Source organism: Lissotriton vulgaris, chromosome 6, assembly GCF_964263255.1.
Source record: "Lissotriton vulgaris chromosome 6, aLisVul1.2, whole genome shotgun sequence".
NCBI lineage: Eukaryota > Metazoa > Chordata > Amphibia > Caudata > Salamandridae > Lissotriton > Lissotriton vulgaris.
In genome coordinates, this window is record NC_141694.1 from 163,630,346 (window position 1) to 163,702,434 (window position 72,089).

Consider the following 72,089-nt stretch of genomic DNA (forward strand, 5'->3'; position numbering starts at 1 on the left):
TGCGGCGAGGGATGTTGAGGGTCAGGCGTGCAGAGGCATTCTGGATGCGTTGAAGCCGTCTCATGAGTTTGGCCGAGGCTCCTGCGTAGAGGGCGTTTCCATAGTCCAACCTACTGCTGACAAGGGCCTGCGTGACTGTTCTTCTCGTTTCAGTGGGGAATGGGGATCCACTTGTAGATCCTACTGAGCATGCGGAGGGTGTTGAAGCAGGAGGAGGAGACGGCATTGACCTGTTTAGTCATGGAGAGGTTGGAGTTGAGGATGACCCCTAGATTGCGTGCGTGGTCGGTGGGTGTTGGAGCGGTTCCCAATGCGGTCGGCCACCAGGAGTCGTCCCAGGCCGAAGGGTTGGATCCGAGGATGAGGACCTCCGTCTTGTCCAAGTTCAGCTTCAATCGGCTGTTCCTCATCCATTCAGCAACGGCCTTCATTCTTTCGTGAAGGTTGGATTTGGCGGTGTGGGGGTCCTTGGTGAGGGAGAGTATCAGCTGGGTGTCATCAGCTTAGGAGAGGATGTTGAGGTCGTACCGATGGGGGACATGGGCGAGCGGTGTCATGTAGATGTTAAACAGAGTTGGGCTGAGGGATGAGCCCTGGGGTACGCCGCAGATGATCTTGGTGGCTTCGGAGCGGAAGGGGGGAAGGCGGACGCTCTGTGTTCTGCGGGAGAGGAAGGAGGCGGTCCAGTCCAGGGCCTTCTCTTGGATCCCAGCGTTGTGGAGGCGTGTTCGTAGTGTGTGGTGACAGACCATGTCGAAGGCGGCTGACAGGTCCAGGAGGATGAGGGCCGCCGTTTCTCCGTTGTCCAGCAGGAACTTGATGTCATAGGTGGCGGCGATGAGGGCAGTGTCGGTGCTGTGGTTGCTGCAGAACCCAGACTGGGAAAGGTCCTGTAAAACCCCAACTACTCGAAAAATCCTGAAAAATTATTTATTAAAAATAATCTAAACACTCCTAAAAAGAGTTGGGATGGAAACAAACAGTCCACTCCCAAAGAAAAAGTTTACCAGTCCAGAGGAAGGTCTCCTCGACGGAGGTAAAGAACTCCGACTCGAGAACACCAGTCTCCCCAGAGGGAGCACTCTGAGAAAAGATATAACCTTAGAAATAGGGATAACTTGAAAAAGCCTGATAGATATCAAAGTATTGACACACGTCCCTCTCGATCTTTTTCGCAGAAATCGGAAAGAAGAGGACGGTCAGACCCAAGGGAAGAGCACACCAAGTCCAAAGACAAGGAACCTACTCAAAGTAAAAAATTACAATTCCCAAGGAAGAAGGTAGCCAGTATTAGAGTAATCGAACATGCCGAGAATAATGAGGACACAGCTGAAAAACGGAGAGTGGGCACAGACAATGCTAGACAGTGCAGCAGAAATCACCATAGCTCGCAAAATCCTGATGAGTCATCTGGAGACAGTGGACACGAATGAATACATTCAGGTAGAAACTGCAGACACCAGAGTTAGCGAACCTCATAAGATATACAAAATAACACTGCGTATAGAGGGAGATAAGACTAGAAAAATAAGGGGTCTATTTTGGGATAACCTCTCAAAAGGCTATGACATCCTGTTAGCCGAGAAAGATTGGCCCCCAGAGTTTGTCAGGGAGTGCCCTCATGGCGAAGAAATGATTATGCCTGCCTTCTCAAATCACATTCCAATTCACAGTAAATATATATATGCAAGGAAATGGGCAGTAGCCCAGGCACCAGCATTATATAAGAATCATGTAGGATGGAATGAGGACTCTACTCCTCACAAACTCAAGTTACAAAATCAACCAACTGCACAAAGGCAGTACCCAATTAAGCAAGAAGCTAAAAAACAGGTCAGGGAGATTTTAGATCAACTTGAATACCAAGGGGTAATTGAAACATGCACCTCTCAAATGAACAATCCTTGTTTCCTGTCTCCAAACCGGACGATTCGTATCATCTAGTCTTGGACTACAGACACCTTAACTCATGTTGTAAAAAATGTGCGGTACAAAATTCGCACAGTGCGGCACTAATGAATAACATAGTTCGCAAAAAATACAAAACGACATTAGACATATCTAATGGGTTCTTTTGCCAAAACATTGCACCAGAAAGCAGATACTTGACCGCTTTCTCAATAATGGGGTCACAGAAAAATTTCTGTAGGCTCCCACAGGGATTCAAGAACAGCCCAGGACTATTCTCAGCCAGAGTAACAGAGTTACTACAAATCTATGATGATGAAGCATTATCTTATGTCGATGACATCTATCTCACAGACGACGACTTGGATACTCACTTGAAAAGAGTGAACACCATAACACTTGGGTTCGCAGTAGAGGGTTACAAATTCAACTTTAAAAAGTCGAGAATTGCCCATCTAACAGTCTTATTCTTAGGATACGAATTATCAAGTGAAGGAAAAAGCCTAGCGGACAACTTCTTAGAGAAGTGCGCTGTACTCCAAGAACCAAAAACGCTGAAGAACTTACAATCGATTCTAGGCTTCCTGAATTTCGGAAGAACTTACATTCTAAACAACGCAGAAAGGATTAAACCTCTCTACGAATTAATTGAACCTGATTTTAAACCAATGAACTGGACTCAAAAACACACAGACATTTTGAGATCATTGCAAACAGACATGTTAGCAAACACAAAATTAGAAACACGTGACGATACACGCAACCTTGTAATCCGAGTGATCCCAGGAAGATGCGGATTCACGTACCTGACCTCTAATGAGGGAGAAACGGTACCAATAGCTTACAAATCACATTTGTACACACAAGCAGAAAAAACATTCAGTCTCAGAGAAAATACAGTAAAGGCAGTGCAAACTGCTATAGCGCAAGAACGAACACTAGCACAAGGCAAAAGGATCACTGTTCTCACAGCAGAATCCGCCTTCGAGGCACTATTCAGCCCAGTAAACCTGTCTACAGTGTCACTAGATCCGAAATGGATACAGTGCGGAAAATTCTTTTGCTGCAGAAGACGTGAAATACTATTTCGCCCGCACATGAAAAAACTGAATGATTTAAAATATGAAAAAGAATATCCTCTGCCAATGGAAATTCTCCCTCTAGAACATTACACCTGTATAATCTATACAGACAGATTTGTACAGCATTACAATGTAGAAGATAAATCCTACGATGCAGCCTGCGCGATTGTTAAAGGTCGCTGGCTCTGCGGTAAATTCAGACCGAAAATAACAAAAACTGAATCACTGAGAAAATGTTCGGCTCAGCGAGTTGAAATCAGATCTTTAAAGATGGCGCTTGAAAATGCCGAACGTGAATTTCTGACACTAATCGTGTGCGATTCGCATTTTTGCGTCAACTCCTATAATAATGATTTGCAGAACTGGGTTCAAAATGATTACAAAGATGACACAGGTGCCACAATCAAGCATAAGATGCTTTGGATACAAGTAGTTCTTTTACAGAAAGAACTACAAAAGGCTCACGTGATATACACTCTGAGTGAACGACGTGATGGCGTTCACGTTGCACGGAATTCATTGGCTAATACAGCCATAGCGGAAGCAAGTAAACCGGCTTCCGTAGCCACAAAAAAGTGTTCAGAAAAATACATAGACGGGGAAACCATGCTGGCGGTAAAAACCTCTTCAAAAGGCAACTGTGCAGCATTACCTGTGAACTATCCACTCAATTATGCATACGTAATTGATGCAAACTCTGTTCCTTTTGCTCGAATCCCTGAAGTGGGGGATAGGGTAATTCCAAACACGAACCGGAGAATTATTTTAATAGCAGAATAGCAGACGCACATATGGGATTGGGTCCAAGGCACAAACAGATGAAGGAATCTCTGACCGAATTACAATCAGCATACTGGTGGCCGGGGATGAGCCTGCACCGTTATAAATTTGTAAAGAACTGCCCAGACTGCGACAGAGACCGCAGTAACGAGTCAAGCGGAGTAATGCCATGGCCATGTATGATGGTAGCATAGAGCTATCTACACATGCAATCCAACGTCCTAGTAATTGTTTAAAGACTACATTCACTTTAAAAATGTGGCCCCAGCGCTCGGCTGACGCCAAAACTGTTATAAAAGATCTGCGAGTCTTTATCGGCACATACGCAATTGCCATGCTTCATTCTGACCAGGGTCCTGCTTTTAGCTCTCGAGCTTATAAGGAGGCCATGACCAGCATGGGCATTGGATTGCGATTCTCTTGTCCATTTCATCTTGAGGGAAATGGCGTAGTGGAAAGAAAAAAACGAGACATAAAGCAATCTATAACAGCAAAGGTATTAGGTTCGGGTGATGGGTGGGTCAAACATTTAATAAGTGTCCAATGTAGTCTTAACAACCTGCCAAGAAATTCTCTAAAAGGTTTCAGCCCGTACGAACTATTGTTCGGAACTAGAATGCATATTCAGGACTTAGATAGTCTTGCTTCAGTGGTAGAAGATAAGAATAAAGACTTTGATATCAAAAATCGTTTGGCTGTTTTACAGGACTTAAATGAAACAAGAAAAGCCCTGAGCAACATAAAGTTAAAACAACAGACAACCACCACTGAAGACACACCACCTGTCCCAGCAAGACCTGTCTGGATACCAAAGATTGGGGATCTGGTCAGAGAGAAAATATCGGTGAAGAAGGAATTTGGGCCTTCGTACAGTAAAGCAGTACCTGTCTTAGCAATCAACGGGACAAGATCAGTAGTACTACCGCTCCTTGCTGGTAAAAAGGAGAACAGAGTTGTATCAATCGACCTGGTAAAACCACAATCATGTGGCCTATAATCAATAGCAGGCCCAGTGGACTCCCAAGAAGTAACAGAATACCCAAATCTGCAACTATTCAAGAGGTTCAAACTGAAAGACTAATCACATTTGATAAACCTGCAGTGAATAAAAAAGGACTATGCAGAAATGCAATGGAACTTGTCCCTCTTGAAACACAGATTGAAACAGTTTGTCATGAAACACCAGTCTACAATGATGTAGCATCAGAATGTGCTAATGAAAGGCAAATTGAGAAAACAATTCCAACAATCGACAGAACTGCATCTGGCTACTTCATCAACTTTGACAACTTTTCTGAAGATCAAAGAGGCCCTGAAGTGACGCCAGAAACAAAGACTTTTAAGGAAAAAGCAACAGAGCTCTTTCATCAACTCAAAGAAACATATCTTATTTATCCATGGTTAGAATTTTGGATTGGGCTAGGGGTATTTTTCCTCCTGCTTTGGCTCATCATGGTACTTTGCTTGGGAAAATTCATTGAGGGAAAATACAGTTCAATGGACACAGCAAGTCAGAACCTCAACTTAGTTCTGAAACCACACAGATCATCTCACGTGGAGAAAAGAGAACTATCATCAGTAAATGTCACAGCCATTCCAATACCCGGCGGGGTAGTTTGGGACAAGACAGACTATGAAATATATGGCCCGGTCGAGATCTTAAAATATCCTCACCAGTTCAAGGTTTCTTTAAGTGACTTTGTAAAACCAAGTACATTCTCTGATGATTGGGACTTTAAAAGTATAAATGATGTGATGTCAGATTTGGTGTTGTCAGCAAAATTTACAGAACATGATTATTTACAAGGTTCATCTAATTATGAACAGATGTACTGTTTTTCACATTACGCAGACCACTATTTACATAAATCTGCTCAACCTAGAAATGCTTTTAAATATAACCAATGGGAACATTGTGCTACTCCACCTAAAAGCAGTTCAAAAACATTCTATGAGAAATTCCAATACTTCTCAGGGTTTAACACAAGTAATGCAGAAACATTTTATTATAAACAGTTGGATAAAACAGGGACGAAAACCATGCTGCCAAATACTAAATTGATATATTCAGAAGCATTTTATGAAAAAACGATTACATTTGGTTTTGATTTCTGGAAAAATAACATTGAAACAAAAACCATCTGGGGTACAAAGGATTGGCAGGTACAAGGCCTAAAAGCATTATTTCGAGCCTGCATGATCCCAGAACAAATAATGTTCCTGAATGACACAATTCAACAAACAACCTGTCTTGGCCTAGCTAAGATTAAAGACCTTAACAAACTGTCTATTTCAAAGCCAATACCTGATAATGCAACCACAGATATTGAAATAGACGTATACCAAATTTTAAATGAAAACAGAACACTTCCTGATTGGAAAAAGTGGTTAATCTCGCCTACAGACACGAATAACTGTCAAGATAGATTCCTGAACAAATTACAGGGGTTAAAAATGTCCAGACCAGACCCTAGATACTCCCAGAGACAACATCCAGGGATAGTAACAACATACAGTGTAGGGAAACTCTGCCTTGAATGGCTACAAACATCCACACTGGCACAAATTAAGCAACACTTGTCTTTACTTAAAGATGGTGCTGACTTGCGCGATTTCATTATGGGACCACGCAAACAGTGTCAAAAACGTTTCATAGCAGCCAGCATATATGCAGCATACAACGAGGCTTGGAAAGAAACTCAAATTGAAACAGCCGAGAAAATACAAGAAATTGATCGTATCAATTTGGAAAAATCACTTTTTGTTGTGGACAATGGGTTAATGACTCTGTCCTCCGGAATATATTCACTGGACAGTATTGTATCATCTGCTATTGATATAATAGACTAGGACTTGCTAATGTTACAACATGGCCAGTCCCAATTACTTTCTATTGTACAGCTAGGATGGACGTTGCAAAATCTCCGTTCAGGCTATGTGCCATGGCGTTTAATCAACACAACGTCATTGTTTTCCATCTTTAACCTTACTGATAAACAAATCAGTTTGGCACAGAAAGGAGCAGACTATACAATCCTGAGCATCGAAAAACTTGAGAGATTGCCATTGACAATGTCAGAAAGACCTGTCATTGAATGGATAATACACGGGATTATCAAAATTCCGATAACAACTTTCCAATTTAAAAATTGCCTTGAGTATATACCGGCAGGCCAGTATGAAAAGTTGGGTAAAGGATACATTAAGTCATCATGGAAATTACCTTATACACACACATGTTATAGTGAGAACAACAAAAATGTATTTCTTAGTGGTAATGAGTGTAAACATTCACTAAGCGGTATACTTTGGTGCCAAGGTATTAACTTACATTGGGCCTGTGAGGGTACTTCAAACAACCTTTCATGCCACCAGCATGGCACACCTGCAGCACAAATAGAGCCATTCTTTAGGCAACTTTCTAACGGGAGTTACGTTCTAATAACGGATCACAGCTGTTGTGGCTTGGTGCCAGGGAAAGCATATCTCTTAAGCGTGAGTTCCATGGTCACTTGCTGTAAGCAAGCATTGTATTCAAACGGCCCTGGAGACTCAGTGACTCCGATTTGGCCTAATTTGAAAGTCTATTCTATACGAATTGATACTTTAAGCAGAATGAAGTCTGTACTTTTGCAGACAACAGTGCCCATCACGTCATCAAAAGAGACGTATGATCTCCAAGTTGAAGGACGGCGGCAGAGATACATGCACTTTTATCAACAAATTGCCCGGTGCAATTCAAAGAAATGCTCAGCCAAATACTAAATATGTTGAATGCCAGTGGTATCTCGAATGTATTTAAGACAGTTTTTTCGGGACTGTTAACACCATTTGAAGCGGTCCTGGGTATCTTTCCAAATTTTGTACATTCGATTTTTGGCGGCGTACCACTACTTTTGGGACTCGTAGCAGGTATTTTACTTTTGACTCTCCTGCTCCGATATGGCAAACCAAAACGCAGACATGACTCCGATACTTTGCTAAGTCCAGTAACGGCTCACGCATCGTGTTGTCCCCAGCGGTTACCAATCCTGATGACAGCATTTGTTGAGACTCCTGCACTACCACTAGGTGGTGGCAGTGAAGCAAGAAATGAAAGCAGCATCACCCAGGTACGACCTTCTGTGAGCATTGCTGATCCTGAAATCGATGATAGCAATCATTCTCACAACTGCCAAGTTACAGCATTATCGAACTTGGTCGAACTGTCACCTGAATATATAGACCAATTATTTGTGAGCTTGTCTGAAATGATGTTCTCTCCTGAACAGAAACAATAACTTTTTGGGAAAACAATCCGGCACACAGCGTTCCCATGAACTCTGAATTCGGCCTTCAGCTTTGAACAACAAAAGCTACTGAAAACCGTTTTGAACTACTTTTCCCCGCTCACCATGAAATTAATTTTTCCAAAATATTTACTTTTTTTCTGGCACACGTCCTTTGCTTAAAGTAGAACTATTCATAAAGAACAGAGCTTCTATTTTTATTAAAAATAGAGACAAAATATAAACTCAGCCTCTAGCACATTTTTAATGCAATAGTATTTAATATGTGATGAAATAGTCTCGCCCTTCTTTTCTGTATTTAGAGACATTTCATGTGTAATTATTCGCAAAGTCGTTCAACTGAATACATATGCAATATTTTTTTGAATGATTACTATGCTTGATAACGTACAGTACCAATTAATTTCCATGTATTTCAAGTACGCCATTTCAAATGCAAAATGTATTTTGGGGTGGGTATGAATACACGTGCTTCTTATTGCTTTAGTTTTAGTAACTTGATGGACATAAATTCGTGGAGTGGGTGTTGTGTTTTATCTAGGACCCCGATCAATATTGTGACCTCATGCCCCTATACGGCTATAATCAATACATATCCCTATAATGGCATAACGATCAGAGCCATATTTCAGTAACTCGTCTCTGCAGCTCATGACATTCCATGACACAGCAGAAGCCACTTCCTTAGATTCCTAGACAGCACACCGAGTTCTTTCGACATCTCAAACCCCCCAGCAACCTGGGAAAGCCTTGTTTGCTTTGTTTTGATTAGTAATAGAACTCCTGCAAGCACTGTAAGAATGACCAGTTCTTGGTGACATCTTTATTGACGTCTTATGTCCAAAAACTTACGTCAAACTCGGCACCTTTCAGGTATAAATATACCAACGTTGCCTTAAGCAAGCACATGGTGGTGGTGAATACTGGAGCAGAACAGCTGTCCCCTTGCAGAGAGCCCAGCAGATGCGAGAAGCCCACGGACGCTGCCCCTCCTCCTTGACACGCTGAGAAAAATGCAGTCTTTTCTCCTGCCGAGAAAGTCCAGCTCCGGCGTTTCCAGCCTACCCTTGCGGGTGACTGGGATATCGGGTCCTGAGAGGAGATACCAGACCTCCTGCATTCTATTCCAGAGGTACGGTGCTGACTAAACCCTTAGAAAGAATTCTTGAAACAAACTCTTGGCAAAACCAACTTAACTTAAACTGCTACTTACTTACTCCCTCCCATGTATTAGGCTTAGGTCAGGTACACCGGGGTAGGCGTAGTTAGAAACACCAGTTGAGGTCATTAGCTAATGTATATATGAATGTATATATTTTATTCATTTTACTATCTTATGGCTAAGAAACCATATCAATGCTTTTACAGTATTATTTCATAATACTCCTTTTACTGAACGCACTTTTCATAATAACAAGTTTTGCAATTGTGGCAATTCATTTCTCTTGCATGAGAAGGAAGACTGCTCAATAAATAATATCTTTTATTGAAAACGCCCGTCTCTCTATTCTCTGCATCCTGGTGAAGTAAATCTGCACAACTGACTGAGTGAAATAGCTGTCTATTGTTTCACACGACTCTAGAGATTGACTCTTATTCTGAGGAGCAAAGTTGTCATGTCAATGCGGTTGTCGGAAGCTGAATCCCTTCTTGTCTGAAGCCTGGGAAGCTGATCACTTCCTATTCAGTCAAGAAAGTTTCCAGTGACCTCTGAGCTAGCTGGCGCAAACCTAAATTAAGTCTAACATAGTCAGTAGAGACCTAGAAGACCACAGTCCTACGTCTCCACTGCTGTTTATGTTATTCCAATGCGCAGGGACTATAGGGAAAATAGGAACTACACTACAGTACAAGTTCTTGAAACCTTGTGAATGTCATATTTTTAACTGTGTATGTTGGATTTTTGTCATTTTGCTCTTGTTGAGTTTAGATAAAGATACTTTATTTTTCTAAACTGGTGTGGTGTCTATTTGTGGGGTTATCACTGTATTACTGTGTGTTTTGAGTACAAATACTTTACTCATTGCCTTTGGGATAGGCCTATCTGCTCGTGCCAGGGGGTGAGCAGGGGTTATCTAATAGTGTGTATCCCCTTTACCCTGACTAGAAGCAAGGGTCCATATTTGGGCAAAGGTACCTACCTCTGACAACTAGAGACCTGCATTGCTAACACCCACCTTTTACGTCTTCAGGTATGAAACAGCATTTTTTTTTATACATTTGCTCACTTGCAGCAACTTTGCTCAGTTTTACAGCATATTGTTATATCCTGCATTATACTTTACTTCTCCTTTAATTGCATGAGACTGTATTCATGAAGTTCTGGTTCTCAGAACTTTCCTGGTGATGCATTCTGCCTCTCTCTGTCAGTTGTACTTGGACCTTGAAGCTATATATACTTGATGCTGTGCTGCTGAATAAAGCTTCTTCTTTTAAACCTTTTTCCTGGATTATTACATATTTTGGCGACGAGGACTCCAGCCATCTACAGCACAGGAGCGGAGTGAACCCTATTTTATTGTTCCTGAACTTTTTCTTGGATTTCCGTGGATTACATACTTTTCCACCCCTTTAAAATCATTCTACTTGGAATTGCTCTTTTTCAACTTTAATGCCTGGGTTTCCTGAGCCTACTACGAGAATTCCGAGACTTTTCCGACTTTGTTTCATCATATTGAAAGGATTTGCATCTTTCAATCGTTGCTCGAGCCTCACCGAAGCCCGTTTCAGGTTGCCAGGATACGAAGACGCTGAGCTTTGATAGACGTCATCCAACGCGTCTCCTGTTACCAAGGTGCCGACCGTCGCCTGGACACCGAGACGCAACACACTACAGAGCGTCATCATTTCAGCGCGTCATTTACCCTAGCAACTGTGTGCATAGTAACGCACTCCACGGAGCATCTGTACGTCGGTGCGTCATAGCTCCAGCAACGTGTGCGCATTGAAACGCACTCTACATGCAGCGTTACGTATTACATCATACGCTGCGTGCAACGTGACTCCATTTTGTTTAGTTTGAAGTTACCTAGCAACCCTTCGCCGATCCTACACGGAGATTTCATTTCTTACGCGAGGGTTGTGAATGCTTTAATTATTATACGGACGCGATATCTACTCAAATTTACACGGAAAGTCTACTTTATTATCGCTTTTTACAGCGTTTGCTACATTTCAGTTTTATTTTTATGAAATTTCCTTCTTTAACGTTCTGCCACCGTGTCATGAAGGTACTTTACTTGTATTACTTACTTGAGGAAACTCCACTCATTTCTACAAGTGACTTTGTATTTGGGTATTATTGGATTGATATCACTTTACTTACCTTATTTACTATATTTTACAAGTTTTACTATATTTGTGCATTTTGACTTTACTTACCCTATTTACAACATTGTCCATGCTTTACTATATTTGTGTATATTGATTTTACTACACATCTTTACAGGTTTCGTGGTATTTGCTTTAATTTTAACTCTGTCTTTAGAAATGCAATTTGATCCTCCTGCTAAATTCTTGCAAATTAAGGGTGATCCTCCTTTGCCTTGGGCAAGATGGAAGGAGGAATTCTTCAACTATATGAAGGCCATTGGCGGAGAGCGAATGGGTTCAGAAAGGAAAAAGAGCATTTTATTGCATTATATAGGATCAGAAGGACAAGAGATTTTCAGAACTTTGCCCCCTATTTCTACTTCTTCAGGCAGTGGTGATAATCTCAATGTTTATTCTGAGGCTCTCGCCAGATTAGAAAAAAGATTTAAGCCCACTGCTAATATTGCTCTTAATAGATTTAAATTTTACACCAGGGCACAGAAACAGGATGAATCTTTCGATGACTTTCTCACGTCTCTAAGAGCCCTAACCTTACGTTGTAATTTTGGTACAATGGCTGATGAGATGATCCGTGACCAAATTATTGTTCACGTTAAGAATAAGAAAGTCCAAGATAAGTTATGGTGCCTGGGTGATCCCAGTTTGGAAGAGAGTATTGCCATTGCTAAATCTACAGAGATGTCTGAAAAATGGATGGACATCGTAGATAAACAAAGTGCCAATTGTAGTAAGACTAATGTTGAGGAAGAGGTGTGCTTAGTCAAGTCCAAGAATGAAGCAAAGAATAGTACTACCTCACAATCTACTGTTAAAAATTGGTCGAATGGTAATTACAGAAAACCTGATGTTAGTAGCAATTCAGTTTCCTGTTATAGGTGTGGCAATAAGTCACATGTTGCTTCTTTCCCAGGATGTCCTGCCCTAAATAGAACTTGCAACATTTGTGGCAAGCTGGGACACTTTAGTAATGTCTGTAGGGAGAGACGTTTTAACTCACAAGGAAGAACAGGACAATCACGTTTGGTTCCCAGTTATCCCACTCCCATCAAAGTATCTTCAGTTAATGATTCTGAACCTACCCCACAAGAAATTGCAAGAGGCTATGTTGTGTCCATATTACAAAGGGGTACCATTGTTTTTACTCATAAGAAATCACCTAAATGCAATTTTAACATCCTTGGGGTTGATCTGGAATTGATGGTAGACTCTGGGTCTCCATGGACCATCATTACTAAACAATACTTTGATGAAAAATTACAGGAGGTGTGTGATTTTACCAAATTACAACCTTCTGACATTTTAGCTGAAAACTTTAATGGAGGCAATATTTCAATTGAAGGATTTTTAAATGTGCATTTGACTTTTAGAGGTAGATTTGCCTACATTAAATTGTATATAGCGTCCAAAGGTGTAAATGTTCTTGGGTGGCAAGATCAATGGGAACTCGGTATCAAACTAAATCCACGAGCCAAAGATCCCATTGAACTGTGTAGTGACCAAGAGATGGTTAATAGTATTTCTGAACGGGAAGAAGATGTTACCTCCTTTTGGAGTAAAAAATTTGATAAAGTATTTTGTGATCAATTAGGAAAATTGAAAGGTTTTGCACACAAAATCGTTTTAAAAGACAATGCTATTCCTGTGAAACAAAAATTGAGAGGTGTACCCCTCAATGTCAGGTCTGAACTAAAGGACATGTTAGATGATCTGTTGAAAGATAATATAATTGAACCTATTGAGTCATCTGAGTGGGTTTCACCCATTGTTCTTGTACGAAAACCTGATCAAAAGTTAAGAGTCTGTATTGATTTGAGAGCTCTTAATTCTAACATAGTTATAGATTGCCATCCGCTTCCCAATATCAATGAATTAGTTTCACTTTTTGATGGTGCGCAGATCTTTTCTACCCTAGATCTTAGGTCAGCGTACCATCAAATAGAGTTAACGGAGGAATCTAGGAAATTCACTGCTTTCATCACACCCATGGGTCTCTTTCAGTGCAGAAGAATGCCGTTTGGGTTGGCTTCTGCCGCTTCTGTATTCCAGAGGGTAATGTTCCTAATTTTTAGAGATCTGGATTCTTACGTTAAATGCTTTCAGGATGACATCCTAATCTTCTCCAAAAATGATGCTGAACATTCTGTTCATCTCAATGAAGTGTGTTCCAGACTACAAAACCATGGCCTTACCCTTAAAGCACACAAGTGCAATTTGTTTAAGAAATCTGTGGAGTACTTGGGGCACACTCTTTCAGGTGAAGGTTTAATTCCTAAAAAATCAAATGTCGAGGCCATTCTTAATGCTCCAGCTCCCATTAATAAGGAACAACTCTTGTCCTTTTCAGGCATGTGTGAGTATTACAGCAAGTTTGTTGCTAATTTTGCTACAAAAATGGAGCCCTTGAGAAAACGTTTGAGACAAAAGAATGAATTTATTTGGAACACAGAGCAAGAAAACGCTTTCTCTGAAATCAAAAAGGATATTGTTGGTTCCCCAACTTTGAGACCCTTTAGAATGGGAAAAAAGTGTATAATCACTACAGATGCAAGTTTATACGGTTTGGGTTGTGTACTTTCCCAAACTGACGGTATGTCAGAATGGAATGTGGCATTTTCATCCAGGACACTGAGTGAGACAGAGCGCAGATATGCAGTTATTGAGCAGGAGTTGCTGTCGTGTGTATGGGCTATAGAGCACTATAGAATATATATTTGGGGCAGTAAGTTCATTCTGAGGACTGATCATAAGCCCCTTGTAAATATTCTATCAGTGGGAGGAGGTTGGAATTCCACAGCAAGGATCGCACGTTTGACATCCAGGTTACAAGAATACAGCTTTACAGTGGAATACATTCCTGGAAAAAAAAATGTGACGGCTGATTGCTTGTCACGTCTGCCTTGTCTTAATTTAATTGACAGTGTTAAAGGGGGTGAAGATTTGGATTTTGTTTGTGGTTTGCAGGACTTTGTTGATTCACAGTATCAGGAGATCACTGAACAGTTTTGGTTTAAGTGTCAAGAAGAGGATGAAAAGTTTCTTACTTTGAGGAAATATTTGTTGGAAGGTTGGCCCAACAAAACGAATGTTAGAGAAGACATAGTTCCATTCTTCAATGTTGCTGATGAATTATTCTGTGATGGCGATCTTGTGTTTAAAGGTGACAAGTGTGTTCCACCTGTTGGCGTTCAGGAGTTGATACTCAAGTTGGCGCACAAAACCCATCCTGGTATTTCTGCCATGAAGCGTTTGATTAGATTGAATTTCTGGTGGCCTGGTTTAGACAGGTTTGTAGATCGGGTGGTTAGGGATTGCAGTGAGTGTTGTGACAAAGACAAAATGCTAAAAGTTGTCATTCCACCCCTTAAGCCGGTGGTTTGGCCTGAAGTTCCATGGAGTAAAATTGCCTTTGACATTTCTGGTCCATTCAATATTTTGCCTGAATCTTCTCGCTTTGCACTTGTGATTATTGATTACCATTCTAAGTGGCCAGAGGTAAAGTTTGTGTCAAAGATCACTTCTGAGGTCATAATTTTGTTTTTCCAAGAAGTATTTTCTAGAGAGGGTTGTCCTTCCACCTTAGTGTCAGATAATGGAGTACAATTGGTCTCATCAGAAATGCAGTCATTTTTACGATCTTGCAACATAAAACATATTAGGACTTCACTCTACGAGCCACATGAGAATGGTCAGGTTGAGCGTTTCAACCGTGTGTTGAAGAACTTTGTGGTTGATGCTATTAAGGAAAAAGGTAGCTGGTTGAATATCCTCAGAGAGAAGCTTTGGCATTACCGCATAACTCCACACACCACCACTGAGGTCAGTCCTTTCAAGTTACTTAAGGGAAGAGATCCTGCTTCTGCTATTTGTCCTTGGTGGTTCAAAGAAAAATGTAAGGCCTTTTGTGAGGAGGTTGTTGATGTCAAACTCGTTGCGGACAGAGTGGCTTCTAAACAAAGTAAATCTGCTCTGTGGTACAACAAAAGGTGGAGAGCTAAAGAGCATGGTTTGGCTGTGGGTGATTGGGTCAAAATTCTGAAACCTTCATTTGTTAGCAAGGGAGTGAGCAAATATAGTAGACCCATTCAGGTTAAAAATGTTTTCCAAAATTCTGTTATCACGCAAGATGGTAAAGTCTGGAATGTAAGCAAGATTGCGAAGTGCCCTGTCCAGTATGGTGTGAATTCTCATTTTTCTTGTCACAATTCTGCACCAGGTCTGTGTTCTAGGCCCTCTACTGACACCATTGCTTCCAGGATCAAGTTTGATTCCCGTACTCGTAGGAAACCTATTTCTTTACGAGACTATGTATAATATTTTGCTCTGCAAAGTTTTGCCTTGTTCCATTATGATTTTGTACATATGTTATTCTCTTTGTTTTTTCTGTTTATGGGGGAGATGTGTTATATCCTGCATTATACTTTACTTCTCCTTTAATTGCATGAGACTGTATTCATGAAGTTCTGGTTCTCAGAACTTTCCTGGTGATGCATTCTGCCTCTCTCTGTCAGTTGTACTTGGACCTTGAAGCTATATATACTTGATGCTGTGCTGCTGAATAAAGCTTCTTCTTTTAAACCTTTTTCCTGGATTATTACACATATGTTTTTGCCAAAATTGCCTTGTGAAAAACAGGCATCAGTGTATGGTTTCCAGTTGCTGCAGCCACAGTTGTCAGCTAAAGTCCACAACAAAATGTCCAGTTTCAACTGGGCAAACGAACTTCTCAATCAGCAACAGAGTCTTCTGTTCACAGGTTGTTTGGCAAAGTCCAGTCACAGGAAGGACGTCCCACCAGGGGAAAAAAGGAGACATGTTGTGACTGCCTAACTAGTTTGATTCAGATAAGGAGCAGTTTCCTATATACACAAGGATCTGTGCGCCTCCTGTCAAAGGAGAGAAGTTCTACTGAGACAAGTAGGCTTCACAGGATAGAGCAGCATCCCTGTATCCCTTGCAGTCAGCAAGAAGGCGGTGCCGCCAGAACTTGTGCACTTTTCTCTACCCAGAAATTTAAGGCAGAACAGTAAACACCTCTTTCTCAGTCCTCTGTCAGTGTGACTGGATTTCGTCAGTAAAGCAAGCAGGACATCTTCTTTCCTGCTTCAGTTCCAAGCATTACTCTTGATTCAAGGGATTAAACATGCCATTTAAAGCATAAGATATTGGCGAGGAGCTAAAAGTGACTAGAACTAACATTTCTAGATGTTGTCATCCAGTCCTGTACAGTAGGGTGGCCGAACTCCTATTCCACTGTTAAGAAAGTAGGCAAAAAATATACAGGCACATGCATCAATGGATTTTGCGATCGCAAACAGTGCGAATCGGAACAATCGTCCGTTTGCAATCGCAAAATCTGCTTTTGGAATGCATGAAGGGTGAAGGCCCTTGCCATTTGAGAATTCGCAAATATTTGCAAATTCTCAAATTGCAATTGCATTTAAGGAATCACATTTTGCGATTCCTTAAATGCAATGCATGAAACTTTAAAAAATTGCGATTTCGCAATTAGGGGGAGCAAATTACCATGAGGTTGAACCTCATGGTAATTTGCGAAAACTTTGAAAAATGCACTTTTGTGCATTTTTCAAAGTTTCATGTTGTGCACACACATGCCCTTAGGGCATGTGTGTGCACAATATATGTGCACAGATTGATTTCAGGGGTGCAACAGGGTGTCCTTTGGACACCCCGCACCCTTGAAATCGCATTCTAAATTTGCGAGTCGCTAATTACGAATCGCAAATTGAGAATGCTGTCCCATTCATTCCTATGGGCCTCTAGACTGACTGGGGAGGTATTCCTTAATTGCGACTCTCAATTTGCGAGTCGCAATTAAGGAATATTAAGAAATCGCAATTTATTTAGCGATTTCTTGATGCATTGCATTTTGCGATTCCTTAATTGCGATTCCTTATTTTTCGCAATTAAGGAATCGCAAAAAGCAATATTGATGCATGTGCCTAATAGTTCGGCCCTTTCCCCAGAAACAGTGTTATTGCAGATCTATCCTTGTACACACCTCTCCAAATCTTGGTTTCTCCTAAGACTGGACCAGTTACATCCCTGACAGGCATTTCCACCTTCTGGATCCCGCATGCGCCAGCTTTGTTATGGAGTCTGGCTCTTTCATTCAGTCCATGGTTCCTAAACGCAAAGGTGGAGCGTGCTGGAATGGCTGTTCACATGTCGAGGGCATAATCTTCCATCAATCCTTCCCTATTTTTAATTGTGCATAGAAGTAGCAACTGCTTGAACCCCAGCCTCAGGCATGATCAGAGCTTTGAATGACTAAGAGGCAGGTAGGAATGCCCTTGTCCTTTTAGTTAAGAAGCACTGCAGCTGAGCTATATTTAACATTAGCAAAATAGATAAAACTCTAAAAGGAAATCAAAATCTATTCAGTACAATGACCTTTTTATGCAGGATTATACACACCCTGCAAACCTGGTTTTGATATAATTTCTCTATCAAATCTTACAGAATAAGTGTTTTAATTCATGCGTTATATTCGAAATATGCTTTGCAGCTTCTTGCGGAATGTGAGTAAATCCAAAGATGCCAGTGCAGACTGTCCATGTTGTTGTCAGTACAGGTCAACTTAAATTTTTACATGAGTTACTTCTACAATCATCCATCTTCTGTTATAACACAACCTTGTCCCTAAATTCTTTTTATTCTACATTGGGGGTTAAAGGCACTCATCTTGGGAGAAGTACAAGGTCTGCTATTGTCGGTGTTATGAGCACAGTATCTGGTGTAAACATGAAGCTGGGCAGGTGATGGCAGGCAGTAGGGCTGTTGTCAGAAAGTTTTTATAACACTTTACCTGATATAAACTCACAAATTAACCTGTTTCGGTGCGTCGGACGGCCCCCGGCCATCCGACGTCACAGTGGGTATGTGCGGAGGACGGCTGGGGGACGTCCGAAACATGCCCGCTCCATAAACCACCCACACCGCGGCAGGATCCGCACCTCGGTCAACGGGTTAAAAAAGTGTCAGCAATTGACACATTTCTTTAATTTTAAGGTAAGAGTATTGTGATAGTGTAAACTCATGGATGGTTGGGGGAAAAGGGGTAAACGAAAAGCAATTCCCTCTCAGTGGGTTTTGTGGGGGTGATTGACTTTGCAAGGTAGCAGGCAATCTGAGGTGTACACAGGTAGAGGTAAGGCTGATGGGGATCGTCCTCAAGGGCATTCTGCAGGTTTGCTACCTTGCTGCGGGATAGATGCAGGCTGAGCATGCGTCCCCTTTCTGCTCAGCACCTCTTTGTGGCAATAGGATGGCATTTGATGGCACCTGAAGGAGACCACCTGAGGAAATACTGGCAACACAACGAAGCATAAACAGAACTTTTCACCAAAACATTTGGCACCAGAGATAAAGTATGAACCAGAGGTAATGCATACGTACCTCTATACTCCTTGCACATGTGTAGAAAGCGCAGACCAAATAGTAAGGAGATCCATCAGTACTTGCCTTGGAGAGCGGAAGAAAAGGTCTTTGCTGAGCAGAAGGAAATCAAACAGCAGCGGCTCTTCTACAGTGGCGGCGGAGGAGTATTGCCCCACTGGCTCAGAGCAAGCAGCTGAAAAATAAAACAATATCTTATTATCATTTTATTTTTTAGCTGTTGGCTCTGAGCCAGTGTGCAGAGATGGGTATGGCCGGGCCATGGGAGGAGGAGTGGTATGTGCACTTGTAAGTGAGCATGTCAGTTTGGATAGCTATCTTAGGTCGGCCAAACTGGCATGCACACTTTGCTTTCTCCAACCTGGCTGTATTGTACATCCAGGTTGGAGAAACATCACAGACTCCCTGTGCCTGCGCGAGCGTCTTTTCGGGCCGCTCAGGCCAATCCCCACATTGATCTCATGCTGAAAGCAGCGCAGAGATTGGATGGGAGGTCTGTGATGTAGCCCCAGGGATTGCTGGGAGCAGCAGAGAAAAGCAGAGAGAGGCGAGGAAGCCATCATCATGAGTTAAGTTATTCGTTTTTGTTTATTAATCCCCTGTGCACCTCCCAGCGCTCTCTCCACCCACCCACCCCACTTGTGATATTGACTACCACTAAAATCAAAACATCTTAACAGTATCTGATGTTTAGCACTGAATGCAGGTTTGTATGGCAGCATCCCCAGCACAACAATATGACTGGTGAACACCACCAGGCTTCAGGTATGCTGGCTGAACAGGCATATTATCAGTCACAAAAAGATCCATCCCCCCCCCCCTGCCACACACACACCATTCAGGACCCCTGGACATCTTGCAAGCCCTGCAAACCCTCAGGTAACTGTCAGTGATCACAGTCATTCTTAAGGAAGGCAGGCTTCTACAACCAATGATGCTGGTGTTCACCGCTGGTAGTTATATCCAAGTGGAAATCTCTAGTATGGCTTCAGGCCAGAGAAGGGAATTCTTGACCAATGCCTTTACTTACAATTGATCATAGGGAAGGACACATTATTCAAAGGTGGTATGGTATGTCTTGCCTTTATCAACCTCACATTGGCACTTGACAGAGTTAATAGGGTGAAACTCTGGTCTCCCCTTCTTAATATGGGTATAGACTGTGATTTAGTTAATATTTTACATGATTTACATCTAGATCTTTCTGCTTCAGTGGGGTATAATATGACTGGGAGTCTGTCCTCACTGAATGCAGTAAACAGGGGTTTAGACAAGGATGCATATTAGCCCCACTCCTGTTCACATTATATATTAATAAATTGGGTCCATCGCTATGTATAGTCACCAGGGAAATCTCCTGCATTGGATCAGTTCCAATTTCTGCACTTACATACGTGGATAATGAATTGCTGCTGGCAAGAACAGGAGTGGGGTTACATCGTCTCTTCATTAATTTTGTGTATTTTATGAATTCCTTAGATTCAAGCACTAATTATACAAAACCTCATACTATGGTCATGGGTCCCAAAAGTAAAAAACATTATCTCCAAGCAGTGTTTTGGTGATGGTGTAGAAATAACAGCAGTTAACTCTATTTCCTACCTTAGAGTGCTTTTTGACTAGAGAGGGTCTTGGCTCCAACTAAGGAGGGTCAAAAGAAACACCTTGGCCTGAGCCGCCACAGCAAATTATGATTTTGCAAGTAGGTTAGCTGCCAAACCTGTGCAGCCCGGATGTATGACGTTACAACGCATACTTTTACCACACATGCCTTTACAACGCGGTATTTACAATGAAAACCTTTACAACGCATAGTGCTTTGGGGTGCTGGATGGTGAATAGTTTAATTTACTATTCCAACTCCAGTCACAGTGGACACTAGGGAAGGAGTTGGATAGTTAATTAAACTTATTCCCTATCCTAGAGCGCCCCTCAGCGCAATGCGTTGTAATGGTTTTCATTGTAAATACCGCGTTGTAAAGGCACTGCGTTGTAAAAGTTGCGTCGTAAAGGATGTTTCCTGTGCAGCCCCTTTTGAACGTGTACCATTCCAAATGTATTGCCCTGGCCAGCTATGGATGTGATTTATTGGGTTATAAAGTGCTGTTAGAGCTGCAGATAGTTGAAAATAGGTTTTTTAAAAGACTGTTAGTGGTACCTCAATCTACAGCTTCTTTTACTGTGCATGAGGAGTTAGGTACCGTGTTTATCTCAGATCTTTTGGCTTTGGGTCCACTATTAAGTAAGCTCCGAATTTGGATTAACCCAGAGCTAAAACTGAACCAACTACTCATCAAAGATTGCTTGTCCATGAAGAAGTGTCACAATGTGTGTGAGTCTCAGACCCTTTCCCACACAATCCCCACAAACAGAAGAGATCGGGCTGCTTTGAGGATGTGAGTGATGGCTGGGAGCTTTTTCTAGTGATATGAATAAATGATGTGAACCATTTCCAGCCATGGATCATAGTGCCACAGGCTGTGTACATGTTCAACATAAGCCTTACATTATAGTGACATCTAAAGGCTACAACTTTGGATGATGTGTGAATGTTTTCCTAACAATTCTCACTAAGGGTGCAGTCACTCATTTACGGTACACAATATCTGCGAATCCCGAGATGGGAACTTATACCGTCAGTTTGGGGTTTACTAAGAATAAGGTGTGTAAGCGCAATGATTACAGGGGCAATTGCATTATTATAACCCATTTAGGAGCCCAAGGTTCAACATCCAAGGGCAGATTTACAAGCCCCTTGCGCCTCTTTTGCGCCACCGTTGCGTCACTTTTGTGACACAGCGGCGGACAAAAGATGCTCCATGGTGCGGGCTATTTACAACGCAGCTAAGAAGTTCAAAGCATGTTATTTGTGTTGATGTGTTTTATACCCAAACACTTTTTTGTCATACATGTCCTTACCTATCACACATTTGGGCACAGCACAACTTTAAACGGATAGAGTAAAGTTAAAATGAATTTGCAATGATGCCACATACTTAATGAAAAGGAGGTATCCTGAAAAAATTCACCTCTTGGGACATCCTCAATCTCTGTTCATATCTAATAGAACTAACTTTATGGATGCTAGAAAATTTGATAATGCTCTCAACTGACAGAAATGAATTCCTTCCTATCCAAACATGTAACAAATTTGACGTTTCTGTGTTATATATGAGATAAATGGAAGTCATTGTGCTATCACTCTCACTGACAGTAAAGATGCTGGACTTTACCTTGAACCTTGTCGTCACTTTCATACCTCTCATCATCCTGGTCACTAACTCTGTAAACTTTTTCCACCACTCGCTCTAATCTCCCAGGACCACCTGAAAACTACTGTGCATGTCAAGACAACTTTAGAAATGTTATTGTATTGGGTGCTCCAAAATGTGTACTGTCCAAGGTAATATTAAGGGACTGATTTTGACTCATCGTGGCAGACTGCAAGATTACGACTATCTGCGTCCTTCTGGCTTTGGACCGCTGGCTGTGCCAGGAATCTACCGTTCCCTTGCAGTGGCATGGCGGGGGGACAATACAATAGGCAGAGCTGTACTGGCTCAGTCCTGCTGAGCTCCTCTACTGCTAGACTTTTCATGGCTGGTGGTGGGGAAACAAAGAGCGCTTGTGTTTGCTTTGTTAGCCCTACAGGGCCCCCATGCCCCCCACCACCATAGGGATGCATTCAGGGAGAACAACATGTGCCCCCTTTGACAGTCCATGCCGTGCTGGAACATTTTTGCTGTTCCAAATGTGGCGGTGCCATTTTTCTGGGCACGGGCGTGAGAATGGCAAAAGGACCGTCCGCCTGCAGGAGTCAAAATCGTACTCAGGCAAGAAGTCTTTGCGCGGCTTTGGTGGTGCTGTGCCAGTACAAAGCCGGCACAGCACTGACAAAGTCATAAACAGGCCCTAAGTTATGTGGCTAGAATTTTTATCAGCTCAAAAACATTGGACCACATCTGATTGATTCTACTTGATCTACATTGGCAATCTTTACCAGCAAAAGTTAAGATATATTATCGTGTGTTACCAAATAAGCCGTACATTTGTAACATTCCTCCATACTGAGCCAACCTACTCACCCTTGCAGGTGACCTAATATGTCCGGCGGCCCCCATCTCCGTTAGGGTGGCGGGCGGACGTCTGTCCGCCTGTCATCCTAATCAGGCCTTTAATACTTATGTTAAGTATTAATGGTTAATTTGTTATTTTTAATACATTTTTATTAATTATTTTTATTGTAGTATTGAGTTGTTGGTTTTTCCAGGGAAATAGGGTGAAGATTAAATTACAAATCATTTTATATAAATGCTAATTCATTTTTAATTGCTGAATAATTATTTAATTGAATATTAATTATATGAATAGATTTATTTGTTATTGTTAGAATAATTACTTTATAAAATTGAAAGTTTTTTAAATATTTTCATTAGTAATTTATATTTTATTTGCTGGTTCTTGGTTTTGTAGGGAAAAGGGTGTAAAGTTATTTAAATTACAAGTAATTTAATAATCTTGATAAATATTTTCGAATTGTTAATTACATAATTGTTGATTTTTTTAAAACGTATTTTCAGTGGCATTTAGTGGCTAAAGAATTACATAGCAGTAAATAGAGCAGTACAGGAGTATCAGCATTTCTGATATGAGTTATGGCACAAATCAGACAGCCCTCACCTCTTGTCCCCAGTAGGTGTGTGCATGTGGTAGTATCATGTCAGGTTCAATGTTTTTCTACTTGTCAGTGTACGTAGTCTGTGTAGGAACCGACTTTGCTTTCTGACTCCATAGCATCCCCCTTGTGTGTGGGTGGACTTCAATAAGTATGCAGTGCCACCGGTATGGGTGTCTCTCTCCTCCATGGGTATTGCATAATAAAGTTGGATGATAACACCCTAAGTAGTACCCCTAAACAAAACCATAACCCTCTAACATAGTCTCGGGGAGAATTCCTCCCTCTTCTGAAGCTAGTGGGGTTAGTCAGTGTATATGGCCCACTCCTTCTCCATGTTTGTGGGGAGGGGTATGGGAAAAGCATGAGGGGGGAGAAGGGTGGCTTCTCCGATCCATTACTCCCTCATGTGCCTAGTGATCACCAGCCCCTTCCCTCCGTCTGGCATGCCAGATGGTCAACATCCTTCCCATTCCTCACTTCATCAGCCATAGGGCAGTCACCCCCCCACCCCTGATCACCCCTGACCCGTTGCCATCTCAGTCAGTCCAATCTTGGTCTGAGCCCCTGCCCTCTCTATAGGTCCTTCAATCAGGGTCTCAGCGTCTGAGGAGTGTTCACATTTTTACACCATCTCTGACCACAGGTCTACCATGGGAGGTCAGTGGGTCCCACAGCCTCCTCCATTTGCACTGCCCTTGCCTCAGTGCATGCCCATAGTGTTCCATTCTGCATCTAGGTCTCTACCTGGGCCCACTCGCAGATTTCTAAGCCATGGCTATTCTCCGTTTAGACAATATCAGGGCTAGGTCTAGGAATCTACTCCCAACCTTCTTAGGCTCTGGTCTGGGGAAGGCCCCAAAAGACTTACCTCTAGAGAGTTCACCAGAGTGCAGATCAGGGTCATATTAAGTTTTGTGAGGACCGCGTCCCCGAAGACCTGTAAGTAGGCACAGTCCCACCTCATATGCTGGAAGTTCATGTCTAATATCAAGCAGCAGAGGCAAGGCATAGGATTGCCTCTGGATAGCCCTAATCCTGCTTGGCATCAAGTAAGTTCTATGAGTGTAGCTCTACTGGATATACTTAAGGTGGGTGCTATGGGACCCTTTCCGTGGGTATGGTAGCAGTCTCCGCCACCCAGTATATCGCAGCTCAACTTGTCGAGTTAAGAATCTCCAAAGGGCGTCCAAAGGTTTACCAGCCATTTTATTCAGAGCCCCATAGAACCACATGATTAGGTGTACCCCTTTCACTATTGTCAGTAACAGCTGCAGAACTAAGTGGGTCGTGGGATCTGCTCATACCTGTCTCCAGAGATCAAGGAATGTGCGCTAAAGTGCCTCATAGGTAATAAATTGGCCGGCCAGTAGGGCAGTTTGCGCCATCAGATCTGGAACTGGGATGATGGTGCCCTATTGGAAAAAGTCACTTACTGTCACTAAACCTGCCTCCGTTCAAACACTCATCTGTCCTGGCCTAAAGTATGTGAGTGGGTCCCCGTGCTGCAGCCCCACCAGTGATAGCTCGGGGGCATAACTCACTGCATCACCTGTTTGTTTAAGACAGTAACATCAACAGTCCAGGGCTGTCACTAGGAAGAGTCCTGGCCCAGGGATCCTCAGCATGAGCCAGAGCAGCTCCGCCAGTAGAGTCTGTTTGCCTCAGAGCAGATCAGGCCTAGCTACTGCAGTCCCGCCCCATGTAATTTTTGATTGAAGATGTAAATTGTTTCATTTTGTAATTGTTCTATTGTTTTCTCTTAAATTTTATAGTACATTTGAAGGTTTACGTTATTTTTAGTAATGTATATTTTAGTAGCGAAATGGTCGTTTGGAAAGGGAATACGATGGGAACGTATTGAAATTACAGTAGTTTTTAAATTATATGTTAATAGTTTTTAATTGATAATTATTTATGTGTTTTTATTTTGGACATATTATGTTCATTGTTTGCTATAATGAATAATTTTTATTGTACTTAAAAGTTTTTTTTGTTAAAATAATATGTTAAAATAGATGTAATCAGTAATGGTTGTTTTGGCATTTATTTATTTTATGGCAGGAAAGTATATTTAATTTATTTATTTACATTTTATATTTTCATATTTATTTCTGTAGTACCTGATAACATCTATAGTTTATTTAAAATACTTTTTTTTCATATCAGATATTTACATGTTTTGTACAAAGTAATTAGATGGTAGAATGTTATTGATAGTCCTTTCCCAGAATAACCTTTTCTGTACTGTTGCTTAGATTGGAGTGTGAAAAGTAAATCTAACCCCTCCAGAGTCCAACGCTTCCCCTACTGTTGATTAGCCTACAGTGGGAATAGTAAATCTTATCCCTCTGAAGTCCAACTCTTTCCCCACTGGTGCTTAGACTGGAGTGGGAATAGTAAATATAACCCTTATGAAGTCCAACATTTACCCTACTGTTTCATGGGATGCTGTGGGAACAGTAATATAATCCATTGTGAGGGGAATACTTTGTATAATGTTTGTTAACCTACATTTATAGAAATTGATTTTTTATTGCTAGTTACTTTTGTATGTTTTTACTTTTTAATTTATTTGTAGTTAGTAGGGTTTATAATATTTGTAGTATTTTTTTTTAAACTTAGGACCGGATTAGTATGGCATCGAAGTGGGATTGGGAACGACCGACAAGTAGCTAGCAGACGCACCTGCCAAATTATGATGTGACCGCTGCGTAGTTGGTTGGATTCATGGCTTTTTCCATTGCGGCTTGTGCTGTGGCCCGAATAGGACTGCAGCACAAACCACAAAGGTAAAAGGGATGCTTTTAAACATCTATGCACCGTGTGCCAGGCGCCATGTGGTGCCTGGCACACGGTGTATGGGCGTATGGGAACACCACAGGTGCCCCCGGTTCTTCATAGCGGAAGACCACGGGAGACAGTGGTTGGGGGCCCCCAAAGACCCTTTTCGACAGCCTTTTAATGGCGGTCAGACCGCCATGGAAATGCTGTCGGAAAAGGACATCGTAATTCCTATGGAGGTGCCTGCGCAGGCACCGCCCCTATTGTAAGGAATACGATCCGGCCAATGGGCTCCTTGAGCCCATCAGAAGCATCGGTCAGTCCCTCCGACCGCTCTGCTGGATGTCGGCCAGACTGCCTTAGACGGCCTGTCGGTGGCGGTCCGACTGCCATCCTAATGAGGCCCTTAATCTTTTATATTATATTAGTTGGCATAATTGTTATATTTTGTTATATATGTTTATTTTGTATATTTTAAAGTGTTAAATTAAACTATTGTGTATGTGTTTATTTAAAAAAATTGAAATTAGTTCTGTTTTTGTTGTTTGTATAATTTGAAAACAATTTAAATGTACTTTACTATTACTATTTTAATTTTAAAGTATTTGAAAAATGATTTACATGCTTTATTTTCTAATATCTATGTGTGCGCAGATATATAAATACACTATTATATTTAACTATAACAATATTTTATTATTGAAAAAATATTACTTCACAGTTTATAATCATCCAAAAGTAATATTCTTCAGGGGTGTCGATTCACCAAAATGTGAGGGGTATCCGAAGTGACAAAAGCTGCGTTTCCGAGGAGTTGCAAGGCTGCGATGTGGAGTTCTGTGTCATTGTCGAGAATGCTGTTGTGAGGTACTGCATCAAAGATGCGTCACTCAGCGGCTGCTCTGAGAGGATTGTGGGATGTAATGTTAGGTCCTGCGTTAAGGATGTGTCACGCTGTAGCGGTTACAATGCAAGGATTGCGAGGACATGCGTTGCACTTTCCAAATATAGGACCACAGTTGTGCTGACAGAGCGCCTTCAGGCCTTATTTTAAGGGTTCAGGAAAGCGGTAGCACAAGCAAGGGGACAATAATCACAGCAGAGTGATTCTAGGTGCTGGGTTCAAGGTGGCTGGAGACTTTTCTGTCTCGGAGATTCTGATCAGGAATCCAGTCAACTAGCCCTTGGAGTCATTCTGATGGTGCTGTGTTCAAGATACAAGACCAGTCCTTGTCCTTGAGCAAATGAGCTGACAAACTCTGGCTGATGCACCTGCACCCAGTGGCTGGGTCTCTGAGACCTGAGAAGACTTTGGGCAGCATTTCCAGCACTCCCAAAAGAATATTTTGCTCTCTACTGAAGAAAGATAACTATCCTGAAACACTGGCTGCAACTACAAGCGTAAAAAAAAGAAAGACTTACTGAAGGGTGAAAAACTAAAGACTGTCACTGAAGGAAGTGTTACCATGCACTGCATTTACCATGATGAATTGGGGCAAACTAAATGCTAGCATATAAGGCAATGTACTCCCACCCTCTTTTTGCCGAAATTAACCTTTGCTTAAACGTCTGGTAGCTTGGCACAAAGAAGTCAGCCTTAACTAAGAGGCTAAGTGTAAGGCATTTTTAAAGCAGCTCAAAAAGTAATGAAGTGAAAACACAGCACAAGAAAAATCCTATACCAATTTAGAAAAATAAAGTAAAACGTAATACATTATTTGAGACCAAAACAGCAAACAGCAAACATACAATCAGTAGAACTGGAGACATGCAGTTTCACATTTTTAACTAGAAATAGTGCCTAGAAGCAAAAAGCGCAAATTGTGGTTATTTGGTCTCGCTAAATTAGGACTAAATCCCAAGTTCATAAAGGGACCAAGATAGAAGTACCTTAAATCCTGGTTGCAGAGCATTGCATGCTGTAGCTCAGAGGAGTTACAAGAGCCCTGTGTTGTGAACAAGGATGCCATTGAAGAAGGGCTTGAGATGTGAAGTTATGCATCGAAGATGCGTCGTGCACCGATAGCTCTGAAGAATCTTCTGGGCAGCAATGCAGAGTCTTGCATCATCGCTGTGGATGAGGGGCTTGTGATGTAAACGTTTGGTAAATGACAGCTCCTTCTCCTCATCAAGTCAGATATGGCCCATCCTGCCATCACCTATGCTGCTTTGTCTCACTGTATGGGAGCAATATATAGAGAACAACTGCCAGCTACACTTAGTCATGTCACCCATGAAACAGACTGAAAGCATCAAATGGCTAGGACAAAAAAATGCCAATTTTCGAAAAGTACACGAAGGGAGATAGGTCCTTAGTGGGGCTGAGGGAAGGCTGGACCCTATATAGTTCAACACAACAAACTGTGCCCTCAAACTCATTCACACACCAGATCGAGCACTTACATAACTCAATCATACACCTACTACCACTCATCCATAACACCTTTATTAACTCAAACACAGTGGTGAAGTCCTGAAACCTTTGACCCTAACCATCAGACACCATTCTTTTCCGTTGCGTCTCAAGATCATGGACACTTCTTTTCCAGACACCTCGGGGCTCCCTAGCCTTAGACCAGTCACAACTCCAGAGCAGATGATCCCGCGTTAACCCCATCAGGAGCAGCTGTCCTGCTGCTCAGCCCTCACCCAACTGACATTCATAACATACTAGCATTCCACTCATCCAACATTCTACAACACATGCATTCTAGATGAGCAGCAGGGAGACTCAAGATACAACAGTCCACTCGTAGAAACCTTCACAGGCCAACCACATAACAATACTCAGGTACTTTTAATTCCACTCAAACGGTGCTACCTTTTTAGAAGAGGCCATTTGGTTGTATTAAAACGGTTTGTTTTTTTACATTCCAACAGAAGAACAATAAGAGCCCTGATGATAGTTTGGACACTCCCGGCCCAAACTTGAAACGCGTCGGCAACCCAGCAAGAGCTAATCATATACATTGAATGTGTATCAAAAAATATAATTGCCTCACACTTTTTGCTCTTGTATTGAATTGGCTCTTTCCATAGATTGATTTGTTTTGGATAATTCGTTTGTTTTTTACATAAAATTGTCGCATTGTAATGTTTATGGTCTAGCACTGTGTTGTATATCGTTTGTGGGATGTAACACTTGAAATTTTTCTTTTCACACAGTTTGTAAGTGTCATCGTGTCAATTTTGGTTTGTGTCAATTGTTAATTATTTTGCATGTTGTATTCTCTTTCTGCCAAGAAAAAATTTGAAATAATCATTTAAAGAAAAGGTATAAATAAATATACCGGACCAAATTCAATGTCAATGTTTATTTGGTCCCCAATGTGAAGTTATTGAGAGAGAGGGCACAGTTTGTTGTGTTGAATTTTCTAAAAGTGGCATTGGCAGAAAATCCGACTTTACCATTAGAGGATTCTAAAGTCCAGTTCTTTAGACACCAAACCCGACATTCTTACTTGTTCCTAAGTTAAGGTTAGCAACCCAATGTTATCCTATTGGAGATGTAGGACTTGCAGTAATGAAAAACAAATGTAAGAGTTTTTTATTACCAGAACATGTACAAGTCAAAAGCACATGTCCTATGTTTTAAATATACTGCAACCTGCCCAATGAGCAGTTTAGGGCTTCCCCGAGGGGTGACATTTTATAAAAAAGGAAGGGTTAGGCCTGGAAAAAGGTTTATTGTGCCAGTTTAAAATGGTAGTTTAAACTACACACACAGGCTGCAATAGCGGGCCTGAGACAGTTTTAAATAGCTACATAAGTGGGTGGCATAATCAGAGCTGCATTCCCACTATCTGCATTTAATTTACTGGCCCTGGGTACATGTAGTATAGCTTTACTAGGGACATACACATAAATTAAAGGTGGCGTGGCAATTGGGTGTAAGCCAATTTTACCATGCTTATAGGAGAAAGCACCAGCACTTTAGCAGTGGTTAGCAGTGGTAAAGTGCAACGGACCTAAAGCCAACAAAAAACATTTCAGAAAATAGGAGGGTGGAGGCAAAATGTTTGGGGATGACCCTTGAACCTTCCAGGTGGGTCGCTCCTCCTCCGCAAAGCACCGCCTGTGCCCGTTCTCTCCCTCGCTGCCCCCGTGTCTCTCTTCCCCGTTTTTCCTTCTGCTCCCATCGCGGCCCCCAAGTCTCTCTTTGCCCGTTTTGACTTCTGTTTCTTAGCTGCCCCTACATTTCTGTGACCTTTCTTCCCTTTCTTGGGACCTTTCTGCCTCCTGTGCCACTTGTTTCCCCCTGTTTTTTGTGACCTTTCTGCCCTTTCTTGTGAGCTTTCTGCCTCTGTGCCACTCGTTTCCCCCCGTTTTTTGTGACCTTTCTGCCCTTTCTTGGGACCTTTCTGCCTCCTGTGCCACTCATTTCCCCCCGTTTTTTGAGACCTTTCTGCCCCTTCTTGTGATCTTTCTGCCTCTGTGCCACTCATTTCCCCCTGTTTTTTGTGACCTTTCTGTGCTTTTTTGACCTTTAACCCTGCTCGCTTGCTGCTTGTCACCTGACTGCTTGGTTCCTGCCTCCCCACTGCCTCCTTGTTTCCTGGGTTTTCCCTGTCCTCTGCCCTGTGCACCACGGTGTGCAGGGGGGATGGGGCCGTTGCTTCCCTGTGGCCCCATCCCCCCTGCACACTCATTCGCCTCCCCGCTGCCACCTCCCAGCTGCTTCTCCCTCCCAAGCCACCTCATATGCAGGCCGTGCAGCGGTCACGCCGCATGCGTGCCGAAGGCACGCCTAAGGCAAGCCCGTCTGCGCCCGTCCGCGCCTGGACCGCACCCAGCACCATAACCCCTGGACCGCGCGAACGCCACAACACCAGAATCCACTACGACGCCAGCACCCTCCATGCACTAAACGCCAGCCCGAGCCACACCTGCTTCCAGGCCGCCCCGAAACGGACCCTTCTCCTGCCACACCTGCAGCTTCACCTGTGACAGAACCAAACCTCCAAGGACTGGACCCAACCACCTCCGCTGCATACTCCTCAACACCCAGTCCACACGCAAACATTCCGTCGAACTCTGGAATCTGCTCGACACCTCCTCGGTGCCCGACATCGCCATAGCCATCCCAGACAGCTACAAGATCACCCGCAGGTATCGCGCCAACAGAATCGGAGGAGGAATAGCCATCGTCCACAAGTCCAACCTCAAGGTCACCACCCACGCAGACAACACCCTCAACATCGCCGAACACCTGCGCTTACGCATCCACACTGACCCCAACACCACCCTCAGAGAAACACTCATCTACAGACCCCCACGGACCCTGGGCTCAGTTCAGCAACTCCATCGCTGACCTTGCCACCCACGCACTCGCCTCCACGGACTACATTCTCTGCGGTGACCTGAACTTCCACCTCGAAAACAACAACAACGCCAACTCCGCCACCCTGATCGACAACCTCGCCAAACTCGGCCTCAGACAACTCGTCAACGCACCCACCCACGCTGCCGGCCACATGCTGGATCCCATCTTCTCCACAGGCTCCCACATCGCCTTGCACCACACCACCGAACTCCACTGGACTGACCACCGCTGCATCCATTTCACCTTCAAGAAACCAACCACGCACCACCGCACCCAACAGCTGCCTTGCCACTGCTGGAGCAAAGTCACCGAAGACCAGCTGATCACTTCCATTGCCAAGAACCCACCCACCGACCCCACCAACCCAGACAGCGCAGCCCGAAACCTAAGACAGTGGATAGATGACTGCGCCAACACCCTCGCCCCGCTCAAGAAACCCTCCACGCCAACAAGAGAGCCACCTGGTTCACCGACGAGCTCCAGACCACTAAACGTGCATGCCGGAAACTGGAGAAGACATGGCTCCACGAACGCACACCAGACAACCACGCAGCCCACACGGACTCCACCCACAGACACCACCGCTTCATCAGATTAGCCAAGAGATCCTCCTTCAAAGACCGCTTGGATAACAACGCACACAACAGCAAAGAGCTCTTCAGCCTCGTAAAGGAACTCTCCAACTGCAGCGCCAATGCCAATGACATCCCGCCCTCACAAGAACTGTGCGACTCACTAGCCATCTTCTACCACTGCAGGATCGCTAACATCCACAACAGCTTCAACACCACAACCACCCCGACTACGCCAGACTCCACCTCCCCTGTGAACACCACCGGCGCCAACCGGCTGACCTCCTGGTCCAAAATCAACGACGACGAGACACGCAAGGTCATGAACTCCATCCACTCAGAATCTCCGTCTGACCCGTGTGCACACCAGGTATTCAACAAAGCAGACGCAGCCATCGCACCCCACCTACGGAAGGTCATTAACATCTCCTTCGAAACAGCGACATTCCAGGAAAGCTGGAAGCACGCCAAAATCAATGCCCTCCACAAGAAGCCCAAAGCGGACCCGAAGGACCTCAAGAACTTCCGGCCCATCTCCCTGCTCCCGTTCCCGGCAAAGGTCATCGAGAAAATCGTCAACATGCAACTGGCCCACCACCTGGAAGACAACAACATCTTGGACCCATCCCAGTCTGGATTCAGACAAAACCACAGCACTGAGACAGCCGCCGTCACCGCCACAGACGACATCAGGTGCCAACTAGACAACGGCAAAACATCAGCCCTCATCCTCCTAGACCTGTCAGCCGCCTTCGACATGGTCTGCCATCGCACTCTAAAGACACACCTCCTAGAATCTGGAATCCAAGAGAAGGCTCTTGACTGGACCACATCCTTCCTCTCCGGCATAACCCAGAGCGTCCGCCTCCCACCCTTCCGATCCGAAGCCACCGACATTATCTGCGGCGTCCCCAAGGGTCATCCCTCAGCCCAACACTGTTCAATGTCTACATGGCCCCCCTTGCACAAGTGGTCCGCCATCACGACCTCAACATCACACCCTACGCTAACGACACCCAGCTCATCCTCTCCCTCACCAAGGACCCACACACAGCCAAAACCAACCTCCACGAGGGAATGAAGGCCGTCGCCGACTGGATGAGGAGCAGCCGTCTGAAGCTGAACTCGGACAAGATGGAGTTCCTCATCCTCAGACCCACCTCCTCAGCCTGGGAGGACTCCTGGTGGCCGACCACACTGGGAACAGCACCAACACCCACCGACCATGCACACAATCTGGGATTCATCCTCGACTCCTCCCTCTCCATCTCTAAGCAGGTCAATGCCGTCTCCTCCTCCTGCTACAACACCCTCCGCATGCTCCGCAGGATCTACAATTGGATCCTGACCGAAACAAGAAGAACGGTGACACAGGCCCTCTGCTGGACTACGGCAACACACTCTAAGCAGGAATCCCAGCCAAACACCTACGACGACTACAACGCATCCAAAGGGCCTCCGTCCGACTGATCGTCAACGTCCCCTGCCACAGCCACATCACCCCACACCTGAGAGACCTACACTGGCTCCCCGTCGACAAGAGGATCACCTTCAAGCTCCTCACCCATGCACTCAAAGCACTCCACAACGCCGGACCAGCCTACCTGAACAGCAGACTCAGCTTCCACACCCCCACCCGCCAGCTCCTCTCTGCCAGCCTCGCCCTCGCCGCTGTCCCCCACATCCAACGAATGACCTCCGGCAGCAGATCATTCTCCTACCTCGCCGCCAAGACCTGGAACACCCTCCCTACCCACATACGGCAGACCCAAGACCTACTCGCCTTCAGAAGACTCCTCAAGACCTAGCTCTTCTCGCAGTAGCAGCACCCCCCCCCTCCCCTCAGCACCTTGGGACCCTCACGGTTAAGTAACGCGCTTTACAAGTACTCTGATTGATTGGAAAAAATGGTACCAGTTAATTTGAGCGCACAACACAGTCGAGGTTAGTATATACTCATAAACAAGTCAAGGTGGTGCTCAGGAAGAGAGGGGGGCTGGTTACCACAGCCCTCAAAGGTTGACCACAAGTGGTACTGCAAACAATTATATATTCCTCCGAGCACTCAATCAAGTACAAAGTCTTATATGCAGTTTTCACTGGTTGATTTAATGTCCAATCTTCCAAATATTTTCACATCCAAGATCCACCAATGATAAGATGCAGCCAACACGTGTTTCGTCATGTCTGTAAGACCATTGACTTCTTCAGGGCTGCAACCCAAATGTATACAATCAATCTTTTGACCAGTAATTATCACTAAACACAACAATTGTCTCAATACATCTCTTGAGAAAAATAAAGGGATACACCCACCACCAATGTCGGTAGATTCACATGTACATATTTCACTATGTATATTATGAAGAAGAAACACATTGCACCAAATTCGTGTACAAGTCAAAAGTCGTATAGTTTACACATTAAAAACTATATAAATCAGTATAGAAACATCTTTCTATTTTGGTCAAAAGTTCTCGCTGTGGGTCATCAACAACCCCACAAGTACCCGAGTCACGCACGGTGAGAATAAAGAATCCCTAAACGAGGTAGATCAACTCACCAATATCATAAAGCGCGATGTCCTATATATTCAATTTGGTACGTTGTATGTATTTCTGTAAATAAACAACAGTTCTAAGTTGTAGAGTACTATAATCCTAAAGTCTACATCTCAATTGTAATCCATTGACCTCACCTCAAAAGTTCAGATATACAAAATAAATTTTTGCTCGTAACTGGTCAATTCGTTCATGTAGTTCTCCTACAAGTAAAAATACTGCTTGTTACTGAAAATAGTAAGTATCTATTTTCACACATAGTTACAATCGGTCACTAGCCAAGTCTCCAAAACTGCCATACGTGCTTACTTCACCTATTCATGTTATCACACCCTCTCATAGCCTCACCTCGTAAATCCTTACATCGGTCGAAAATGCATCAACTCATCTATCCAGTACATCTTCCTATGGCATCTCACGGGTACGTGTCTGTTAACCAAAATTATGCGTTAGTAAAGCGTATAGCTATGTATAAACTAAAAGATCAGTGCTCCCAAGTGCGTTTCTAAACTTACCGCAACAGCAAATCCACGAGTATAAAGTGGCGTTCTGCACCGGTGCCATCTTGCAACGGCTATTTATAGCGGAACTGCATGTTGCTGTGTTTAGCTGTTGTATGTTCGTAATAGGCTCAATATCGTATCTTAGCAATTATTATTCAGTGCTCGTGGTATATTGATCCACAAATACCACAATCGGAGCTTCAAAAGAATTAATGATGCCTCAATGTCTCCGATCATATAAACTCCGATAATGTAAACAAGCGCCATCTTGGATTGGTTAAGACGCTAGAATACAAGTAGCGTTAAAAATTTAGGTCTATTTTTTCGAATAAACATTGTAGTTTATGCGGAAGATGTTACTTGCTAGTTATAAAACGAGGCACAGGGATGTTCTGATGGTATAACATTAAATTAATTATTTAAACTGACGCAAGGTTAGGTCAGTCAAAATTCTATATTACCCTACTTTATCTATACAGACCCCGTAATTGCTTATCCATTGTTAGGTTATACTCACTATGCGTGAATTCAGACACCCGCGGTGTCGTCAATAAATCCAAAACCAGAACCTAGGTCAATATCATAGGAATTTTGCAAACAAGATTTGAAAAGGCAGTTTACGGTAGAATGCAAAATATCAATAGCATAGTTATTTCATATACTTCATGTATTCAAACATTATACAACTATTACCGATTCGTAATTTCTTCATTTTCGGAACAGCAACACAAACCATCCCTTCCATGGTGCCGTTCACACAAGGGGACAAGAAAACCATTCCTATGTACATTGTTAGTTCAAATCCAGTATCTTTACAAAAAGGAGAAGAAAAATGGGACACGGGGCCAGGGGAAGAGGACAGTGAGTACTTTCAATACAGCACAGTTGTTCACATTTCTTGAAATATTTCTACTGAAGATAACATATAGTTACAAAATACCTATTGTCCTAAGTAATATTCATATTCATGGTCAACATTAAGGCCACATTCAACAGCTTTCAATTTGATCAACCAGAGTACTTCTCTTTTCCTTAGTGTCAGAAGCCTATTGCCCCCACGGGGGTCAGGTTTGATGTGGTCAATCCCATGATAGGAGAAAATATGTTGTCCTCTATGCTCGTAATTCTGTACCAAGTGTGCTGCTATTGGGTAGCGTGTGTCTCCATTCTTTAAGGCTCTAAAGTGCTCAGCCATTCTGTCCCTAAGTCTCCTGATCGTGCTCCCAACGTAGATCTTACCACAGGAACAGGCTATTACATAGATCACATACGTTGTGTCACAGTTAATAAACATTCCAATAGTATAATCAACTGAATTGTTATAGGTGAACTGCAGTACCTTACTTCTCGCCCATCTACATGAGATACATCTCCCACACTTGTAAAAACCTTTGAAACTACTCAACCAGTCAGTTCTACTGGGTTCACTTGGGTAACTAGGACTCACCAAATTCCTCAGAGTAGTTCCCCTCCTAAAAGTCAGGCTTGGTCTATTACATAAGTATGGTCTAAGATCTTGATCCATAAGAAGTAAGTGCCAATGTTTGTTCAAAATGGAAAACAGTCTCGAACTTCCTATCCCATAATTAGTTCTCAGTCTAATCTTATTATCTTTTACTCTTGCATCTTTATTTTGTCTGATCAAAGTCGATTTCCTTTTGACTTTTTTAACTCTGGATACTGCAGTTGCAACTATATCTTGATTGTATCCACGTTTCAAAAATCTGTCTGTCATGTCAGTAAGATTACACTCAAAGTCACTGTCCAGGGCACAATTTCGTCGGGCCCTAATTAACTCCCCATATGGTATAGCATTCTTTTGACTGCTGGGATGACAGCTCCCAGCGTGTAAAATCGCATTACAGCTTGTTGGTTTCCTGTACATTCTGCTCCTTATCTTATCTCCCTCTACGAACAGCTCCACATCCAGGAAGGTGATGCACTGACTGTCATAGTAGGTAGTAAATTTAAGGTTATATGTGTTATCATTTAGGTAATCAAAAAAGCCTTTCAGTCTCTCAATTGTCCCTGTCCATATTAGTAGTCAGTCGTCTATAAATCTGCCCCAGTAATGTATATAGGGTGGCCATTCACCACCACCGGGTCCCCATATCCGCTCCGCCTCGAACCAACCCATGAACAGGTTGGCGAAAGACGGAGCGAATCGTGAACCCATAGCGGTCCCAAGACGCTGCCTAAACCAATGTCCATCAAATAAGAAGACATTATTTTTTAGAACCAGTTCAGTCATCTGTAAAATCATCTGGGTATGATCATATAGTTCCGCCGGTCTACGGCTGAGGAAGTGATCTAAAGCATGTATACCAAGGTTGTGATCGATGATAGTATACAAAGACACTACGTCTAATGTAACTAATATCATTCCGTCTTCCCATACTATGTCCTCCAATAAGTTTAAGACATGTTTTGTATCTTCAATGAAAGACGGCAAATTGTATACATATTGTCTAAGGAAACAGTCAATGAATTCTGATAAGCGTTCTGTTGGTACACCTATGCCGGAAACAATTGGCCGTCCCGGCGGTTTCTCCCGGCATTTATGAACTTTGGGAAGAGTATACAAGCATGGTGATCTAGGTGCATTTAATGAAAGATACAGATATTCGTCATGGTCTAAAAGAGATTGTTCATACCATGCTTTTATCTTGTCATTAATTTTGTTAATCAAATCATTCATTGGATTGGAAGAAAGTTTCTCATAGTATAAAGTATTATTTAGTTGGGAGTAGACTTCATAGTTATAATCCTTCGTATCTAATACCACTATATTACCACCCTTGTCAGCACTGCGTATAGTAATAGATTTATTATTAATGAGTTCATGTAAGGCCTCTCTTTCACCAATTGTTAGGTTATCCTGACGTCTGTTGATCTTTTTCTTACTGGAAATATCCATTTCTTTATCAATGTCATTGTTTACCATCTTAAAGAACACATCAATCGTATTACCCGCAATTAGTTGTGGAGTCCATTTGGATTTAACTTTGAGTCCCCTACCCTCCTTCTGAAATCTCTCAATCTCCAAATCCTCAATGAGTTGTGACATAGTAACCGGATCATCCTCTCTTTCAGTCAATGATATCAGAAGCTGTGTATCTTTCAATTCCTGAATCGTTACTTCACTCAGTGCTTTATTCAAAGACTGTTTATCCTTATCTGGTACATGTGCAAAGTGTTTTTTCAACTTAAGGTTTCTCACAAATTTAAACAGGTCTATTTTAGTCATACACCAATCTTGTTGTGTCACAGGACAGAAGCCCAAACCTTTTTTCAGTACCGAAATCATATTAGCAGATAATTCACATGAAGATAAATTGATCACCTCAATTTCACACACAGTAGAATCACCACTTATTGTTGTTGTTTCCATGACCTCAGGCTAAGGAGGATCATCCTCTCTTTCAGTCAATGATAACAGAAGCTGTGTATCTTTCAATTCCTGAATCGTTACTTCACTCAGTGCTTTATTCAAAGACTGTTTATCCTGTCCCCCGCATCCAACGAATGACCTCCGGCGGCAGATCATTCTCCTACCTCGCCGCCAAGACCTGGAACACCCTCCCTACCCACATACGGCAGACCCAAGACCTACTCGCTTTCAGAAGACTCCTCAAGACCTAGCTCTTCTCGCAGTAGCAGCACCCCCCCTCTCCCCTCAGCACCTTGGGACCCTCACGGTTAAGTAACGCGCTTTACAAGTACTCTGATTGATTGATTGATTGATTGCAGAAAGAGCCAAGTCCCACAAACATCATTTGACCTGTGACTCTGATTTGTTCCAGGAAAGCGTGTCACATCCCCACACATGATATCACTTAAGTCACATAATAACTGCTTTATTAGAATAACTGCAAATACAGACAAATGTCTATTTTAGATAACACTTTTATTATTTTGCTGACTTGATCTTTTAAATTTCTGGACATAAGACTGGCCCTCATTTGTTATGACAGAGCAAAGCAAATAAACCTGACTGCTTCCAGGGGGTTACTCCCCCTAAGAAGTTTTTCAAATGAATGGTGTAAAATATTGCATTTTAAAGCACAATTTTTACATAAACAATTCACACAAATTTGCAAAAATGCCGTAGGTGCTGAAACGGCACTCATTAAATATTAAAATCTGTTCATTCTGTGTCAAGCTAGTGAAACCTAAATTTCCCCAGAGTTGAGCCCGTTTTTGGGGAGCTGCTCCAATATGTTGAAAATGATCTCCTTTATTCCAGGGCCCGCATTTTGTCCTGAATGTCTCATATTCCTTGGGTGCCCCTTAAAAATGATAATAAATATGACAGTGTTAGTTTGGCAGTTTTACAATAGGTCACCCCTTGTCACAAAGTGCCTCAGTATGTTAGGGCCAGCATTTTGTCATGGTTGCCAACACCTTGTATGCCAGGTTGTCCTCTTTTATGCCAACACGCTACCTCTATTGTGCTAATACTAGCATTTTGCCACTGGTTTCCACATGCCTAGAATTTCCTCAAATATGTCAGTAGTTTTCCATCAGTGCCCTCCGTTACATCTTGTATGCAAGCACCATCATTTTCCATTTATGCCAAGAGTGAACCCCAATGTGCCATTGCCAGTATTGTGTCACAGATAGCTGTCCTGCTAAACATTGCTGCAAGTGTGCCAGCACCAGTATTTTGCTCTAGGTGTCTCTATAAGACAATAATTACCTTCAGTATACCGGGCCCAACACCAAACTTGCAAGCATCACATCACCTTCTCGATTACACTCACATTTACTCAGTCGCACTCATTCTCTCAGTCACACTCACTTATTCATTCTTACTCCCATTCATTCATTCCCACTCTTACATACTTGCATGCCCCCTTAATGTCACTCATTCATACTTGCTGAAACTCAGGCCTATGTGTATGAGCACATTGTACTGGGTCTGCTTCACTTTTGTGATGCAAACTGGTGCAGAGTGTTAAGGTTGGAGTTACTATCCAATGCTAATCAGAATTTGCATTGGATGGTATCCCAAAGTAACTCAAAGCAGAGCTATATGCAGATTTGTGTCACCTTGCATCCAGGAGGGGTTGCATGGGTGGTGCATGGGTGTTCCCATGCTACCACACATGAGTTTTGATGCAATTCACCATCTACAAACATTGGTAGACATGAATGTGCACCAAAATCTCACCCCTCCTCAAGGCATAGATAGCAAGAAAAATTTTATTAAATTACATTGTACAGCACACATGAGAAGTGGGAAAAGCCTTGAAGCATATTTGTTGTACTGGAAGGGACCCCGTCTATTAGAAGACCTATAATTCACAGATCGCACACACCCTTACACTACGGAACAAGGGTGTTTGTGTTGGCGCATGGCTGCTAAAAGGGCACCACAGCACGGAAAGAGAAATAGGTCACTATATCTCGAAAGATATTGTATCATTTTGTTTTCTCTCTCTTTGACGCAAAGTGTAACATTGCCTTGCATCAAAGAATAGTAAATCTGGGCCTCATTCTCACACAATATCATTCACTACCTGTCACTGACTCTGACTCACTTTCATTCTTCCCCACATCCGTGTACATGCACACAGGCTCACATAAACACACTCTGACCTACAAGCACACAGGCAACATACTTTTTTTTAGTGTTTTCCATTATTTTATTACATGATTAGTGAATAAAACATTATGAAAAACTGGCAGAAGATAAGGAATAAGGAGCCACCCCTGTGAGCCCAGGGATTGCAAAGGCACGGCCAGGAGTTTCAAGGAGTAAGCCTGGGGTTGCAAGGGTGCCTGTGTTGAATGAATGGTTGTTTTTGAACAGGAAGAGGCACCTTCCTGCACAATATCAATCATCAGAGGCTTTTTTCTCTTTCTAAGTGTGCTGTAGCGGCATACTTAGAAAGAGTAAAAAACGAAGGCGAAATGAAGATATTTCTTCTTGTTATGCCTAAACTGGGAAGGCATAAGATGTTGGCTCATTCTCAGGTTTACAAGTTCTTGTAGATTTGGGAATGTGTCAAAAGCCATGGGTGTTGCATGGGAACACCCACTGCAAACCCCATGGAACGCGACTCTTGCGCAGAGTATGGCAACACAGCGATTTGCGCTGCATTGCCTTACTCCAAATTTATGAAGCTATTTAAAGCCAGGCAGAGTGGCTTTACGTGGCTTCGTAAACCTGACTTAGAGGCTTGCATCACACATGTACTACTTTGCGTGGTGCAAACATGATGCAAGCCTCTCGTAAATATGCCCCGTAAAGTGCATTTCTACAAGGATGATTAGCCTGCATGCAAGCTACTTCAGCCTATGCTACTTGTCTGGGTGCATAGTGTTCCTGTATATGGCTGGCCATCCATGGTCTCCAGCCAGAAAGCGGGGGTATGCAATTGAAACACACATTGCAATGTAAAGCAAATACAATGTAATTAGTTGAAGTAAAGCTTCGATTGATCCAAGACAACCAAACGCGTTATGAAATCCAAACCAAAGCCCCTGAAGGATAAACCTCTCTTGGCAATGCAAGCACTGATTTGGCCTAATTTTCCAGTGCACTTGTACTTTTGTAAACATCGAAGGACTATGATCCAGAAATCAGTGGGGATGTTTTCTTATTATTAAATTATTGATTTGAGTCCTGGTAGCATCTTTCTACTTACCAGCGCTTCTTTTTTCACCACGATCGCCTTGCGCTTCCATTTTGAGGACAGAAGTCCAATGAGGGGTGCACCCGCTGAGTTGTAACATAGTTTGAGGTGCAGGAGACAGGCAGCTTTTCAGTAATATAGCTCTTTGAGCAGAGCACGTGCCTACACCCTCATAGGTCGGAGGCCCTATTCAGGCCCTGTGTATACTCTTGCTTCCTGCTATGGTAGAGTGAAGCAGCTTTTCACCGGGATAATACCTCTGCATTACTGCCCTTTGCTCAGGGCTTTGACTTTTTCAACACTCAGCATAAGGTGTTTTCTAGTTTTAGTTGCCTATCCATCAAGCCAAAGGACATAGTGAGAAAGAGCAATTACCAGCTTAGATAATGCACGCAGCAAGTCAGTAATAAACAGTAGCGGCTGTCATCTACGGTAAGAGGGCAGGTTGGCGCCTGGGCAAATAACATTTTAAAAAATGAAAAAAGAAACTCCTACCTTACACGTCCTGCACTCCAGTCCTCCTCTTTCTTGAGTGTGGGGCTGCAGCATAAGCAAACTCCCTTGCCCAATCCTAGTGCTGCTCACATGCAGCATGTGAGCAGCTCCCTGATTGGCGGGAGCAGTCTCACTCGGCGCTCCACAGCGACCTGGAGGCTTGCATTTACTCTCTCAACCCAGCTGTCTTAGGACAGCTGGGTGGAAAGGTTTAAAGTGCGCATGTCTGGCTCCCCGTCCCAAGACAGCTGGCCAAAGAGACATGTGCACTCTAAACAGTAAAAAGGCAGCCCTGTGCCCTCCACTTCTTCCTGCTGTCTCTCAGCAGGCCCCGCTCTGGCCTGAGACTTGATTCAGAATGGTAAAATGACAAATAAAATGGTAATAAATGACCGTTTTATTTTTCATGGGGGGGGGGGGGGCTTTGGGTGTCATTTAATTGGGGCAACGCTCCTCTGCTCCAGTGGAGGATCCGCCCCTGGTAATGAGGCTTTCTGCATCGCCCCCAGCCAGTGTTACCCATTCTGTCCTAGTGATAATGATAACGCATGACAATGCAGACATGCACACGCCCATTGTCCCTGTCAGCTACTTGTCCCTGCTTCACAATATGACACAACCTACATAGAATACATACATGCAAACAACAGTACTTTCTACCAGCATTCCACTAGTTTGTGCCAATAACTGCATTCCACCCACAAAGCTAATAACACACATTTTTTGATTCCCTATCCTAATACACTTTCGTCATCATTATGAATTAATTGTACTAAAACACCACTTAGGTAATTTCAGCCATACGATCCCTAGTATCCCAGGGATCAGTAATTCTGGAAATCTAAATTCCCTCCGTACTACATGCTTTCCTCTGAATAATGGAGAATTCAGGCAGAAATTGGTGTTTGTGGACTGATTTCTGGAGACAATTCTGACTTTCCTAGCAGTTTTTTGTAGACATAATCTGCCAAGTAGCACATTGTGAAATGCTTTGCTGGTTGCCCCAGAGGGTGTGTTTTTACTGCATTTCTTGCTATGTTAAATTGGTTATTAGTATTGGTGGTGTGTTCTATAGCAAAATGGGTGTTATTGTCATTGGAGGACAGTTATATCATGATTAAGTTAAAAGAGTTGCATGTGTGCTGCCTTTATATACTGCTTACAAACAACAGTGGTCCCATGCATTCAAAAATGAAGAAACGAGTAATAAATATAGAGGGAATCCGTTCTATATTTTGAAGGGCATGTCCAGCCGGACAGAGGTCTATAATTTTACTGAGTATGCAATTCAAATCCAACAAAATGCCTTCTACTGATCACCTGTGTGGTACACAAGCCTGTGCCCAACACTAACAGGTCTTAATACAGAAGGTAGATTTACAAACAAGGAAAAAGGCTTTTTAAGGCAAACAAACGTTTTCTGTATAGTAATTGCAGTTGTACGGAGAAATCACATGAACACCATTACATTACATAGTAATCACGTTTTGCATATGGTGTCACAGAGGTCGACGGCGTTTCGGTCCCCCCATTAGTTATGGGGACCATCATCAGGACATTGGAATAATGCCTTAACTTTGTTAGCCTCTAATTACCAAGGCAATGCGATAATGCCCGCGAGAGGAGGAGGCAATCGGATAATAATGCCGCAACCCGGGATGAGTTGCTAGCGGGTCGTGGTTAGTAACCAATTCCGACGACGCCAGGGATCGGAAGAATCGAAGTGTAGAGTCTGCCTGGCGCTCAGGCAGAAATTGGTGTTTGTGGACTGATTTCTGGAGACAATTCTGACTTTCCTGACCTTCCTAGCAGTTTTTTGTAGACGTAATCTGCCAAGTAGCACCTTGTGAAATGCTTTGCTGGTTGCCTCAGAGGGTGTGTTTTTACTGCATTTCTTGCTATGTTAAATTGGTTATTAGTATTGGTGGTGTGTTCTATAGCAAAATGGGTGTTATTGTCATTGGAGGACAGTTATATCATGATTAAGTTAAAAGAGTTGCACGTGTGCTGCCTTTATATACTGGCCCCTGCGCTCTCACAAATGTGGTATGCACACGCGTGACATTATCTTGAACTGTGAACTATACGTTTCAGGCAAGATACTTCAATTGAAGCAGAGACTACTGATCCTCTGGCTTAGCCCCGTGGATTGAACTATACCACGGTATATAGAAACCTTTAGTGATGCTGGAGGAAGCATTTTGTTCAGGGAATTCACAGATTGCAGGTTGAACCAGCCGGGGACTGATTCCATTGTCAAATCGAGAAGGTAAAAAGTGTATTTGAGTAAAAAGACAAAAAAAAGTTGATTGACAAGGGTAAGAAGGACAAGATACAGGCTAAATGTATTTGTCTTGTGTGCATTCTCCGTACCTGAGAGTGGGCAACTTGCATGAAGAGGAACCTTGGTCTGGGTGAATGTTCATTTATTTGAAAAAGAAAAAAACACCTAGCATTCAAAACAGCACCATTCCAGTCATGCACGTTAAAATGTTTTAGTCCATATACTAATGTGTGACCAAACCTGTAATTTCCAACATCTAAACGACTCAATCCACTCTCCATTTGCCTCATACCCCCTCCCAAATACTTCACATGATCCTCTCTACCAATTTGGAAGTCATTGTCCCCATTCCAAGTATCATGGTCACTTTCCATTATGCTTAATGTCAGACTTGCGTCCCTTATAATCTACTCAAATTTGGCGGGGACCGCCAACAGCTTGTGTGGTTGGAAATGATTAAAGGAGACTTGGCGGCCAAAGGTGTTTTTAGTGGGGAACGGAGGATGAATTGATACTTCTCTGGGCACCTCACACCTGCTGTGTGTGTCATTAATTTCTGTGATACACTTTTGCAAGTTGTTGTATGATTACTAAAATATCAAAAAACCTACAAAAAGGACACTGCCTTGAACATGAATAAAAAAGCTTATTAGCATATGGAGTAGATGTTTGGGCGACGGACAGCCAATCGGATTTCTTCCTATAGCCAGGATCAGGTGGCATTCTGTGTTAATTGCTGCCTGTTCTTCAGGTGTGGCCTGCCTTGTTATGATTTGGATGGCTCCCAGCCCTTTGTAGGGCCTTTTCTCCAATCTTGGAATCCCTCTCACCATGACTAGATGTTAAAAAATTCTCCTCATCAGCAATGCACAGCCCTGCCGGTCTTTCTCCATACCTGGTAACAGGAAAGCTGCATTCTCCCTTCACATGGCTTTAGAGGAAAGCAAGCCCAACGGCCATATAGCACTAGAAAAAAATAAACTAAAACGCGTGGAAGTTTTTCACCTTAGTGCATAAGCTCACCTTAGACATTGGAACACCAGACCCACCATCACGCAGTTCCTCACCACAAGCAGACTAGACTACGTCAATCTTCAACCATCTGCTCCATTGACTCCAGCCCATCCAGAATGCTGCAGCGACATTCAACATTGACCTCCCTTGACACGCCCACATTGCACCGCATCTCAGAGAGTTGCACTAGCTCCTCGTACATTAAAGCTGCCAATTCAAAATCCTCAAGCATCAACATCGGACCATCATAGCTTAACAACCGCCTTTATGTCCACTAACCCACTATTCACCTTCACTCAGCCTCAGACGCACTCCCCTCCCTGCATTTGCAAAAGTATGGACTTCCCTCTAAAAATCAAGGCCTCCTCCTCACTTCTTGAATTCCGCAAGAAGATGAAAACCTGCATGTTGGACTAATTCCTTCAACCTCAGCCCTATGCCTTCACCCCTGCTCCAGTGCCGAGGTTCGGTCTTTATTTGCAGAGACCACCAACACGGCTATGAAGCACTTTAAAAACGCTGTGCGATTTTATGCTTCAAAACAGCTTATCTTTCTGGCCATATGTGTGTTATACAGGGCTCGAGTCGGTATACCACGCGGGTGGACGGCGTCCCCCCACCTATTTTACCGGGAGCTCGATAACTGGAGGAAATGGAGCCACACATTCACTCTTTGGCCTCTCTGGGGCGAGATCAGAGCCCATTCAGAATACTGCTCACACGCTGGCTTCTCTGATGCAATCACATCTAAGGGGTGAGTGAGGGGAGTCAATGAGTCTGATAGCGCATGCCACCTTTTGTGACGTCACTTCCTGTCGTGACATCAGCGTCCACCCACTTCTTTTTTAGGTCAAGGGACCGTAGCTCTCACTGCGAAGCAGTGAGGGGTGGAGTCCCAAAGAATTAATGTTTTGGAGTTAGGGGCTTCGAACCCGCCTCTCTCCTCCATTCTCCTCCATTGGCTGGCTTCCTAAACGGAGGCCAGCCATTGGAGGAGAAGGGAGTCACTCCAATAAAACCCCGTCTCTTTCGGATTCGGGGCATGTTTTTGGCGTTCTTTCCACCTGTGACGCCATCCGTCACTCAGAATGCCAAAAACACGCCCCAGAATCCGAAATTTGCGAAGCTTTGCGGCTGCCATTGTTGCTTTTACCTTTCACCTCTTGCCTCTTGACTTCCGTCAAGAGTGAAGGAATTCTACTGCAACATCTGTATTCGACTTTCTGCAGTTTATATGGGAAGGAATCGCGCTATCCTCCCTATGTGCCACATCTCATGTTATGAGGCGCGGGGATTCACTCAGGATCACAGGGTGTTGAACCGATGCTGGGATTCGACGCTCGCTCTCAAGGTTGAAGCTCTAGGTGATAAACCACAACCCCTCCTCCCTCTGCCCGTAGCTGCCTGGGAAGGACAGGTCATCTCTGGGGGTGTTCACCGTCCAGCGATACCAGGTAACTGCAACCCGAGCCTCGGGGGCTTTAAATACTGATGGAGGAATCACGGATGGCTGGGGGGTGGAGGCGGCCGGAGCCCACTCATGCTGGCAGGAATATACAATGGACTTTAGGTGGAATGTCGGATGGGGTGAGTAGCTCATAGAAGGAGCCCTGAGTAACATTGATAGCTCGTGTGGGTGTAAATACCGGGGCACCATCAGCTCCGTACTTCGATGGGCCGGGGAGGGGAGTTTAACAATTTGTATAATGGGGGAGGGGGAGCTACAATCACAGGCCGAGCCAAAATAATTTGTGGGCGCCACCGTTACTGTTCGTACAGTAAACAACATTAACTGTATTTTTCAGACCAAATTAGAGTTCATTCAATGTTTAAGTGCATCAGACCAGTCAGATTGGTCTCCACATAAAAGCATCGAAACTTTCGCAGCGAGTTTAAGTTGTTGCTCAATATTTTTTACAGAATAAATTACAGCTATTACAAATGTTGCATTCTAGGGTACGTTCAGCCTGCTGACTTAGTTAGAGGTAGAATTCCGGGTTCTTGTGGAAGACACTGTCAAATGGAGAACTCCAAAGCACACAAACCGGCGACGCAGAAATGTCGGATAAAAAGCAGACAGTGGGTCTGGGTTTGCTGGAGGAGGATGACGAATTTGAGGAGTTTCCCGCAGAAGGTAAAGATGACTTCTTACGCCGTGTTCTGGCTGTCTGTGCTATGGGTAGGCTGAGCATACGAGCTTAGAGGTGTAGGATTGTGCACCTCTTGGTCCAAAGTTTTGTTTTGTTCCGTGCAACCAGGGTATCGTTTCACGCCTGGAACGTGCTGAATACTCTCACGTAGCAGCTGTACTGTAATAGTATAGCTGTCACCCTGAGCACAAGTTTGTGCTGGTCCTCCAGCAAAATTCTATCAAAATAAGTGTTCAAAAAATCCTAAGTTGATTCATGAGTGTCTTTATTAGCACTTCTCCATTGTTAATGTCCAAATAATAACAATTCCCAATTTATGACATCCAATGCATTTCGGCAGGGTCTCCCGCCTTCATCAGGGAAATGATTTTGAAAATCCAAAAAACTTTCAATCAGTTTCAAGACCCACTTAAATCAAATAAGTAAATCAAACTTGTTAAACACATGATAAATGAACATAACCACCAATTTAAACATGATGCTAGCTTGTTCCTGCAAGTATTTTTAACAATCTGTCGATGACCTTTGCTTAAATTCGAGACGAATCAGTAATTGTATGTTACATGTAGCTCACTATTGCAACCTAATCTGGTTACTAAATCTCTGTCGCTCGTTGCGCTTTTTATATCGTGTCTCTAAACACACGGAAATACGATGCTGTGCCGCCCCTTGGTTGCTCTGCCGTTAAAACCTGTGTTCTCAGTGTCTCTAACACCTATTGATTTAAACTACTCTTACCTCGGCTAGTTTCTGGTGAGTCACTCTCGGTAGTGTACAACGTGTGTAGACCTTACGGGCTTCTACTTCCGTGTTTGTATGGAAGCGCTGTGCCGCGCATGCGCTAATATGCCCTTTCAACGCGGGTTTTTTTTAAAGGCACACTATCCATTTAAGCAACTATATGTCGACAATGGACTGACGTTGTCGGTTCGATCCCCAGTGGGGGTGAATGCTTAACTATGCAACTGCGCTTTGCTCATAATTAGCTGAAAAATAAACATATAAACATATGCTTTTGCATATTATCGTCGCGGACGATACAACAGTCAACATTAGTTATAAGTAACACAAAAACTCTGTACGTTCATTTAGCCCTTTGGGCTTAAGACTGTTCAGATAGTATATCCAATGATTTTCCTGTTTTAACAAATTGTTTTTGTTGATGATCCCTTCTTTTTTCTCTAACATTTCCAACACGCAAACTCTTAGTTGGCTTATGTGATGTTGCTTAACTGTGAAATGTTCTGCTACTGAAGATTTCAAAGATTTCGTGCGTATGTTGCTTTTATGTTCATTAACACGAATTTTCAATTTTCTTTCGGTATGCCCCACATATACATCTCCACACGGACATTTGAGCATGTAGATCAAGTTCATTGAATCGCATGTTGCCTTTACTTTAAGATGGATAGGGATTCCCTTCCTTGGGTGTCATTTAGCTGCTTTCTATGCATCCATTTTCCTTTCTGCACACTTTGTAGTTAGCGCCAACATGCTCCTTTCGGAGCGATAGCCTGCGCTTTATAAATGCACAAAAATACAAATACAAATACAAATTATGGTTGTTCCCTTCATGATGTTATGACAAGTGTTGCAATTAAGGCAGGGTACTGTGCCCCGATACGTGGGTTTTGTTTGTGGTTCTTTAGTAGGTTTCAAAAAATCTGCCATATTCTTTGCTCGTGTGTGAGCAAATACTGGTTCTTGAGCAAAGGCTCCTTGAAAATCCGATTCCATGGATAAGATTAGGATTTTTTGAACACATATTTTGATAAAATTTTGCTGGAGGGCCAGCACAAACTTGTGCTCAGGGTGACAGCTATACTATTACAGTACAGCTGCTACGTGAGAGTAGGCTGAGCATACAACAGCCTTGTCCTGATTGTGCACACTAAATTAAAAGCGGCAGTAGTAAGGGATCTAGGAGATCCATTCCTAACGAGAGACCTACACTGTGCTTTTCGAGCTGTTTCAGACCAATTTTAATTAAACTTCGTGCAGCGTTAGTTTAAATGGTGGATCGTTTGTGGCGTCTTTAGTTCTCCATGCAAATGTTGTTTCTACTCCGATACTTGTACTTTGAAGAGCAGCATCCTGACATAACATGGCGACCCACTGTATGCATGGCTTAGCATTTTCTGCTTTGAGGCTTTGATCTCTAAGGTGCGTTTTAGTTACTTTGCATGCGGGTTTAACTCACTGTGGAACTTTTTTTAGTCAGATCATTTGTGTTTTTATGAGTGCGATTCAAGAGGTTTGGCATGTAGTGTTTAAACGATTTTCCTGAGTTTTCAAAAACGATTGGAGAATCTGGTTCTCTTGGAGGACAAATGAATGTGGATTAGCCACCATTACACCAGTTTGGTCTTTTCTGTTTCTGGTTACTAGGTCGTTATAGAAAGCCCCGTTGTGCTATTTTCAATGTAGGTTACGTCATTTATCTGATGTTGGTCATGTGGGCACAGTAATGGAGTGATGTCTACCTTGCCCCACCCACCCCCCACCATCATGTTAGCTTCTCAAGGGCATTATACGGAACATGCCTTCCAAAGTGTGATCAGTCGCCGCTTTATTTCATGTTACTATGCGGACGCATGACTAGAGAGTTTTAATGTGTACACAGGGTGGGAGGGACCTGTATCATTCTACCAGAGCATAGAAAGGTGCCTCTTAAAAAGAGCGGGTAACTATTATAGTTGCCAGGGCCCTGATAGTAAGGAATGTTGGTTTACATGGGTCTTTAAATGGATATTTGCCCCTTCTATATATAACTTCTGTAATCCTGCCTTTAGAAATTCAGCCTTTTTTTTCGAACCGGACGGCAGCCTTTGACCTCTTGTGCAGTATGCGCACTTAGTAGCCCATGGTTAACTATTCTTTGTACTGGGACACCACAGGGGTCTGCAACCTTTTCAATAGTGAGAGCTACCAATGTTCAGTGAAAATCACCTGAGATTCCAATGTTACTAGTGAGGTCGTAGGGGCCACATCAAACAAGATTGCATTACCGTCCACCCAATCCAAGATTGCCAGCAGTGTTGACCTCAGTGCATTAGCCACACTTGCCAGCAGCAATGTAAACCAGCATGAGCAAAACCACTAGTGTATATCTATTTTCTATGTCAGTGTTTTTTTAGCAGTGTTGCACAGTCGTTGGACTACATGACTGAAAGTAAACAAAAAAATACTGTGAAGTAGCCAGCGTTAGAAATAAAGAAAAAAATGCCCTTAAAGTGTTTATGTATCTCGTTGCTAAACACTGAGCCAGTTTTCCATCACGTTAAAGAGCAGAGGTCCGTTTACAATATGGGGTTGTCCATTTCAAGCTGGGATGCACAATTCACTTGAAACATTCTCTTTGTGTCCTGTTTGTGAAAGTGGGAGGAAAAAGATGTAGTCTCTCTCGCACTCTCTCTCACACTCTCTCACACTCTCTCTCACACTCTCTCTCACTCTCTCTCACTCTCTCTCACACACACACTCTCTCTCTCACACACACACTCTCTCTCTCTCTCTCTCTCTCTCTCACACGCTCTACTACTCAGCATTACTCACTCATAATTAGTCACTCTATACTACTCGCTCTTTACTACTGAAACTAAAAATACACTTTGTATATGTAAGGGTGTGGCTGTGCATGTAAATGTGTGTGGCTCTAGTACTCTTTCCTACTCACTCTCTCACTATTTAATACTGACTCTTTCACTTTTTACTACTCCCTCTCTAATACTCTCTTTACTAATAACTCTCTCCTACTCCTTATCAACTACTCACTCTACTACTCTACTACTTACTCTGTGTGTGGGTGCTAATGCAATAGGTCTCGCATATGCAAGCGATTAAGCTATTGGCAATATAAATGACAATGCCATTTATTTATGATTTTTTTTAAAAAAAGCAATGTCATGAGCAATGCCAATAGCTCTACCTTTAATAATGCCGAGACCATTGCATTGTAAATGCTTGTTTACGACTTGCGCCCTGGTGTTATAGAACAGAACAGTGCAGATCTTAGGTATTTTCTTTATTTTTATATCAGAAGACCCTCGGTGACGGGTCTGCTGGTAACGCACTGCGCGCGCGTCCCTACAGCATGTTTGTCCAGCATCAGCAGCCGCCCTCTGATGGCTTCGTGGAAAGGCCTTTACAGGTGCAACCCAAAGTCATTTTTCTCGATAAGCAGGTGAGCGCCCATGTAGCATTCAGCCAGCGCTTGCAATTACAGCTTTGTTTATCGTACGGCACAATCTGTTGTTTTTCATTAACATGCAGCCTTGGAAAGCCTGTCTCATTAGCTGGAATTCACCTGAGGGGCCCGTCCGTGCCTGAGATTGATCCTATCTGGCGCTGCTATGAAGGAGGTGTGCCTGCAGCCAGCTGTGATAGATTGGTTATGCAGGCAGAGCGCGAGAGCAGCCCCAAAATTGCAGGCGCCACACATTTATAAAGATTCTCTCCCTCCCTTTTCTGTCGGCGCATGCCCTTAATGATGCAGGGAGCAGGTTTCTAATAAGGTGATAATCTCCTTCCAGTTCATACTTACAGTGTTTCCAGTCATTGGCTATGGTGAGATAGCCGGATGCATTTTGGGAGTTGTAGTCTTGTTTTAGCAACTATAGCACTAATTGGACTAAAGCACCTGAACTGAATGATTTGTAGGTGAAAAGTTCAGGACTGGAGACAGTGTGAGTTATGTGCTCATCCTATTTCAAAATGATGGAACATCAGAGCTGGTGAGGTTGGACTCCATCCCTGGACCAAAATATTGCCTGTGTTTTGATAGAAACTAATGTTTTATAGAAAATCATCTTTCTTGGATTTCATTCACGCACTCCAGAGCCTTACTAATTAAGCGTTGGTGCCAATGGTGGGTGTAAAGGTTAAAGATACAGGTTGGCCTGGGACCCCTTATCAGCAAACAACAAGCAGAGTATAACGCGTTTCACTGCACCACGGTTATGCAAAGTTGCTACTAAGCAAGCAGAGTCTAAATAAAGTTTACATCTCTTGGCCTACCTGTTGTTGAGTGTAGTAACCGCAATATGCCACAAAATTGTGGAAGGGCATTTTACTAATGTCGCACAGCCCCATAACACACCAGAAACCAGCTGATGAACAAATCACCATTCACATGTTGTCCTGGTCACTGGATTTGCATGCTGTAGTTGTTTGGAACAGCACTGGAAATCTCGACCACTGATCTGTGTGTTGCTTTTACTAATGCGTCTTTCTACCTCCAATGAAACAGATCCTATTGCTAACCAACAGAGATATGGCTAAGCCCACAGGTTTGAAAACATGTGCTATCTTGAACTTTTTTTTTATTTGTCTAATTTGCCTTCTTTTTCCATTGGATTTCGAATGCGTGTGAAGCACAAAAAAAGAACACATCCACAGAGAAATACTTTACCTGATCTTACGGTTACAGCAAAGAGAGAGGGGTTTTTCGAAGTTGTAAGTGGCACTGACACGACTGGTTTGTCATTTAAAAAAAACATCATAAGTGAGATGTACTTCCACACTCTAGACTCTTTTCCTGGGAAAGATTGATTTACAGTTTTTATCTTTGAAATTCGGGTGTTTCCGGGAGGATGTTGACCTTGCTCTGAAGGGGTATTGCTCGTTGGAGAGGGTCAGCTCTGTGCAAGTATAAGGGGGTTCCCCAAATCATTGTTTTATGAAGGTTGCAGGCTCGTTTAAAGAGGCCTCTTTCTTCTAATGGGGGTGGGAGGTGCATATTAGGGGAGATGTGGTCACACTCTCTGTGGCTGGCCAGGCTGGGGCTCATGAAGCTGCTTTGAGGGGAGTACGATGCAATTAGGGAAATCTTATCAGGAGAGAGTATAAAAAAGTCATGCGATTCAATTACCAGATTAAAATCTGTTTGTGGATAAATGTTTAACTCCACAGAGGAATCTAAGTTGAAGTTATGCCTCCTTCCCCATTGCATTAATGTGCTCTTGAAGGTCAAGTTGTTTTTGTAAGTGGAAGCTAAGAGGTGAATTCTTTTTATTTCACATTTTAAATTGAAGTGGTTTACAGGTAATCTATGCTTGGATTTGCTGTTTGCAGCTATCTTTTCAGCAGCAGCTAATTCTTCTACTGTACGCTGGTCCTAGGTACCCACTTTGTGAGGATGAGCAAACATTGTGCAGGCTGGCTCCTCAGCACACCATCCATTTCTTCAGTATAACCAGCATTGATGGTACTTCTGCACATTGGTGGTACTTTTGTACATTGGTGGTACTTCTGCACATTAGTGGTACTTCCTGCTCTGTACTGTGGTACATTCTGAGGGAGCTTTACTTGCTTCCTTTGCTAACCTGCACCATCTTCACAACCAGCTGTATTATTTACAAAGCTACCATGACCAGCACTCCTGTTTATTTTGCAGACAAGCTCACCATCTCTGGTGGTTCCCGGCACATCCGCAGCCAGGACATCTGACCAGGAAGTGTTACAAAAAAGGGAAAAAAAAGAAGACAGTGAGACTTTTCCATCTATGCATCTAGGGATTGAAACAGCATCCTGTGTCGATCATGGCTGCCCCAACGCTGCTCCAGTTTAGGAAAGAGATGAAGACTCACCTCCTTACTACATTGTAGTGCATTAACTGTCCACTACCCAGCTTCCTTTCCTATTATTTGTTGAGTTTATGCTTGTCTATTACCAGGTACAGCTCTCCGCTGCCTTGTGGGTAGGTTTTTGCTATAGAAGTACCATATACGTACATACTTTTCCACACTTTTGTGGTACTCCTTTCGCTGTAAGGACAACCAAGCTTTGTAACTCATTACCAACATGTAAAAGGATCATCCATGAGCATCTCAAATTAAGAATGGATCCTGTAACCGGAGTCAGAGATTGAGGGCACTCATGATGTGCCCAAAAGAGTATTAACCGGTGGCCTGCACTGCATGTAGCTCCAGAAATGAGACAGAATTCATGGACCATAACCACCATACAATTATACCCCATTAATGTTTTTATTGGTACCCAGAAAGCTATCCAGTACATCTGAGTAATGGCCAGTAAGAGGGCCCAAGTACAGTCCGGATGGTGTAGGGAGAGTGCGAGCAGAAAACTGAATTAGTGGTAGAGGAGCGAAGATCATCAAGGAGGCAAGAGGCCTGGAGGAGAGCAGAGACAATCGAGGAGGTGGTAGTCTTGGTACAGAAGAACACAGCCCAGACCATTGAGGAGGCCTAAGTACTGGTGGACAAGCGCAGCTGAGACCACGGGTGAGACTGGAGGTGTAATGCAGGGGAACAGAACACAGACCATCTCGCTGGCAGGAGTCACGAAGCAGAGACCCAGAGCAGAGATAGTTGTGAAAGTGGGAAGCGAGGTGCAGAGCAAATACCAGGATGCAGAAGGAGAAGCCGAAGGAATGGAGAGGAGGGCATACTTGACTACCATTGACCACCAGGACCGGGGTGCTGAGCCCTGTCTTGCCACAGACATGGGAACTCACCTAATTTATTTTCTAGGTGAAAAAACAGGCACACCTTATTTGTTGAATGTACTCACAGAGGTGATGGATGGAGAAATTGAAGAGAAGTAATTGATTTGTCTTCCTTCATGAGCTGTGCACAACAACTCTCATTCAGTGGGAGAAGGGTTAAAGTGCCAGGAAAAGGGTTATCTTGCAGTAGAGGTATACCAATAAAACGAATGGATTCCGATTTGTGGAATGAAGTAAACGTATATTTTCCTGGACTGATACCTCTTTCTGATTCTCTCAAGAATCTCTACGCTACTGGAACGACTGTCACAGGAAACTTGGAGGACTTCCTGTGATATGTCTGAAAATACATTTTAGGGATGCTTTTTATCTTCTTTTTTCTTTTTCACCAATAAACATATTTTAAAAACTTACCACTTGCTATGTCTTGCATGTCATCCTATCACAGTGATAAAGACTTGGTTCTACCCACTTAAATAATTCATTTACGCACAGGTCATCTAAAAAAAGAAAGGTACCTTATGCTTGCCCTACACTTTCCATTATGTACTCAACTGCTCCACTGAAGGTATAGATACAGGCTCTCTATGTCCTGACTACAACCCAACCCCTTCCCACCAAGGGTAATGTCATGTTTATCACTTTGAGAATTGTTTTCATTCCAATCTCCTGGCTTTCTCGTCCTCTACCTGCAAGGTTCTATATTCTTTGCAGGGGCTACGAGGAGACAGTTGCTGAGAAAGAAAACTTGTGCAGGCTGCTTCCTGCCTTGCTCCTCTGTAATAAATAAACAACTTTACTTCTTAATTGAGCTTGTTTTAATACTTTACAGGTAAGCACTGTTAAAGCTATGTGAGGTGTTGATAAATATGTGCCTGATCTTAATATGATTTAGAAAAGGGGGTGGTGATGAACAGAGTGTCTGAGTTAAACAGACCACTCTTACCCAGTCCAAAGATCAGGGCTTGATCCATCACCATTATTTATCTCACTGCCCCATCCCAGCTCAGAACCTGGCTATATGCAAATCAGTCTGTCCCTGGCCCAGTGCATCATGGGAACAGGGCAGACTAAACTACCAAGCCAATTCTTCACCAGAAAGGAGACAAGCTACCAAGGACCGGTTTCTGGCATTTCAGCCTTCTTCGGCCCGGCTTGCTTGAATCCTGATGGAGCAGTGAGAAAGGGACTCATGTCTGAGTATACCCTGCCACACCTATAGTGGCCAAAAACAATTTAGAAAAGGGGGTGGTGATGAACAGAGTGTCTGAGTTAAACAGACCACTCTTACCCAGTCCAAAGATCAGGCTTGATCCATCACCGTTATTTATCTCACTGCCCCATCCCAGCTCAGAACCTGGCTATATGCAAATCAGTCTGTCCCTGGCCCAGTGCATCATGGGAACAGGGCAGACTAAACTACCAAGCCAATTCTTCACCAGAAAGGAGACAAGCTACCGGGGACCGGTTTCTGGCATTTCAGCCTTCTTCGGCCCGGCTTGCTTGAATCCTGATGGAGCAGTGAGAAAGGGACTCATGTCTGAGTATACCCTGCCACACCTATAGTGGCCAAAAACAATTTAGAAAAGGGGGTGGTGATGAACAGAGTGTCTGAGTTAAACAGACCACTCTTACCCAGTCCAAAGATCAGGCTTGATCCATCACCGTTATTTATCTCACTGCCCCATCCCAGCTCAGAACCTGGCTATATGCAAATCAGTCTGTCCCTGGCCCAGTGCATCATGGGAACAGGGCAGACTAAACTACCAAGCCAATTCTTCACCAGAAAGGAGACAAGCTACCGGGGACCGGTTTCTGGCATTTCAGCCTTCTTCGGCCCGGCTTGCTTGAATCCTGATGGAGCAGTGAGAAAGGGACTCATGTCTGAGTATACCCTGCCACACCTATAGTGGCCAAAAACAATTTAGAAAAGGGGGTGGTGATGAACAGAGTGTCTGAGTTAAACAGACCACTCTTACCCAGTCCAAAGATCAGGCTTGATCCATCACCGTTATTTATCTCACTGCCCCATCCCAGCTCAGAACCTGGCTATATGCAAATCAGTCTGTCCCTGGCCCAGTGCATCATGGGAACAGGGCAGACTAAACTACCAAGCCAATTCTTCACCAGAAAGGAGACAAGCTACCGGGGACCGGTTTCTGGCATTTCAGCCTTCTTCGGCCCGGCTTGCTTGAATCCTGATGGAGCAGTGAGAAAGGGACTCATGTCTGAGTATACCCTGCCACACCTATAGTGGCCAAAAACAATTTAGAAAAGGGGGTGGTGATGAACAGAGTGTCTGAGTTAAACAGACCACTCTTACCCAGTCCAAAGATCAGGCTTGATCCATCACCGTTATTTATCTCACTGCCCCATCCCAGCTCAGAACCTGGCTATATGCAAATCAGTCTGTCCCTGGCCCAGTGCATCATGGGAACAGGGCAGACTAAACTACCAAGCCAATTCTTCACCAGAAAGGAGACAAGCTACCGGGGACCGGTTTCTGGCATTTCAGCCTTCTTCGGCCCGGCTTGCTTGAATCCTGATGGAGCAGTGAGAAAGGGACTCATGTCTGAGTATACCCTGCCACACCCATAGTGGCCAAAAACAATATAGAAAAGGGGGTGGTGATGAACAGAGTGTCTGAGTTAAACAGACCACTCTTACCCAGTCCAAAGATCAGGCTTGATCCATCACCGTTATTTAGCTCACTGCCCCATCCCAGCTCAGAACCTGGCTATATGCAAATCAGTCTGTCCCTGGCCCAGTGCATCATGGGAACAGGGCAGACTAAACTACCAAGCCAATTCTTCACCAGAAAGGAGACAAGCTACCGGGGACCGGTTTCTGGCATTTCAGCCTTCTTCGGCCCGGCTTGCTTGAATCCTGATGGAGCAGTGAGAAAGGGACTCATGTCTGAGTATACCCTGCCACACCTATAGTGGCCAAAAACAATTTAGAAAAGGGGGTGGTGATGAACAGAGTGTCTGAGTTTAACAGACCACTCTTACCCAGTCCAAAGATCAGGCTTGATCCATCACCGTTATTTATCTCACTGCCCCATCCCAGCTCAGAACCTGGCTATATGCAAATCAGTCTGTCCCTGGCCCAGTGCATCATGGGAACAGGGCAGACTAAACTACCAAGCCAATTCTTCACCAGAAAGGAGACAAGCTACCGGGGACCGGTTTCTGGCATTTCAGCCTTCTTCGGCCCGGCTTGCTTGAATCCTGATGGAGCAGTGAGAAAGGGACTCATGTCTGAGTATACCCTGCCACACCTATAGTGGCCAAAAACAATTTAGAAAAGGGGGTGGTGATGAACAGAGTGTCTGAGTTAAACAGACCACTCTTACCCAGTCCAAAGATCAGGCTTGATCCATCACCGTTATTTATCTCACTGCCCCATCCCAGCTCAGAACCTGGCTATATGCAAATCAGTCTGTCCCTGGCCCAGTGCATCATGGGAACAGGGCAGACTAAACTACCAAGCCAATTCTTCACCAGAAAGGAGACAAGCTACCGGGGACCGGTTTCTGGCATTTCAGCCTTCTTCGGCCCGGCTTGCTTGAATCCTGATGGAGCAGTGAGAAAGGGACTCATGTCTGAGTATACCCTGCCACACCTATAGTGGCCAAAAACAATTTAGAAAAGGGGGTGGTGATGAACAGAGTGTCTGAGTTAAACAGACCACTCTTACCCAGTCCAAAGATCAGGCTTGATCCATCACCGTTATTTATCTCACTGCCCCATCCCAGCTCAGAACCTGGCTATATGCAAATCAGTCTGTCCCTGGCCCAGTGCATCATGGGAACAGGGCAGACTAAACTACCAAGCCAATTCTTCACCAGAAAGGAGACAAGCTACCGGGGACCGGTTTCTGGCATTTCAGCCTTCTTCGGCCCGGCTTGCTTGAATCCTGATGGAGCAGTGAGAAAGGGACTCATGTCTGAGTATACCCTGCCACACCTATAGTGGCCAAAAACAATTTAGAAAAGGGGGTGGTGATGAACAGAGTGTCTGAGTTAAACAGACCACTCTTACCCAGTCCAAAGATCAGGCTTGATCCATCACCGTTATTTATCTCACTGCCCCATCCCAGCTCAGAACCTGGCTATATGCAAATCAGTCTGTCCCTGGCCCAGTGCATCATGGGAACAGGGCAGACTAAACTACCAAGCCAATTCTTCACCAGAAAGGAGACAAGCTACCGGGGACCGGTTTCTGGCATTTCAGCCTTCTTCGGCCCGGCTTGCTTGAATCCTGATGGAGCAGTGAGAAAGGGACTCATGTCTGAGTATACCCTGCCACACCTATAGTGGCCAAAAACAATTTAGAAAAGGGGGTGGTGATGAACAGAGTGTCTGAGTTAAACAGACCACTCTTACCCAGTCCAAAGATCAGGCTTGATCCATCACCGTTATTTATCTCACTGCCCCATCCCAGCTCAGAACCTGGCTATATGCAAATCAGTCTGTCCCTGGCCCAGTGCATCATGGGAACAGGGCAGACTAAACTACCAAGCCAATTCTTCACCAGAAAGGAGACAAGCTACCGGGGACCGGTTTCTGGCATTTCAGCCTTCTTCGGCCCGTCTTGCTTGAATCCTGATGGAGCAGTGAGAAAGGGACTCATGTCTGAGTATACCCTGCCACACCTATAGTGGCCAAAAACAATTTAGAAAAGGGGGTGGTGATGAACAGAGTGTCTGAGTTAAACAGACCACTCTTACCCAGTCCAAAGATCAGGCTTGATCCATCACCGTTATTTATCTCACTGCCCCATCCCAGCTCAGAACCTGGCTATATGCAAATCAGTCTGTCCCTGGCCCAGTGCATCATGGGAACAGGGCAGACTAAACTACCAAGGCAATTCTTCACCAGAAAGGAGACAAGCTACCGGGGACCGGTTTCTGGCATTTCAGCCTTCTTCGGCCCGGCTTGCTTGAATCCTGATGTCTGTCCCTCACCACCCCTTGTTGTAAATATTTTTGTCCACCCTAAGCGTGGAAGGGTATTCTCAGATGTGAGACCCTTGCTCATTGCACCATCAGGATTCAAGCAAACCGGGCCGAAGACGGCTGTAATGCCAGAAACCGGTCCCCGGGAGCTTGTTTCCTTCCCAGTGTAAGAATTGGCTTTTGTAGTTTGGTTTGCCCTGTTCCCATCATGCACTGGGACAGGAACAGACTAATTTGCATACAGCCAGGTTCTGAAACTGGGATGGTGCAGTGAGCTAAAAAACGGTGTTGGATCTAGCCCTGATCTCTTGACTGGGTGAGAGCTTTCTGCTTAATTCAGAGACTCTGTCCCTCACCACCCCTTGTTGTAAATATTTTTGTCCACCCTAAGCGTGGAAGGGCATTCTCAGATGTGAGACCCTTGCTCATTGCACCATCAGGATTCAAGCAAACCGGGCCGAAGACGGCTGTAATGCCAGAAACCGGTCCCTGGGAGCTTGTTTCCTTCCCAGTGTAAGAATTGGCTTTTGTAGTTTGGTTTGCCCTGTTCCCATCATGCTCTGGGACAGGAACAGACTAATTTGCATACAGCCAGGTTCTGAAACTGGGATGGTGCAGTGAGCTAAAAAACGGTGTTGGATCTAGCCCTGATCTCTTGACTGGGTGAGAGCTTTCTGCTTAATTCAGAGACTCTGTCCCTCACCACCCCTTGTTGTAAATATTTTTGTCCACCCTAAGCGTGGAAGGGTATTCTCAGATGTGAGACCCTTGCTCATTGCACCATCAGGATTCAAGGAAACCGGGCCGAAGACGGCTGTAATGCCAGAAACCGGTCCCCGGGAGCTTGTTTCCTTCCCAGTGTAAGAATTGGCTTTTGTAGTTTGGTTTGCCCTGTTCCCATCATGCACTGGGACAGGAACAGACTAATTTGCATACAGCCAGGTTCTGAAACTGGGATGGTGCAGTGAGCTAAAAAACGGTGTTGGATCTAGCCCTGATCTCTTGACTGGGTGAGAGCTTTCTGCTTAATTCAGAGACTCTGTCCCTCACCACCCCTTGTTGTAAATATTTTTGTCCACCCTAAGCGTGGAAGGGTATTCTCAGATGTGAGACCCTTGCTCATTGCACCATCAGGATTCAAGCAAACCGGGCCGAAGACGGCTGTAATGCCAGAAACCGGTCCCCGGGAGCTTGTTTCCTTCCCAGTGTAAGAATTGGCTTTTGTAGTTTGGTTTGCCCTGTTCCCATCATGCACTGGGACAGGAACAGACTAATTTGCATACAGCCAGGTTCTGAAACTGGGATGGTGCAGTGAGCTAAAAAACTGTGTTGGATCTAGCCCTGATCTCTTGACTGGGTGAGAGCTTTCTGCTTAATTCAGAGACTCTGTCCCTCACCACCCCTTGTTGTAAATATTTTTGTCCACCCTAAGCGTGGAAGGGTATTCTCAGATGTGAGACCCTTGCTCATTGCACCATCAGGATTCAAGCAAACCGGGCCGAAGACGGCTGTAATGCCAGAAACCGGTCCCCGGGAGCTTGTTTACTTCCCAGTGTAAGAATTGGCTTTTGTAGTTTGGTTTGCCCTGTTGCCATCATGCACTGGGACAGGAACAGACTAATTTGCATACAGCCAGGATCTGAAACTGGGATGGTGCAGTGAGCTAAAAAACGGTGTTGGATCTAGCCCTGATCTCTTGACTGGGTGAGAGCTTTCTGCTTAATTCAGAGACTCTGTCCCTCACCACCCCTTGTTGTAAATATTTTTGTCCACCCTAAGCGTGGAAGGGTATTCTCAGATGTGAGACCCTTGCTCATTGCACCATCAGGATTCAATCAAACCGGGCCGAAGACGGCTGTAATGCCAGAAACCGGTCCCCGGGAGCTTGTTTCCTTCCCAGTGTAAGAATTGGCTTTTGTAGTTTGGTTTGCCCTGTTCCCATCATGCACTGGGACAGGAACAGACTAATTTGCATACAGCCAGGTTCTGAAACTGGGATGGTGCAGTGAGCTAAAAAACGGTGTTGGATCTAGCCCTGATCTCTTGACTGGGTGAGAGCTTTCTGCTTAATTCAGAGACTCTGTCCCTCACCACCCCTTGTTGTAAATATTTTTGTCCACCCTAAGCGTGGAAGGGTATTCTCAGATGTGAGACCCTTGCTCATTGTACCATCAGGATTCAAGCAAACCGGGCCGAAGACGGCTGCAATGCCAGAAACCGGTCCCCGGGAGCTTGTTTCCTTCCCAGTGTAAGAATTGGCTTTTGTAGTTTGGTTTGCCCTGTTCCCATCATGCACTGGGACAGGAACAGACTAATTTGCATACAGCCAGGTTCTGAAACTGGGATGGTGCAGTGAGCTAAAAAACAGTGTTGGATCTAGCCCTGATCTCTTGACTGGGTGAGAGCTTTCTGCTTAATTCAGAGACTCTGTCCCTCACCACCCCTTGTTGTAAATTTTTTTGTCCACCCTAAGCGTGGAAGGGTATTCTCAGATGTGAGACCCTTGCTCATTGCACCATCAGGATTCAAGCAAACCGGGCCGAAGACGGCTGTAATGCCAGAAACCGGTCCCCGGGAGCTTGTTTCCTTCCCAGTGTAAGAATTGGCTTTTGTAGTTTGGTTTGCCCTGTTCCCATCATGCACTGGGACAGGAACAGACTAATTTGCATACAGCCAGGTTCTGAAACTGGGATGGTGCAGTGAGCTAAAAAACGGTGTTGGATCTAGCCCTGATCTCTTGACTGGGTGAGAGCTTTCTGCTTAATTCAGAGACTCTGTCCCTCACCACCCCTTGTTGTAAATATTTTTGTCCACCCTAAGCGTGGAAGGGCATTCTCAGATGTGAGACCCTTGCTCATTGCACCATCAGGATTCAAGCAAACCGGGCCGAAGACGGCTGTAATGCCAGAAACCGGTCCCCGGGAGCTTGTTTCCTTCCCAGTGTAAGAATTGGCTTTTGTAGTTTGGTTTGCCCTGTTCCCATCATGCACTGGGACAGGAACAGACTAATTTGCATACAGCCAGGTTCTGAAACTGGGATGGTGCAGTGAGCTAAAAAACGGTGTTGGATCTAGCCCTGATCTCTTGACTGGATGAGAGCTTTCTGCTTAATTCAGAGACTCTGTCCCTCACCACCCCTTGTTGTAAATATGATCTTAATATGGCCACCTCCATTGCCTGTCTCTTTCAGGATGTGCAAGCATCTCCCAGACCCTCAAACTACTAAATGCCTCTGTGTTTCTTACTATACTTTGCTTACAGGGTGAGTGACACCCTGTACACCTTCAGGAAGTGCCTCAAGACTTGGCTTTTCAACTGACTTGGAGGTGAACCTACCCGCGCCTTGAGGCCCTTCCTGATTGATGGATTGAGCCCTGTTTGGGAGGGGAGGTCTCATGCAGAACGGGCAGCAACTCCTTATAGGTCTGGTGTTAAGGGGTCCTGCACGAAGCGTAGCGTTCTGAGAATATAGATGCTGGAAGCAGCCTGGGTCTAGTACTTACCAGAGGAAGCAGATACCTCTCTGCAGGATGCTTCATGTCGTGTCGTGGATCAAGAATGACAGACAATATATATATCTTTATAGGAGCTTTATTATGTGCCTCCTTCTGTGTCCCTCTCCCTACTCTAACTAACCCTATCCTGTCTATACTCCTCCTCTTCCCCTCATCCCCAGCTAGCTCCACCCAACCAACTACTAGACTGCTAACTACATAACATCTCCCCCTTTCTTAACAGAAACAGAACAGTGTGCCAGTTCATATTTCTTCAATTAGTCTTTTCGGTCGTTGGATATCTCGACGGGCCGCATAGACATGGGTCCAGTCATATCGTCTTTCAGAGGGTCTCTTGTTTGACTCCCACTCTCTTGTTCAACTCGGTCAGACTCTTCAGGATCAAGCGCTCCAGTCACATTCGTTAAAGTTCCTTTCATGTCCGGAGGGCATTTCTTAAAGTGTGATATATTCCTCGTGACTCGTCGTTGATTAGACTCCGCTGTTATCATGGTGCCCTTCTGCTGGGTGACCAGCAAAGGTTCATCTCGAAAACGACAGTCAGTTTTTCTTTGTTGGTCTTGTTTGACGATGACGCAATCTCCTTCATGCAAAGATGGTGATCTCGCCCTCCTCTTGGCATCTGCGTATGATTTCATTTCGTCCTTGTTGCGACTGTCAGTCACCATTACCTCTTGATGACTGCGGAGGGGCCACACTGCCCGCAAGGCCCCTTCCCAGGTCGGGATGCGATTTCTCATGGGGCGTCCTAGCATTAGTGTTGCAGGACACTTTCCGGTGGTCGTGTGAGGGGTTGTCCTGTATGCTCTAAGGACCTCATTGAGGGCGACTTGCAGATCCTTCCTTTCATCAGTGGCTTGTTGAAACTTCTTTTTAAGCGTGGCCATGAATCTTTCAATGGTGCCCTTTGCTTGTGGCCAGAGAGGTGTAATTCTCCTGTGTTTAAAGTCCAGGTGCTTTGCAAACGCACTGAACTCATGCCCATTGAAAGGAGGTCCATTATCCGTTTTCACCTCTCTGGGGACACCCCATGCTGCAAACACTTCATCCAACACTTTGAGAGTGCTAGAGGCACTTGTGGATGACACGAATTGCGCGATGGGAAATCGTGAGTACTCATCAATTATGGCTACAACATATTTTCCGGATTGTAGTGGTCCGTAGAAATCCATGGCGAGTTCTTGCCACACTCCGCTGGGTAGGGTGGTCATTTGTAATGGGGCGGGTGGATCCCCTTTGTTGGTCAGCTGGCATAGATGGCAATCCTTCAGGGTAGACTCCACCATCTGGTCGAGGAGAGGAAACCACACCCGTTCCCGGAGAGCTTGTTTCGTTGACACTACTCCTCTGTGACCTTCATGGGCAAGGTTGATGACGCCTTGCCGTAGTTGACTAGGAACGACAATCCGCTGACCTCGCAGTATCACTCCATCTATGGTGACAGACAGTTCATCTCCAGACGTGTCGGAATCTTTGCATTTCTTGCTTGATAGTCGGATCATTGTTGTCTCCTTCAGATTCATGTCTCCACCTGTTGGCCTGAATCCGACGTAGTACCTTTTGCAAGACGACATCTTGCGCAGTGGCCTCTCGGATGACTTCCATGGGAATGACAGGTGGCAGTGCTTGATCAGCCACAAAGTGGATGTACTCCTCAGCAATGGAAGTTTTGGATTCCGACGATGCATGAGGGTGTCGTGACATGTAGTCTGCTGGGTTCTCAGCCTTCCCGGGTTTGTGGACAATAGTGAAAGTATATTCCTGGAGTCTCAGGCCCCACCTCTCAATCCTCGGAGGCATTTTGGATCTAGGGTTGCCGTAGATGGTGACCAGTGCCTGATGATCGGTGATCAGAGTGAAGTGCTTGCCGAAAATAAAGACATGAAAATGTTCACATGCCCACACCACCGCAAGACTCTCCTTTTCAGGTTGCGAATATGCCTTTTCGGGATCAGACAGACTGCGACTGGCGTAGGCAACAATGCGTCTCTGGTCAGAGTCACTGTCATATTGCGCGAGAATTGCCCCTAACCCTACAGGGCTGGCATCCACTGTAATTTCAGTTTTCCGTCAAGGATTAAAGTATGAGAGGTTGTCGGCAGACTCCACCGCCAGCTTGATCTCTCTGAAAGCTTGTTCACACTGGGGCGTCCAGTCAAACGGTTGGCCTTGTTTTGTGAGGGCACGAAGAGGATGGCTGATGGTCGCATAGTCTCTGATATAACGAGCACAATAGCTGGCCATCCCTAGAAACGATCTCAAATCACTGACATCTTGTGGGCTCTTGGTGTTATTCAGAGTAGCTATCTTGTCCGGATCAGGTTTCATTCCGGCCCCCGAGAAAATGTGACCAAAGAATTTTAAAGTGGACTGGTGGAACTCACACTTATCTTTGTTCAATGTCAGGTTGGCGTCCAGCAGGGCGTGACAGACGCGATCCAGGGCAATGTCGTGTTCACGAACGTCTGAGCCATACACGAGGATATCGTCGCTGTAGTTTAGAGTATTAGGGATGTGTTGAAGGATCTGTCGGATCGCCTCTTGAAAAATCTCTGCGGCTGAAGAGACGCCAAAACTCAAGCGCTTATATCTGAAAAGTCCCAAATGAGTTGCAAATGTCGTAATGTAGCGGGACTTGACGTCCAACTCCAACTGGTGGTAGCCCTTGTTTAAATCCAGCTTTGAGAACACCTTCCCCCCATTCAGTGCAGAAATCATATCGCTTAAATGCGGCCGGGGTGGCGCTTCCTCTCTATTGCTGTGTTGGGCAATCGCATGTCGACACACAACCTCACCTTGCTAGGGGTGCCCTTCTTTGGTACGATGACCACTGGTGACACCCATGGAGTCGGGCCCTCCGTCCGTTCAATAATGTCTGCTGATAGGAGTTCTTGGAGTTCATCCACCACAGCTTTTTGGAGATGAAATGGTACACGTCGAGGGTGTTGTGCCACAGGTCTGATCTGTTCGTTGATGTGCAGATGGATTTGGCACCCTTCATTTTCCCAAGTACCTGAAATAGCCTAGGAAACTTGCTGACAATGTCCTGGTCATCACTGACCTTAAATAGGATCTCAACAAGGCGGAGACGCTCTGCAGTTGGTAGACTGAGTAGGCAATCTGCCTCTGGGCCCTTGATAACATGTATGACCGCAGGTATGGTCACAGTGTCGTGCCTGAGTGTTGTTGGAAATTTTCCAAAGCAAGGAAGTGGCTTCTTGGACATCCAAGTGAAGACTCGGACCGGTGCGTAAGTTAGTGGTGGCTTAGGTTTCATTCTCTCATATTCCGTGACCGGGATGTAGTTTAGCGAAGCCCCGCTGTCCAGCACGAATTTGGTATCATGGTTCCCTACTTTTATGTCCAGGCGTGGATATTTCTTGAGCTGGTCGGGATGTACAATCATATTCAAATATTCCACTGTGTACTCAGAGTCTCTGGATGATGATCTGGAGTCTCGGAAAGGTGACCTCCGCTCCCATCGAGATCTGCGTGACTCTCGGCTGGAGTGTGACGAGCCTGAGGACAATGTCAACTTTTCTTGGACTGCCCTCATGTGATGTTTTCTGGTGTTAGAACGAGATGACCTAGTCGTTCCGCTTCACCTCTCCTTGTGATAGTCCCCACACATCGCTTCAAAGTGGTTCGTCCGCCCACATCTTCTACATCGCTGGCCCATGGCGGGGCAGGCATCCGCCTGCGGATAGTCATATCCACACCTATAACATCTTTTTGTCCTTTCCGGCCTCCTTTCTTTTCGCCCAGGGTCTTGTCTCCTGTGTTCAGTGTGTCGTTGACGAGATGATGGCCTGGGTCTCCATTGCTTTTCTTTCGAGTTTCGTCGGCTGCTGCCGCTGGCTTGGACACGACGCGCTTGTTCATGACTTACGTTGCATCCAGTTTCAATGCTGGTGGCATGTTCCTCGGCCTGGTCATAGACGCGAGTCATTTCTTCAATGTCATCTAGTTCATGAGGTTTTCTTAGCAGCCGCCTCCTGAGGGTTTCCGAATGGCATCCATCTATGATTTGTGATTTTATGGCGGCATCTGTTGAGAAGGTGTCAAATTCACAGTGTCTTGATAGTCGCCGCAGTCGGGTGATGAACGCGCTCATTGCTTCATCCTTTCTTTGGTGCGCTTGATGAAACGCATGACGTTCATAATCAACATTTCTTTTATGGAGGAATTTTTTGTTCAAGGCCTCAAGCACCTTGTCATATGTTCCGACATCTGCAGGGGGGAGATCTTTAATTATCTTGCTTATTTCTCGACCTGCTAAGTTGCGGAGGGCAATCAATTTTTCTTCATGAACTGTTACCTTGGACCCCTTAATGTAGTCTTCAAAATCCTCAAGATACTCTTGCCATCTAGGGCCCATGATTCCTCCCGTGGTCAGTGTCAAAGGCTCCGGGGCCCGCAGATGCGACACCACCGTGATGATTGGTTTGACTTCATTTCGCTGCGGGGATGTATTTGGAGTCACCATCCTGATATCACGTGCTTTTCACTATTTCACCCAACTCTGATTGACCTGTTGTTTCCTTCTCACAGGCGTTCCGGCTGATCGATCACTGCCCTTTGGTTAATATTGCTTTACTTTAACTTGTGCTTGTTTAAACTGTTACAATTGCTTGGGCTTGTTTAATATCAATGTCTTGCGTTAGCTCGTGCTTGTTTTATTTCTGTGCAGTCTCCGTGTATCATTGCCAGCTTGCCACCTGACACGCCTGACTCCAAAATGGCCGCTCCCACACTGCACAGGGGTCTGTCCTTATGGCCGCCTGACTTCAAAATGGCCGCCGTCACTGAAATCCCAATTCACACAAGACTTTCTCTCTGTTCATTCTGACCCGGGCTGATTCAAACAGGACTCACCGGCAGCCGGTCCCAGGTACACCAGCACTTCTCTATGTCTCCACCTCGGCTACGACGTTCAGGTAAGGTTGGGGTGGGCTCCCACCTTGCTTCTTTATGTTCCGCGCTCACTCGGTGACAGCTTGCCGAGTCTCACGCATCGGGGGTGAGATCCCGATGTCGCGCGCCACTCGATCTCCGTTTTCCACCACGCTCGACGGCAGGGATCAGCAGGCCTTCTTGGGGCAGTACTCACTGGCAGGGGGCACTCCTTTGCTGCTTAGGAGGGCAGGCAGAGTCGGAGTGGGCTCCCGACTTCTGCTTATCCAGCGCATGCCAACTTGCACGCATCAGGCGTGAGTCGCGTTTTTGGCGCGATCGAACGCTTCCTCTCTCGAGCGCCTCAGCGCTTGTTGCTTCGGCTCCTCTAGGACTCCACACAGCCCCCTGACTGGGGAATAGTGTCACCTGCTGCTGGCCTCTCGACTCAGGCGGCAGCCTCACTTTGCACAGCAGCGCTTCTCTTCTTTTTAGACGCTGCTCGGGACGGGACGCTCCTGCAGGGTTCTGTGGGTGGTAGGCACACCGATCCCACCCTCGTCGCCAGTTGTCATGTCGTGGATCAAGAATGACAGACAATATATATATCTTTATAGGAGCTTTATTATGTGCCTCCTTCCGTGTCCCTGTCCCTACTCTAACTAACCCTATCCTGTCTCTACTCCTCCTCTTCCCCTCATCCCCAGCTAGCTCCACCCACCCAACTACTAGACTGCTGACTACATAACATCTCACAACCGCAGTTTATATGCTCCCACATAGTCTATGACTACAGCCTTCATCACCAGTTGCAGGATGCCATGTCAAGGGTGCCTCAGGTGAAGAAGGACTCACAGAAATGTCTTTGTTTCTTATTACTTCTCTGGTACTTCTTTCTCTACATCTATGACATCTTACCTCCATGCTGCCCCTACATTGCTCTAGCTCTCAGTGTCTGCTCCAGATATCAGTGTCCTTTGTCGCCTTTCTTTCTTTACTTTCTCTGTGACAGGAAGTGGTCTACAGTATCTAGGGAATAGGTTGGAAGTCCTCAGTCCTGCTACCTTCCACGTTGTGTTCACAAAATGACAGTCCGACATACGATTATTTTTTTTTTACTTTTCCTTATTTATTTGATATTATGCCTACTCAGCAAAACAAATATTAAAATCCTAACATGGATTAAATATGCATTTACAACATGTTAACATTCTAGTTTTTTTAAATATAATTTTAATTGTCAAATACTGTGAGAGAATTTAGCAAACAAGTTGTACATTTCATAAGTGACTAATGGGACCAAATTAAAGTTTATTGATGATTTTACCTTATCAATAGGTATGTACGAAAGTATCAGTGGTGTAAAGTTTTGTGAGTGAACCTAAATGCTTCTGCACAGTTTAATGGGAGCAGGATGTCAGATATCTTTCGAGAACTATAGGGTATACAATGATATTTCTCACTGCTTATTATGTTTATGTAAATACATTTATGAAATCTAAAACACTGGAAGCGACTAGTCACAATTAGCAAGATTGACCTTTGGGGGGGGACTGGTCGTGGTAGTCGTTGCCCTTTTGCAAGAAGATTTCTCAGAAAACATATCATTTAGCATTTTAAAAGTGCCAACCTAAGCTTTTAAAGGCAGATTTTTAAAAGGCATTGGTTTTCAGGAAGATGTGTAGCCTAGTTCTGGCAGCCTCAATCCACTGCAAGAGAATGTTTAGCTTGCAGCTCTGTATTGGTGTTTGCACTCGCTTGTAAACTCACTAACTCAGCCTTCCATTTGCACGCCGCCTCACACAGCACTAGAAATGCCTCCTCACCTCCAAAGAGGTTACGTCTTCACATTGAGGACAATTACCTTCCATTCTCTTACTTCCACCACCTGTTGTCAGCTCTTTCTAAGTCTCACATACGCATCAGAGGCAGCCTCCTTTAGAAAGCAGAAGTTTTTCCTGCCTGTAAAGGTGTTCATTTGCTGATTTGGAGCTTCACTTCTGAATTGTCAATTTCTGCTTCTTTTCATAGTAATTTAAACTGTTTGCTGAATATCTTTGTTGGTATGCATGAGTTCTTATACAGCACAGACCTAGTTTGAAAACAGATTATTGCTGAACAGTATTGCCGAGGGGTACAGTACGCGGTCAGTGCTTAATTTGTAAAAAATAAAATGTGTCAGGGCCCTCGTCATCCAAGCTTACACAACGCATTGCCTTCGCTGCCAAAGACAGTACTTACAAACTACAAGCCATCATACTCCTACAAGTGAGACAATTCAGACTGTTCAAGGGCCCCCAAAGCTGTAAGAATTGCTTGGGAGGCAAATGTTAGTTGTTTTAATGTCTATTTGCTTAATAAACCACTGTTATTGTGGTCCTCTCTATATTACAGAAACAGTGCCACCATTGGTAGCTGTCAAAAGTCCCTGTGTTGTCAATTAAGTGCCGTTGCTGAGCACCGGAAACCACCAGCTCAAATTAAGCACTGAGATAAGAGGGGCGGGGAGGGAGTAAAAAGGTAATAAGGAAGCAGGCTGGGAATAGGGCCTGTGAGTAGACAATGGCAGGGGGAGGTTGTGTCATGTGAGAGAGGAAGACAGTGCAGGGTAGGTGTTCAGGCAACTTTCCTTTCTAGGACGCAGATGGCTCACATGGAGGTTGGCGAGCTAAGAAGTTAAAAGGGAGAGGAGAGTCAGGGGTCGGGCTCCAAGGGCCAGGTTTGGCTCCAAGAGGCTTTGCACAAGTCGAGCTCTGGACATGTTTACTATGTCCAGAGCTCACAACAAACATTACACAAAATATGAAAAAGTCTCTCCCAAATTTTAAAAGACACATATTTGTTTAGCATGCGCAGGTTTGACATTAACAAGTCATTTTGTAGGTTCATTGAGAGGTAATGAAGAAAATGGGGGATTAACCCCAGGTTTTCGTGTTTCACTTTGAACAAGTCAGCCACTAAATGGGTATTTGATAGTCCCTATTTCTTTTTACCTCACATGTTAATGTTTTTTTGTTTTTTTTACTTTGTGGAGAAAGGTACGGCGAGGTTTACATGCAGGAGCCACATGAAAGCTCGGCTCGTTTTGGGCTCGAGGCTCAAAGCGGAACTCGAGCTGAGCCAGAGCCCAGTGCCTGGATCGAACTTTCAGTGTCCTGCCCACCTCTAGGTCAACATTATATAAAAATCAATTAACATTAAACTATTCACTCTTTATTATCAAGATGGAGACCATCGGACATGCAGTGCGCCATGGGTCATGAAAGTTCAATTTCAATTAATAGTCTCCCAGCAGTTCATTTGGAAAAAAACATTTGAGTATTTACAGAGACAAATCAAATCACGTGCCTTCTATTAAATGCTTTTTGGTGGGTGTGAGCTATTTAATAAAGTCTCAGAATATATAGTTTCAGAGCGCTCTGTTTATTGGCATATTACAATTCAAAT